Source organism: Nannospalax galili, unplaced genomic scaffold (genome assembly GCF_000622305.1).
Source record: "Nannospalax galili isolate Female #2095 unplaced genomic scaffold, S.galili_v1.0 scaffold293, whole genome shotgun sequence".
NCBI lineage: Eukaryota > Metazoa > Chordata > Mammalia > Rodentia > Spalacidae > Nannospalax > Nannospalax galili.
Window position 1 is genome coordinate 7,608,149 of NW_008337147.1, and position 56,937 is coordinate 7,665,085.

At 36.9% G+C, this 56,937-nt stretch overlaps 2 protein-coding genes across 3 annotated transcripts in view; one reads left to right on the forward strand and one right to left on the reverse strand.

The window, feature by feature from the left end:
• Window positions 1-18,257: 18,257 nt before the first annotated feature.
• Chmp2b (charged multivesicular body protein 2B) lies at window positions 18,258-47,986 on the forward strand. The gene is made up of 6 exons (XM_008832228.3): window positions 18,258-18,503; window positions 31,475-31,566; window positions 39,373-39,567; window positions 42,651-42,753; window positions 46,585-46,691; window positions 46,872-47,986. The coding sequence occupies exons 1-6, from the start codon at window positions 18,470-18,472 to the stop codon at window positions 46,980-46,982; spliced, it is 642 nt and encodes a 213-aa protein (XP_008830450.1). The 5' UTR covers window positions 18,258-18,469; the 3' UTR covers window positions 46,983-47,986.
• A 3,263-nt stretch (window positions 47,987-51,249) lies between these two features.
• The window catches only part of Pou1f1 (POU class 1 homeobox 1), a 14,397-nt gene continuing 8,709 nt past the window's right edge, over window positions 51,250-56,937 (reverse strand). Inside the window, exons 3-6 of one of the 2 annotated variants that reach the window (XM_008832229.1) lie at window positions 55,795-56,019; window positions 53,868-54,032; window positions 52,556-52,616; window positions 51,250-51,531 (exon numbers count right to left, since the gene is read on the reverse strand). In XM_008832229.1, the coding sequence (XP_008830451.1) occupies window positions 51,321-51,531; window positions 52,556-52,616; window positions 53,868-54,032; window positions 55,795-56,019 (662 nt within the window). In that variant the 3' untranslated portion in view covers window positions 51,250-51,320. The remainder of the gene's footprint in view (window positions 51,532-52,555; window positions 52,617-53,867; window positions 54,033-55,794; window positions 56,020-56,937) is intronic. The other variant, XM_008832230.2, reaches the window with a different exon arrangement.

Consider the following 56,937-nt stretch of genomic DNA (forward strand, 5'->3'; position numbering starts at 1 on the left):
TATTCATCCATGTGCACATGAACCTATAGAGCAACAATTGGGAGAATATTCCACAGAAATATTTTGAAGTTAAGAAAATCAGCACAGAAATCATGCTTGGCCATTGTAGCTTTGCACAACCTCACCATTAGAATTCTCCATCTACGTTCATGAACTTCATCTTTTTTGTTTGTTTAGTTTTGACAAAATAATTCTGAGCAAACAAATCCAAGGTTTATAGACATATTGTATTTTTTTTTCAAATGTACCTTTCTTGTTTCCCTCAACTGAATTATATGTTGTGGAAGGTAAAGATGCTATTAACTAATTAGTAGGGATTTTTAAAAAAATAAATGAAATACTTTAAAGATAATCTTTTGTCGTCAAATATCTAGTCACATCATCTCATCACTGCTTTGAAAGTTCTTTAGTTTTTTTCTGAGGTAAGCAGTAATGTTCCTTTTCTATACCTGCATCTTGTAGTATGTGAGCCAATCTCATTTTACTTTCTTGCTTGCTTGCTTCTTTGTTTGTTTGTTTTGTTTTGAGACAGTTTCCTTTTAATCTGTGCTGGCCTGGAACTTGCTATGTAGACCTGACTGGCCTCATCCCCCACAGAGATCCACCTGCCTCTGCTTCATAAGAACTGGGATTAAAGGCATGTGCCATTGCACCTGGCTGAGACAATCTTTTAACCATCAGCTCTGTTGTAAATACCTAAGTATCTTATGTATGTCATTATCATTGTGGCTTTATTTGTTGCTTATATAAAGTTTGGAATTGTGTTTTATTCCTCTAATAAACTTTTGGCTTATTAATATCAAATTCATGCCCCCACTGTTGTTTCCCTGGTCTTTTGAGTACAAAATAACTTAGTTCAATGCTGAATCACAGAATATCCTATTTGATGATATTTTCAGCACTGTACATAACTCAAGTGACAATATGAATATACGTGATAGAGTTTGTACATATACTGGAAATAGCAATTACATCAAGATTTAGGTAGCAGTGATTCTAAGTCACTATCAGCTAGTAAAGTGTTAGGGAGAAATATGCCTCATAAATAACAACATATTGCTGCTTCCCATGGAACTCAGCAGCAGTAGCATTCTAAAACTGCTCTATTCTACTCATAAGCTGCAACTTCACTTATTTACTTCTTACCCAATAGGTGACTTTATTTTATATAATGCTTACAGAATTAACATATTACAGCTAAACATAAGTACTCAACTATCTAGCTTTTCATAAAGATAGTAATTTATTAATGAATTATTTTCCTTTGTTTCAATCTCAGAGGCAAAGATAGTTCTTGTCTTTTCTAAGATATATTTCCCTTTTTTTAAAATAACTGCCTGATATAGTTACCTATGTAAGTAAGAATCCCAGGTGACTGTGGCACAGAGAATCTTCAGGTCAGTTTGGTAAATAATGTTGCTGTCGGGCTGGAGAGATGGCTCAGTGGTTCAGAGCACTGATGGCTCTTGCGGAGGACCAGGGTTCAATTCCCAGCACCCACATGGCGGCTATGAACCATCCTTAACTCCAGTTCCAGGGGAATCTGAAGCCCTCTTCTGACCTCCAAGACATTGCACGACATGGGTGCACTCACATACATGTAGGCAGTACACTCATATACATAAAAGAAAAATAATAAAGAAAATTTAAAAATAATAATGTTGCCACCACCTTTCCACTGTTACATATCCAGGTTTCATGTTGCTATGAATGTATTTGCTGGGGAATATACAATTCCTGTTTCTTTTTTCACTTCCCTTAAAGTAATTAGTATTAACAGAGATATTGCCTTTCAGATGTTACACTAAACTGAATCCAGATGCCACAAACTACATATGGCAGGATGAAATCTCAAATCGATAGTGCTAATTTCCTTGACTGCAAGGTTTACTCCTGGCCTTGGTCCCTTGAGCATGAGGAGAATGGGAAGGATGGAGGAAAAGAGGAATAAGGATAACAAGTGAATGAGGGTGAAGAGGAGAAGGGAGAAAAAAAGAAAAGGATGGTAAAATGTAGACATACTTCTGAGCACCATTCCTAGCTAATAAGAATTGAACTAGATGGAACCCTGAATAAAACCTGCCAAGCAAGCTTCCTCATTTTATCCATAAGCTATGCATGTTTAGATCTACAAATGCAGAGTAGTTCTGGAGCTACACACAACCAGAAGCTGCAAGAATAATTGAAAGGCTGTATTTCCAGGGCCTCGCGGTCTACTTCCTTTTGTTGCACTCTCTAGTTCTGAAGCTATTCTATACTTGCTGTCACCTCTTCCTTTCTCAAGATCACTTGCTCTTTAACTCAATATGTTTTGACCTTCTGCCCCACCACGAATGAAACTGCATCTCTGAATGTCACAAATGATAATCACAGAATAAAATGGCTTTTCTCTGCTTCATACTTTTCACCCACTGTGCACGGTTTTAACAGTTTTGACTACCCATCCTTGAAATTCTCTTTCCTTCTGACCGTCCAAACATTAAATCTATGTGTTTAAACCAATGACTTGCGTTGTTTGTTTTATTTTCTTATGAAGGACTCAAACTTCATAAAAGGAAAAGGCTAAAGGATGTAGTTTTATCTCTAAAAAAAAAAAAAAAAGTAATTTTAAGACCAAAATCCTCTCAGAAAGTCATACATACAAAGGGAAAAAATGGAAACAACTTTCAACTCTGCATTTTTACACTCAGAGTTTCCTTATGAAATGTAAAGGGCTAAGACAAAAAGGTGATTATAAGGCAGCAGATGGTAAGAAATGTTCCCTGAAGCACAAAGAGAAATAAGTGTCTTTTATCTTTATTGTTATATGCCCAGTGGTTTCCAACATTTGGTGATATGTTTTAAGAAGTCACCAACTTGGTTTATATCTCGATTGATTATAATTTTTATTTTTTTATTTATTTATTTTTTGTTGTTGTTGGTCTTTTTGAGACAGGGTCTCCCTGTAGCCCCAGCTGTCCTGGAACTCAGTATGTAGACCAGGCTGGCCTTGAATTCACAGAGATCCACCTGCCTCTGCCTCCCTAGTGCTGGGATTAAAGGTGTATGCCACCACACCCAGCTATTTTTACTTTTAAGGTGTATGTGTGTCTGTGTGTGCACATGTTTGTGGAGGACCGAGGTTGATATCAGGATAAATAGATTTGTTATCCTTAGAATTTGAAATTTGTTATGGAGAGACACTATGGCTTGCTCACTCTAGTTAATAAGTATCAATATCAAAAGGTGAAAAAAAATTACTCAGCCTCCTTATACATACAGCAGTTTATACTCTTCAGAAAAAATAAATGCATAGTTCAATCCTTTAAAGTTGTCATTCACTATTGAACAATACATAAGCTTAAAGCAAAACTCTACCATCACATGAGACAAACAAACACACCACAGTGTCAGAATATGATTTTTTTCCTTTGTTTTCTCTAACAGATTTTGGAATAAGAATAAATTAAGACATTAAATTTAGGTAGGTAAATATTGTTGGAAAATATTTCTATTTTCAGGTTGAAAGTAAGCCTAAAACTTTCATTAGAAAATCAAACCATTTGTTTTATATCTCTTAACTATTTGTTTCCCCTGTTGCCTTGGCTCTGAGAGTACTTATATTTTCAGAGTTACTTCTTATCACCTATTCTTTACAACACACCTGTGTGTTAGCAAAATATGATTATTCATACTGTACAGATGGTGAGACTAAGGTATAATGCCATCTAAAAGCTAATACCAGATTTGGAACCAGAATTTATGATTCCCAAAACCTCACATAAAGCACTATTTTCTGGTATCCTGGCACTCTCCTTAATGGTCATGAGCAAAAAGCCTGCATATAATTTTAATCTCAACCCCAAATTCCAACTACTTTTTCAGGATGGATCTGAGTCTTTCACGTTAATGAAAATGTATACTGGTTATTTAAAATAAACATAATTGTTATTGCTATTAATAGTACTCAGCAATTCTACCTTGTAAAGATATTTCAGGTTGCAAGGAAATAGAGATGCAGTCAATTGATTTCTTTTTACCTCTTAATTAAAAAAAATTACTGACCTCTCTAAAGGGTGTATCAGAAATAAACCCCAAATAAACAATATCTATGACTACACATCTGATACTGATCATTAGCTGGATTTTGGAATATGTTAATTTCAGTGTTAAACATAGGTGTCATTCTTTTTTTCTTTGATTTTTTAATTTAGGGTATTTTTTAAAAAAATTATTATTTTTATTTTAAATGTATTCGTGTATTGCCCACATGTAGGTAAGTGCACCCATGTCGTGCAATGCCCGCGGAGGTCAGAAGAGGCTGTCATATCCCCTGGTACTGGAGTTTTGGACAGTTGTTAGCTGCCATGTGGGTGCTGTGATTCGAACCCAGGTCTTCTGTAAGAACAGTCAGTGTTCTTAACTGCTGTGCCATCTCTCCAGCCCCTAGGGTATGTTTTTAAAACAAACGGTGATAACTGGAAGGCAAATATGTGCCATTGGGAATATACAGAGTGAAGCATCTGGCCCTATCTGTCACATTTGGAAATTTTTCCACTTAGTCAATGAGAATAAATCAGGTTTGTTCAAAGAAACACATGAAAATTTAAATTAAACATAAATAGTAGAGAAGATTTATGAAACATAATTTGGGCTGACATATTCTTGTTCAATATTCATTTAAAAAGTTATTACATCATTATTAATAAGAAAGTGTTTGCCCCTTAAAAACTAAGTACAGAAGGAAACATATTGACCTAATCGGGTATATATTTTTCTATTTCTTTCAGGATCATCATTGGAGATAAATTGAACACAAGGAACAATATCACAATTGATTTTCCATAATGTAGAAATCAACAGAAATTGTTGCTGCATTTATTATCTATAGAGTATATAAAATTAAGATTCCCTAAAGAGTTTTCAAAGTTTAGTTTAACATCCATGCCACACAGCCCTTTTTCCCCTGTTGGGTAATGAAGCGCAGGGGCTAACAGAATCGTATGATTCCCATCTGTCATTGCTGCAGCAGTGATGAAGCCCAAAATGAAATTCTGTTCTTCATTCAACTCCTGTAGCTTCTTATTAGTCAGGTAATCAAGCAAAACTCCAGGCTCTTGTGTTTTCAGATGAGGAAACTAAGGTCAAGTGACTTGCCCTGAGTCACAGAGCAAAACATCACAAGAAAGGAAGGGACCCAGGGGCCTTGGACTTTCTCAGCTGTTACCAGGACTGTTGAACCACTCACCTTCTGGGTAATGGCTTTCTCTCCTGTCAGGTGTGTCACATTCTATTATCTCCCACTTTTTTTTTTCTGTTCAGGCAGAATCCCTGTACACCTTTCTTCTTTCTCCTTCTGTTATAGGCATGTAGAAATGCTGTTCGACACTTAAGTGTTTCTCGTAATTATATTCAAGGAAACCAGAATACAGATTTAAAATACTCATTAGCATGCTGATTAGAAATTTCTCTCAAAGACTCAAAAGGCTGGCAGGGACCCCCAGAGATCAGCTGATGCAGCCCTTGACTTCAGGCATGTTTCACCTAAGCAGTTTCACACAGATGGAAAACTGTATTTATGACCCCAAGGAGAGAGCTCCCAACCTCCCTTGATAACACAACCCTGGACTTAGATCTGATTTTCGACATAATGGATTACGTGTAAAACACAGAAAAAGAACATGTTCTTACTTGTAATGTCAGATATTACTGTATGATTAAGGTTACACACATTGTGTGTTGTAGATATAAAATTTATTATTGGAGCAACTGCTTATATTCTTAGAAATGATCTTCCTAGATGCTAAGCATTCTTTTGAAATAAGACCCGCTGTATTTTTTTTATTTTGAAGCCATATTCTGGACCCTATAGAATCTTTCCAAATTTTTCATTAATAAACTTTATTTTTATTTTTACTTTTTCCTTCTTAAATGCAGAATGTGTTCAGCAGAAGTATTAGTACATTCTCCTAATCCCTACCAAATTACCTTGAACAAGATAATCTTACCTGACATTTTAGGAAACTATGAGAATTAAGAAGTATTTCTAATAGCTTAGAGTGTGGGATGATGATCTAAATAAATGTGTACATTATGGCTTGGTGGTAATTGACTTTATCACCTTTTCATGTCCCTAGCAGATTTTATATGGGAATTACAAACTCCAATCTCAGTGCCATTTCTACTGATTGCTTCTTTGCTTAGTTATGCCTCAAGCCTAAAATAATTTTCTTCCTTTATTTAAATCATAATATCTTCATAAAACTATTTAAGAGTAGACAGACAAGATGGTGACCCACCTATTATTCAAGGATATAGAGGTAGAGGCTGGAAGATTGTGAGTTCAAGGCCAGTCTATATCACACCGTGAGTTTTGTGCTAGCCTGTCTACCTAACAAGACCTTGTCTCAAAAAAGACAAAACAAAACAAAAATAATAATATTCTTAGTTCAGATGCAGCCAAGAAAATGAGAAGTTTGCCCAAAGGTCTGGCATCTGCAAGTCAATCAGTTTCAATGAGTTCTGTGAACTTTACCCTAGAACATACTGACATTTCTTATCCCAAAATTGTCAACAGCCACAAGTTTCTGATATATTGCCTTCTCCATCTTCCTTCTTCCTTCCACTCTGTCCTTTTTTATTACAACAGACAGGACAAGCATTGCCTTGAGAGCATGGTCATCTGTGTTCCTAGCTGTAGACCTTCCACACTCATTCACACATCCTGTTTCACAGAGGTTTTTTTTTTTTTTTTTGGAATGGGTTCCAATGGATCTATTTGAAAAACAATGAAATATGATAGGTGACCACTATGATACCTTAACCTTCAAAAATTCTAGTATAAGTGATTGAACAAATGAGTAAATATAAGACTAAATATAATATTTGAGAATTTGAGACTAATTTTACTTATTTTCTTACAATAAAACTGAATTATTATTCAAACAGGCATTCTTAAATGCATTTTAATTATAAGACATTGATTTTTATTTCACATAACAAATACATATTAGATTTTTGTGACAGATATATCTGGAGGATAAAGAAAAAAGTTACTCATTCAAACATTTGAAATATATTGATTGCCAATAATATCAAGGCATCCCAATCCAAAATTAAATATCAAGCAAATATAACTTCAATTAAATACTATATGCTATATCCATAAAGCAGAGTTTGGAAGAAAGATTAAACCAACTCTGTTTCAGTGATGCATTCTAAGTCAGGATTCATTCCAATGTCTTTACACTTTTCTAGAAATCTCTTAGGACTGGCTGAGAAAACATTGAATACTGCTGACAAAAGCAAACTAAACATGTTAAGATTTTGAACATGTCTAATCGTGATTCATAGAGTAGCAGAGAACAGGAAATGCATGTTGATACAGTCAAGTGTCTTTCATTGTTATACAGGAAAGTGTTAGGAACCCGAGAAAGCAACCTACAACTGAAATAGTACAAAGAATATAGTGCAAGGCCAACGGATATATGTTTTATTAAAAAGTTTAGTCTTATCTGTGGCATAGAGAATGTGTCCCTCAAAGATGTCCATATCTTTGAATGCCTGAACTCTGAGAATACATGCTACATAGAGAGAGAAATTAAGGTTCCATGATAGAACTAAGTTTGCTGATCAACTGACTTTAAAATAAGGAGGTTATCTTCAGACATGAGTGAGTTTAATGTAACCTCTATGGTCCTTAAATGTAGACATACAGACCTGTCAGAGTCAGAGAGCCTTGAAGGTTCTTCTCTGCTGGCTTTGAAGATTAAAGAAGGGTCAAGTATTCAAAGAATGCAGACTATTTCCCAGTGTCAGAAAAATCAAGTAACACAGCTAAGCACTAATGAAACCTTTATTTTAGCCTGGGGAGACCCACTGCAGATATCTGACCTCTGTCCCTAGTAAATAATAAAATTCTGGATTCTTAAGCTGTTAATTATTTGAAGTATTGTACAATAGCAACGAGAAACTATTGCCTTATTGGTAGAGAGCCATAGGTATATCCTCAAGGAAAGTATGGAAAAGACTTCTGAATTGTGTTTGTGCTAGTCACTTATCTATTACTGTGACAACTGAAAAACACTTTAAATAGAAAAGAATTGATATGGGTTCATAGTGTCAGATGTTACAGTTCATGGCTAACTGGTTGCATTGTTCTGGGCTTATGGTAGGGCAGAGGATCACAGTGGATGAGCATGAGAGAAGACAATTACTCATCTCATGCAGTCAGGAAACAGGGAACAGAGACAAAGAAGGGCCCTATACATGACATAAACCCTAGGAACATATCCCCAGTGACTTACTTCCTGTAATTAGGCCCTATATACAAAAGTTCCTATCACTTCCCAATCATGCCATCAAATTAGGAACCCATCAGTAGATTAACTGATTGATTACATGAGAGCCTTCCTGATACAATGGCCTCTCAATGACAGGGCATCCATCAACTGTAGGCCAAACCTTCATCACATGAGTCACTTGGAGGGATACTTCATATCCAAAGCATAAATGACTCTTTTATATATAATACAATATTTCCCATTTCAGATAAACTCAGGTTACTTTTAAAATTATCCATATCAAGTGCTGGAGAGATGGCTCAGTGATTACGAACACTGACTGTTCTTGCAGAAGACCTGGGTTTGAATCCTGGCACCCACATGGCAGGTAATAACTGTCCATAACTCCAGTTCCAGGGGATCCAACAGCCTCTTCTGTCCGCTGGCATTGCATGACATGGTGCACTTACCTACATGCAGGCATAACACTTGTACACATAAAATAAAAATTAAAAAAATGCAATAATTTGATTATGATATTATCAGGAGGACCTTTTAAATATTAGCCTTAGGTAGAAAGCAGCCCCAGCATATTCCACCAAAGTCCCAACAAATTGAATGCTCAGGTTTATATTTAAAATTGTCTTAAAATTTGATAATCTAGAAACAATATTCAGTTTTTAATTTACGACATATTTTAGAAATGATGCTTTATGTTTGAATTCAAAGTTGTTTGAATTTTTCATATGACATCTTTGAGATTTGAAACACTTTATTGTATATGAGAAACAAATTTAAGAGAAGACATTTTAGAATTTGAGATATCTTTAGAAATACAATAAATTAATTACATCACAAATATTGGAAATATTTTCAAACAAAATTTGTGCTTGTAAGTTTAATTAATTCCCTAATTTTGTTAGTGAACCCAAGTCATATGGTTATATGTCATACCTTGTAATTAAATTCTGGATACACCTTCTAATAATTTTTTAATCATTTAACTAGTGCTGGTGGAACAGAACCCATGTTTTCAGGTCCCTCAGAGTACGTAACTAGCACTACACATTCACATGCTAGGTCTTCCTTAAAGATTTGTTACACAAGTCAATAAAATTAAGAGAGGGTTATTTATATGTAGTTTGGAATGGGTACCATTCTTAAAAGAACATGTTATTTGTAAAGAAAATGTAATGCCTTTGTTCTATTAAATTATTCATACTTACTAATTTACCAGGATCTAACATTGAGAGCCTATCTTAATTTCAACTCATTTAAAATATAAAGTGAGATAGCTATTACACTTTTATTTTATTGAAGAGCCAGACCCATTACCCCCATGTTTAAGTTCATTTCTATTTTGTGTGGTAGTAATTTTGCACTCTAGAGTCGTACTGAATTGAAGAGCAAATATATACATATGCTGTTGTGCCAGGGGGCACAAATTCTGTTTTGATTTACTCATGTGCAACTCCTATTAACACTGAGAGGAATTCAGGGCAAAGTTTAGTTTATTTTTCAGGAAGGATCATGTTGTTACATATACCAAGTAACACATGAAGTCTTTTAGACTATAAAATCAATGATGTGCAGCCACACACATTTAGAGCACTCATTTAGCTTTTCATTGACTAAGCATCTCAATAGCCTGACTCATTCTTTATGGCATATATTTTTTTAAAGCAGAGATGTGACAAAGAAAGAAGAGAGGTAGACTTATATAAATAATAAAGTATGTAGATTCAGAAATGATGGGTGAAAATCCAAAATTTACAGCACTAAAAGGTGGAAAAATGAGCACAGATTATTTTATTTGAAACACATACAAATGATAGATATGCTTAAGAAAATCTAATTTGTGTGTTGTCCTTTAGTCAAGAGAAACAAGTGTTACCTATCTGGTCTGAGTTTCAAGAAGGAGAGAGAAGGGCATCTGAGTGCTGAGATACTGAGAAGGGATGGAGGTAGGGAAGGAAGGCACACAGGGTTCTCTTTTATTAAACAGTTCCTGAGAACCAAGGCTTGCATTCCTATTTATTCCAAAAAACACAAGAGAGGAGAGTTTTTAAATCTTAAAAGTGAGAGAGCTGGCAAGGTGGCTCAGTGAAGGAAGATGCCTGGTGCCAAGCCTCACCACTGGAGCTTGATCCTAGAATCTAAATGATGGAGAGAACCGATTCCCAAAAGTTGTCCTCTTAAAACAATGTTAAATGCTATGGAAGTTGATATATATTTATTTCTGCTTATGACCATATTAATCTGTACTATTTTGGCAGAGTAAATATAAAGTAGAATATGAACCAAATATGGTTCTGTTCTACTCTGAAGTAGATAGTAATGGAGAAAAACAGATTTCAATTTAACATTTGAACCAAGGTGAAAGTATCAAGTAAAAAAGAGGATGCCCACACTAAATTGTTACCTAGAGTTAAACTAGAATTATTTATTGAGTTTGAACCAGGTTGTCTAAACCTGTTTATAGAGATAATGTCATTTGCCTTTCAGATCATGAAGTTAAAATTTAAATATGTCATGTATAATTGCACTAATGCCATTTTGACATTAAAATACTGAAATATCAGATGACATGTGAATGCCATTGTATTGCGAATATATATATGTATACACACACACTCACACATACACACACACACACACACACACACACACACATTACAAGAGTTCAAGATCCATCACTAAGGTGAAAAGGCCTACACAAACATGTAGTGAATCTCAATATTTAATACATATGAATGTTAACTGCCAATCACATATTCCAAAACAATCAATGGCTATAAACATAATAGATTAATGGAAAATAGAAAGATATATCTTAAAATATTTATTTATTTGATGTGTATGAGTGTTTTGCCTGCATGTATGTAAGTACACACTTGCTTGCAATGTCTGTGGAGGCCAGAAAAGGGCAATGGACCCCCCTCTGGAAATGGAGTATGGGCAGTGTTTTGGGGTTTTTTGTTATTTTGTTTTTTTAATTAAGAAAAAAGACATGGGTTAGTTTGAGAAGGGAGTGGCTGAAAGAGAAAAGTCTACCAGCATCGAAATCAGAAAGCACAATCTTCAGCTTATGTTTTTTGTTACAGGCCAATGAAATTTCAGAGTAAAAAAGTTACTTTCAAGAAAAAAAAAAGATGTGAGAAGGGTAATAATACAGATAGCTAATACTTTTTCAATGTTGTGTGTTATGGTTTGAATTTATCCACTGAAAATCACATGCTGAAGCTTGCTCACTAATTTGATAGTATTAAAAGGTGGGGAATTTGGGACATGATTAAATGATGAGGAGACTACTCATGAATGGGATTAGTGGCCTGGTGAAGAGGTTTGAGGGAATGTCAGCCATTTTTAGCTGCTCATCTGTCCCCTCTTCTGTGTGAGGACACTGCATTGATCTCTTCTTGAAAATTCAGCGGTAGGGGCCATTCTGGAAGTGGTAAGCAGCTCACATTCCACCTGGCATGCCAGTGATTTGATCTTGGACTTCCTAATTTATAAAATTATGAGTCATAATTATCGTGTGTGTGTGTGTGTGTGTGTGTGTGTGTGTGAGTCTGTGTCTGTATCTGTGTGTGTATTACAGAGACTGTGGTATGATATTTAGGCATAGTAGAAAGAACTACTTAAATTACATATAAGGTATTTCTTTGTTTTCTTCTTTTATCCTCTCAGAGCTATCTGAAAGCATCAGCAAATTATCCCTATCACAGAGACAATGAAATCAATGGGGAGAGCTGCATGGACTTGCTGCAAGTCTAATGGTAGAAAGTTAGAGACTTGGTACGCTATCACAGCAGTCTGTGTCCATGGTCATTCTCCACTGCCTTCAAGAGCTAGAACATAGGAGGGCATCTCTTCCAATTATAACCCAAGAAACAAAAAAATAAAATCCCTGCAAAAAGGAAAATGATATAGTTTTCAAAGAGGGAGATCTGTTATAGAATGCTCCAGAAAACGTCATTACAAATATTATTAAATCAAATGTTCCCAGCACTCACGAGGTAGAGGTAGGCAGATCTCTGTGAGTTCAAGGTCAGCCTGGTCTATAAAGCAAGTTCCAGGCCAACCAAGGCTACCTGGTGAGACTGTATCAAACAAATAAAGTATATGTTAATACTATAGGAAGAAAATTTTGACAATGTGGAGTGAATATTGTCTTCCATGAATGAACTACGAACTATATGAAACTCATTATTTTCATGGTGGCCAGAACTGACAGAACTTGAATATTCCATAGGCATATTGAACCTTACACTTGTGAAGCTAGTTTATTAAAGATTATATTTGCAAAGTAGTTTTTAAAATAACATTCCTAAAACAAGGGTATCTAGATAGGCTGACTAGACCTCAGTGGATGGACTTGCACTGGGGAATGGCTGAGGATACTGATGACACAGTAGGCCTTAACAGGGATGACAAAGTATATTGGATCCAGTGAGAGGGCTATGGGAGGGTGCAGGTGGGGATGGTGGTATAAAGATGAATAAGATTGTTTGAGATGTTCTGTACAAAATACACAAAAATTCAATTAAAAAAATAAAAAAAAATAAAAATCAAAGTAAATTCTTGATTTAGTATGAGTAGATACATACATGTCTACAATGCTTCTGAAGTGTTTACAAATTAATCAATATAAGGGGGTTTCTGCAGATGGCACATGACACAAACAAACAAACACACAATGAACAAACAAACAAACAAAAAACCCACCAGTGCTCAATATTTAACTTAACTAAAATTTAATGTGGTTCAAAGAATAATATTACAGGCTGGAGAGATGGCTCAGTAGTTAAGATCACTGACTGCTCTTGCAGAGGACATGGGTTCGATTCCCAGCACCCACATGGTGGCTACAAACCATCCTTAACTCCAGTTCCAGGGGACTCCAAAGCCCTCTTCTGACCTCTGCGGCATTGCACGACATGGGTGCACTCACATACATGCAGGCAATACACTCATACACATAAAATAAAAATAATAAAGAAAATGTTTATAAAAAGAACAATATTACCCAAACAGTTAATTCAAACCTAGAGTGAGCCATAGAAATACAATATCAAAAAGGAGAGAAAAGAAATATAATATATGGCACAAGAGCAATAATACTTTCCATTTATACTGAAATCACAGCAGTTAATTGTTTCCCACTTTGGTGACATGTAATAAGAGGAAATAATCAAGAAGAAAAACTGGATGGTAAAATTTTGTACATTTAATGAGTAATAGCAATTTTAATCATTAAAATGGGTACATGTGTATTATATGTGTACGTGCATTACAGACATAAGTATTAATAATATGTGCTAGACAGGTTTCTCTAGAGGAACAGAACTAAGAAAATGAATACATGTCACAAAAGAGATTTCTTTAATTACCTTCTGGTTGGGTGGTCCAACAATGGTGGTCTGCATGAAGAAGAGGCTAAGAACCTGGTAGATGCTAGATGCTTTAGGAATTCCAACCTGGTATTATAGTCCTGGAGGATTTACAGGAGAGCTGCTGATCTTCTGTCCACATTAGAAAGGCTAGAGAAGTTGGGTTCTGATGTCAACAAAGGCACAGCAGCAACAGCAACAACAGTCAGATGCTCTCACCAGCAGGGAGCACAGGTGGTCAGGCAAAAGTAGTCTTCTTTTTCCCTCAGACGTTTTTATATATGGGCTGCTACAGGAAAGTGATGCCTAGGAAATACCTTCAGAGATCTGCCTAGAGGCATGTGTCATAGCTGATCCTTGATCCAATCAAGTTGACAACCCTTTCCCGTAGATCTTACCTTCTTTATGCTCCTTCTTCTGCCATGTTCCCTGAGCCCTGAAGAGATAATACAGAGGTCCCATTTAGGGGTGAGCATTCAATAGACACTTATTTTCAGAACTTTGACCAGATATGAGTCTCTGCAATGACTGCTGCCTACTGCAAAAATAAAGAAGCTTTTCTTACCAATGCTGACAGTAGCACTAATCTATGGATAAAAATGAAATATTATATGGTAATTTGAAGGGTACAACATGTCCATTTAGCAAAGCAATGGTAGTTTCCTTACCAGGACCTATGGCCTTCCAGACTACAAGCTTTAGTCTAGGTTTCCAGTACCAGACTTGACAATCTTTCTGCAAAGTGGGTCTCAAATCCAATCAGAAAGTTGGTCATTCTATAACACTCATGTCACTATTGCATCAGTGGGAATATAAATCCTGGTACATAGGTTGTGGTGGCATATGTTAGGAATTTCGGAAGGAACAGAGAAGATCATGAGCTTGAGGCCAGCCACACCTTTAAACTTACATTCTCTTCCTCATCAACTTGTACATTCTTAAATATTTTATTTTTATTATTTTTTCTTTTATATGTATGAGGGTATTGCCTACATGTATGTAAGTGCACCTGTGTCTTGCAATGCCTGCAGAGGTCAGAAGAGAGCATGGGATCCCCTGAAACTGGAGTTATGGACAGTTGCTAGTCACCATGTGGGTGCTGGAAACCAAACCCAAGTCCTCTGCAAGAGCAGTTAGTGCTCTTAACCACTGAACCATCTCTCCAGTCCCCACTTTTTATACTTGCTATGAAAGTTTTAGCTGTTTTTCACTGTACACATGGATTAACGCAGCAAGTAACAGTATGCCACAGTTTGAATGTTCTCTTATCCTGAATTTTCCTCCACCAAACACATTAGTACATCACCTTTAAATTCAACCTTACTCAAGTTCTCAGGAGAGGCTGAATGCAGCTAGATTCTTTGCCAGAATCAATGCATGAATGGCCCTAGTCTAATGTCTGACTCTCCTTGGTCTTTGTCTGCCTCTGAAACCACATGAGCCAGGGCTCCACGGAAAATATTTTTCTCAACATTCTTATTCTCCATCAGAATGGTCAATTTAGCTCTCTTTACAGTATTGAGGGAACTTTTTATTAGGCCCAGGCCCCAACCAAGGGAATGGTGGCACCCACAGTTAAGGCAGGGCTTTCCCTCTCTATTAACCTAAGATAGGAAATCTCACAAGAAAGCCTAGGGGCTTATATAATAGAGGCTTGTCTCGGGTGATTCTCAATCCTGTCAAGTTTACAATCAATATTAACTATTACAATGTTTATCTTTTTTGAAAAATAAAATATGATCTGATTCACAGTTTATCTGTATCAACCTACAATACTGAGAACAATGGAGGCAGTAAGACTGGAAGCAGGGAAACGAGAGGTGGCTGAAGCAGAACAGAAGACTGGGATGTAACTGTCCACACAATGCTTATGTAGCATGCATGAAGCCCTGGGTAACATCCCCAGCATCTAATAGAACTACATCAGATGTTGGAAACTAACTATCCTGTTCAAGGCCAGTCAGGGCTACATGAGATCCTGTCTCAAAACAACCGAAGAAGAGGGATGAAGGCAACCTGAATATGGTGATTCAAAACAGTAAAATGCCGTGTCTGGTTGACTTCACCATACTATAAAGTAAAGCAAACAAGATTTGGTGGTACTATCTATAGGATGTCAAACACCACACAAGAAGGTATTTGCCTAAGCTATATATTATTCACAACACCATTTCATATTTTATAGGCACCTTACTAATGTCCTAATCAAGGCTTTGATCCAGTCTATGACCCTATTTCTTGAACACATCAGTGGCAAGGAACTCACTACTTTGTACAGCATTTATGCCATTTCATAATAGGGGTGGTTTATGGCCCCTTTTCTTCTACTGAGTCAAAGCTTACTTCCTTCTCATGTGACTGAGAAGGGATAAAAACCTGGCAGGAAAAAAGTAAAGCATACAGAGGGTGTATTTTTTTTTTTTTTCGAGAGATAGGTACCAACACATAGTTGGTATTTTTAACTGTCTGAGCAACTTGAAGGAACAATTATGGGTCATGAAGATATCACAAGATATTAATTTACTATTTCTTAAAGAGGTTTAAGAAGAACAATATTATAAGTCTCTCTATTCACTATGTTTTATGTGTGTTTTGATTCAAAAGATTTGCATGGGTCAGTAGCCATATTAAATAAAAGAATAGTATTATTTCTGTTTGAAGCTTCTTGCTGGTCTAGATCTCAGTTGCATTTAAACATATCATGCCCTTTCTATAAGGGGTGAAATGCACACTATGTATGGGTAAGTTTGGCCACGAACTAAATAGAATTCATGCCAGCCAGACTGAAACATATCAGCTGAGTATCAGCCGATTCAAACTATGGAGCAGCAGCTATTAGAGTGCCGAGCTTAAATGGTACATATTTCTATTTTATCTTTATTGTAATGAGCAAGTCCTGTCTTTAGCTCCCGCTGTGCACTTTTGGAGGGTCTTCCATATGGTTGCTGCTAAGTATTTGGCATTTTCCCAAATGTTACAATTGGGTCAGTGGGGGGGATCGCCTAGGAGTAATAAAACAAGGGTGACTGCAGCAGGGAGAAGATTCCTACCACACAGCAGCTTATGGCCTCTCGTGCATTCAAGCACAGCTCCATAGCGTTCATTACAACATTACAACGGGCAGCCAGGGTAACCAATCTTTTCTGCCATAGCATTTAAACACTCAAAAGGCCAAGCACTGGGTGAGTCTCTCTCCATAACATTTCCGGTTTCTTCATTTTCCCCAAATGACTAAACAACTCGAGGAAGACATGGCAATTATAGCTTGTAGGCTATTGTCATTTTAAGAAAGTTTCCTTAACAAAGCCTTGGTTAAATTTTACAACAGTAGCAGCAGTTGTAGCAGCGGCGGCAGCAGCCTCACATTGGTTAGGATTCTGATGCCTTATGAAGTGAAAAAATGCAGAAGGCAAGTCTGATGATCCGAAATGCTTAAAAATTGAGACATGATTAATAGATCTGGAAGTGAATAATAGTAACATTATTGAGTGTCTTCTATATCTGAAGTCGTAGCCAGGAAAAAATATGCAGTTAACGACCATTATTTGCTAGTGGGGCTTGAACCAGGGCCTGACATGCACACATGAGTTCTACCACTGATCTACACCTCCAGATTCAGCTATTATTTTTATCCCATGGAACGGAATGTTGCTAAGCACTACTACTATTTGAGAGGAAAATACGTTCAAAGCAAAATTACGATTCTAAATAGGGGAATAATACATTAATCAGAGAGTCGTAGGTATAAACATATGCACTCACAAGATTGTATTTTCCATATTCATCTTACACATTCAAGAATTTAATTGTATTTTTCTTTTAACATGATATGGAGACTTTTCATATCGACCATCAATCTAGACCTATGTAGCTTTCTACTAGCTGTAGTGGCTACCGTATAGCCACTTTTCTCCCTGACCAGAGTTATAAGGCATCTTTAGAATTGGAGACCTTTAAGCAAGTAGACAAACACGTGTGGACTTCTATCCGTTTCCGGCCAAGAACTCTAAACTGTGTTGCATTAAAAAACTTGCTTGTCACTTCATTTTTGGCTGCGCCATCCTGGACCCTGGGTCCCAGCTCCCCGAAAACAGAGGCAGGCAGAGTTCCCCAAACCCTGGACTGCAGGTGAAGCCGGGTGGGATGAAGGCGATGCAGGAAGCGGATCTCCTGGTGGTCAAGGCTTGCGCTCCAGACCGAGCAACCACCGCAGAGCAGTCTGAGCACTGGCAAGGGCCCCTGCACTGATCCGCATGGGAAAGTCCTACTGACCGCAGTCAGTCGCAGATGCACTCAGAGCGTCCAGGCGTTTCTGAAGTTCCCACACGTTTCCTGGGAATCCTAATTCCAGCTCCCCGGGGCGATGAGGTCAGCGCTCGGCAGGGCTACGTGTCGGAGGTGAGCACCGACCCGAACGCCCCGCGTCTGGCGCACTTCCGTGGCCCTTGCCCAGCCAGCCTCAGTCTCCTTGGGCCGTGACTTAGCCAGGAAGAGCGGGCAGCCATTGATGTGAGGGCAGCGCTGCGGCTTCAGAAGCGCAATGCGCAGGCGTGCGCAGAGAATGCGCAGGCGCCGCCTTGAAGTGACTTCTCCAAAAAGTGTCTTAGTTCCCGGTCACCTGAGCGCCCAGCTACGCGACTGCGGGAGCCTAGTGGTGCCGTGCCTTCGGCGGGTGGTGCTGGGAGACCCTGTTCTGTCCCTCTCGCCTCCCGGCCCGCCGCGTCAAGCCGCCCTAGGGCTTGTCGGTTCCTGCCCGTCCTTTCCCAGTCGGGCCGGACCGGGCCGAGCCGGGCCGCCCCAGCGCGCTCGCTAACCATGGCGTCCCTCTTTAAGAAGAAGACAGTGGACGGTGAGTTTTCTCGGGGGCCTCTGGGGGCTCTTCGACCCCGGGCTGGCTCGGCTGTCCCTGGGGGAACACCAGCCCACAGGTGAGAGCTGCGTGCTTCAGCCCCGCGCTGGGACCCGCCCTCCGGGGCTGCGACCCGCCCCCTGCATCCTCACCTGGGAAGCCTGCCCTGGTCCTTCCAGCACCAGTCCCCCACCATCGTTTTTTAGTTGTGATTTGATTTTTGGTTTGGGTTTCTTAGCATTCTGAGGAGGAAGGACTCGGCTGGCCCTTGGGTGTCATTAGACTTGGAGATTTGATGGATTTCTTTTTTCCTGCTTGGTTTGTTGCTCCTTCAGTTTGGAGATGTATTTCTTCCAGGCTTCGCAACAGGAAGCCTGGGTGTACAGGGGGAGGAGGCACGAGGAAGCAGGGACCCAGTTAGAAAACGAACTTGGGTCTAGGCTGGCTTTCCATAGGAACACCTAGCACTACAGCTAGGAGCCCCCAGTAGAAAAGTGAGTCCAAGGGAAGGCCTGGGTTTAGTTTTCATAATGTAGTTTTCTCCTTTTATGGTTTATTTTTCCCTTACTCAGGTGAAAGGTAATGTAATTTGCACGGACGTTCACATTTTAGACACTTGAAGTTATTTCATACATGTTTCTCAATGTCGTTTCGTGAAGGAAAAAATGAATATACTGAAGTATACATGTTTGATGGTGTTATAGGCAATGTTTAAAATGCATATATATATATATATGTGGATGCCTCCAGGTACTGAGTTCAAAAATTGCTTTCCCTTACATGTTGAGTCTAGGTTGGTGTTGATTCAGCCCAATAATCACCTCTTTGTAAGGGTCTAACCCAACCACAAAAGGAGCAGTGGTAGCTAGACTGTGGATGGTACAAACACAGAGCTCAACCCTGAGTTGGGGTGACAGTTCTTTGTACTCACTGTTCCAATGCCAGCACAATTATTTGGGGAGAATAACAAAGACATCATCTCTCCCCTGCTCCTTCACCCTTCATTTCAACCCAAGGTGTCATTTTACCTCTAGTTTTATCAAACAGCAGTTTTGCTTCTTTGGAGTGATTGAATTTTTTTTTTTTCTTCAGTATTTTGACTTTTTTTTTTTTAATTGAGAAATGTCATTTTCACTATCAGCTACTAACTTGCTATATGATACACTGCAATTATGTGAAGTGGGATTTATGTGTGATTTCCTGAGAATGCTGCTTAATCTTTCCGGTGCTTTGGGCAACCGTAGTGACTTACACTTGAAGTTTAGAGGAGAGGGGACAAAAGACAATGAGGATGTGCAGTGTGTGTGTGGGCGGGGGAGTGTTGCTGTGCATTCACTTGCAGTTGACTTAATCCTAATAACAAGAAAAATGTTTTTGCTGAATAGACTTGTTTGCTTTAAAAAAGGACTTTTGTTATGAAATGTGCTATATGACATTTCTGAATGTAAATTTGGACCCTATGTATATTTACTACAACTTCCAAGCTTCAGACTTGACATTTTATTAACTTATCATACTAATTCAGATCATTTGCTCATGTCTTAATTATAGATCTGCATTTCCATTGTTTTATTGTGGAGCTTTACTGATGTTTGCACCCCCTGTTAAATTAAAGGGAAAGATTTTTGTTTTGTTTAAAAGGTGACAGCACTCTTCTTAGTAATGGGACACTGTGTTATGAAATTTAATGTATTTTATGCATTTCCATTCTTGGGCACATTATTGATCAGAAGATCTTTTACTGTATGCTGACTTTTTATCTCTTCTAACAGTAATGAAATTCTGATATATAAGGGAAATGTGTAACTGCTTATGGATCTGGGGAATAATTGAATCTTTTTATGTCTGGATTGGCTGGAAGAATTATATACTATATCATTAAAGACTACTGCACATGTAAATTAAAAAGGGAGACAACATTACACCACATTGCTATTCCGAGTTATGTTTAATTCATTTTTGACACAAAGATGAACAAGTCTCGGCAATGCATACTTTGTTACAGAAATTAATGAGAGGTGTATCTCAATGCCATTGAAGAGGATTCTTGCCTATTTAAAATTACAATTGAACACTTGATCTCCCTTTTTCTGATTTGTATTGGCTAGACATGTATATTCTATAATCTGTTCAATCTACAATTTTTTCTTCTGGGTGGACAAGTAGTGACCTATTTATTGAAGATGATTACAAACCTGTTTAACCAGCATGCCACTGGGACCTGTCATAACTGAGTAACTATTTGTAGTTCTAAAATAGAGTGCTGGTGAATAAGGGCCTGGGTCTGACCCAGCTCTCTAGCACTGAGAAAAACCTAAGCAGTGAAGTTCTGTTTTGTTTTGTTTGAGATCGGATGTCATATGTAATCCAGTCTGTCCTCATAACTTTCCTGCCTCAGCTGCCCTGGTGCTGGGATGATAATTGTGTCCAACTGTGCCCAGCTAACAGCATATTAAGTACTGTAATTTTTATCTGTTATCATCAGTAAAGACAAATTTGAAGTCAAACTCTAAACTAGTACTCTACTAGGCATGAAGTCAATCAGAGAAAAGCTGCTATTGCCCCATTTCATTGATGGGGGAATTTATGGCAAGTGATTGAGTAATTTACTCATGATCATAAAGTTAACTAAGCAGAACTAAAATCTCAGCCCTTTAAATATTATCATTATTGCTTTTTTGTTATAGTGATCACATAGCACACACAGTTTAATTTGATAATCTTGTTAATGTCATGGAATTGTGAATTCTTTATTTACTTTTGTCTATAGACTGTTGTCTTAGAACTAATAGTGAAAATACTGGGCTGAAGGGATGACTCAGTAGTTATGAATGTACTGATCTTTCAGAGGTCCTGAGTTCAGTTCCCAGCACCCATACAGGGTATCTTACAACTGCCCATAACCCCAACTCCAGGGGATCTGATACTGTCTTCTGGATTCTGAGGGTACCTGCATGCATCTGCCCATTTCTACACACGGACATGAGCATATGCACACATATACATATAATTAAAATATAATGAAAATAAACCTTTTAAAATCTTTTATTTTTATTTTTTATGTGTATGAGTGTGTTGCCTGCATTATGTAAATGCACTCGTGTCATGCAGTGCCTTTGGAGGTCAGAAGAGGGCATCAGATCCCCTAGAACTGGAGTTAAGGATGGTTGTTACCTACCATGTGAGTGCTGGGAACAAAATCTGGGTCCTCTGCAAAAGCAGCCAGTACTCTTAACCACTGAGAGCTCTCCAGCCCCTAAAAATAAAACTTAAAAAACCCAAAGAGGGAACAGTGAAACTTTAATTTTCATAGTGGAAATGACCTCTGCTTTCTATGGTCCCTGTACGTTAGCATTTCATGAGAATGTCTTTGCTTTTCTTGTGAGCCTCTTGAAAGGAATGGTAGGCCTGATCTCCAGATTAGTTCTCAGGCATGCCTCCTCTGTTCTCAGCAGCCTGTGTGGCAAGGAATAGCATCACCACCAGTTGCTTAGATCATCAGTGACAGCTACATCACTTCTGTGGCATTCCTAGTGATCATCTCTGAGTCTTGTGATTTCTGTTTCCTCCTCATTTCTTCCTCATATTTCCTTCCTTTGGCTCAACACTTAATTTTCCTCATATTCCTCTGATCACTTCTCTTCTGTCTTCTTGAGTTTCTCTTTTTCTTTGTGTGTTTCTATGATTCATGTTTGTGTATGTGTGTGTATGCACATGTATGTGGAGGTGAACATGTAGAGGTTAGAGAAGAACCTCCTTTGTCAGTCTTCCTTTCACTTGATGGAGACAGCGTCTCTTGTTTGCCTCTGTGTGCCTCAGGCTAGGTAGCCTGTGAACTTCCGGGGAGTTGACTGTCTCTTCGTCCCATCTCACTATAAGCACTGGGGTTACAAACATGGCTACTGAACTGACCTCAAGTGGGTTCTGGGGGGTTCAAACTCAGGTCTTCACCCTTGCAGGACAAGCACTTTACCCACTGAACCCTCTTCCCAGCCCAGATTTTTCTTTTCTTTTTAAACCTTCCTCTTGAATGTTTTCTTCTTGGTTCTCTCTTGATTTCTACCTAGTTTTTCACCCTTTAGTTATAACTCACATGCCAATATACTCAAAATTTGCATCTCTAAATGTGTGCTTTTTAAAGATTTATTTATTTATTTATATTTTATGTGTATGTTTTGCCTTCATCATGTATGTAAGTGTAACACACATGTGTACTGGTGACTGCAGAGGCCAGAAGAGGGTATCAGATTCCCTGGAACTGGAGTTATGGAAGGTTGTTAGCCACCACATAGGTGCTGGGAACTGAACCCAGGTCCTCTGCAAGAGCAGCCAGTGCTCTTAAGAGCTGAACCATCCATCTAACCCTCAATGCCTTTTTAAGACTTATATATCCAATACTTTGCTGAATTTAAATTGTGTTTTTCTAAAGCAATTCAAATCAGAAACAACTAACAGAATTTTTTATCTTTTGAAATCAGCTCCTTACAGGACTTTCTTCTTCCACTGTTGTTAGTGCTTGATTTTTATCTTCCTCCTTCAGTTGATTACTAAGTCACTAATTATCAAATCCTCCCTCTTTGCCTTGTAGACTTATAGCACATTCCTGTGTGTGTTCACAGCTCCTTGCTCTTATTCAGATCCTGTGTCTGGCACTTTACCACATCCACTTTCTGCTTTTGTTTCTTGCAGCTCCCCAGGCCTTATCTCCTTCATATACATAGTTGATTTATGATTGGTATATGGGCAACTCAAATCTGACTCTGCTGCTGCTCAGAGTCTTTGTTGACTCTGGTATCCAACAGGATCCAGTGTGAGCTCTTTTAGTAACACTTGCGTGCATGCTTCTTCCTGTTCTCACTGCTACCTTTCTCTTTAGCCATGTCTCTGGAGTCTTACTATCTTTCAGTACTGTTCTCCTGTTCATCAGTATACTGAATGTCACAGTCCTTTGCACCCTCACTTGTTTTCACTTAGTTTCCATGTGCCTAGAATTCCCCAGTATTTGTTTCTCTAGGAAGTCCTCTCTGCTGCCTCTCTGAACTGTGTTAAGTACTCCATCACTTAGGTTGTTGTAGTTTAACACCTGCTTTCTCACGTGCCTTCACTGGAACTAAAATAAATTCTTTTGCACTTTCAACATGGAATTATTCTGTTTTTCCTGCCTTCCATATTGGTTTCAGAGAGTCGTTAGCACATATTAAAGTGTCTCTACATTTATTTATAGTTTAGAGCACACCACCTTAAAATGATAGCATTTACCAACTAATACAGAACCTGCTGATCTGTACCTGCAAAGTATCTCCACCGTGAGCCCTGGTATAAGTTTAGAGGTAATCTCAGGAATGTTTGGACAGGAAAGGAACAGACCTAGGGCTTGACTCTCCCACTTTGGCCTTAGTGTTCCACCTCTTCCTTCCAAGCAAGTCCTGCTGTTTAACTCCAACTTAACTTCTTAAAAAAAAAAAAAATTAAAGTTTGTTAATGGTAAACTGATAAACTGATGGGTTTCATTATGGGATTTTCATACATACAGTAATATACTTGGATACTGTTCACCCTCCATTCTCCTAATTGATCACTCCCCAACCTATTAAATTGTTTATCTCCATTGACCAGAGTAAAGCCATTGACACAGTCCCCTCCTGCCCTGTTTCCCATAGTCCTTTGCTTTTGCTTTTGCTTTGCCATGTATTAGAAGTTAATTAAGCTGCCATGTGTTCTGAGTTTCTGTTACCCCAGTTCTAAAGCCTGAGAAACCAATTTGATTTGCATGTGAGATTCTGATTCTTCTCATTCTGTAATTTCCCTTTGCCTCTGAGTCAGTCTGGTTTTAGACCCATCTAAGTACAGACCTATAATGTTTTTTCGTTTGGTTGGTTTTCGGTTTTTTGAAACAGGGTCTCCCTGTAGCCCCAGCTGGCCTGGAACTTGCTGTGTAGACCAGGCTTACCTGGATCTCACAAAAACCCACCTGCTTCTGCCTTTGCTTCTTCTAGAATTAAAGGTGTGTGTCTTTACTTATTTATTTTAAATTCCTTTGATTTTGAGTTTATTTCATTGTTACTTTTTTCTGTAGAAGATATTCATATATAGCCAGGACCCATTTCCATTCTTGTTCTTTCATGAGTTTAGCTAAACTGACTTACCACTGCCCATTGTTATCCCTAGAGTGTGGACAGTGCTGGACCATCACAGTGCCACATTTCTCACTGATCCAGCTGCATGGTTTACAGAAGTCTCTGATAGACTCCTCCAGTAAAGCAAAATGTGTCAATACTTTAAATTTCAATCTCAACTCATGTGATAGTTAATCAGATAGTTAACTAGTAAGCAATAAAATTCAGAAATAAAATTATTTTTCCCAAAGATATACACTTAAAAGTATAAAATAAGTTTTTCAGATTTAAAAGTCCCTCATGTCCTTTGATTACATCACATCAGGGTGTGTGGTGGAGCAGGTAGTTGATAGCCACAGAGGCCTCCTAGGGGAGCAGGTAGGATCCTGGGAGTATGAGATTCTTGCTAAAGGTCTATGCTGACAGCAATACTCTGCAGGCTAGTTCTCTCCCTCCTCCCAAAGAAAGGTGCTTCAAACTGTATTAGTCACACATTAATGACTATTCCTATTTATAGTTGATCATCACTTTTTGTTTTTATCTGCAAATGTGCAAATTATATGCAAATGACCAGAGTACAGGGCAATAAGCTATAATTCAAGTTAGGACTTGGCCTCAACTCTCAGTAGAAAATGATTTTGAGCTAATCTGGACCACACAAGAGATCCTTGTTATTTTTAAAAATGTATTTAGATTTTTTTTTAATTTTCTATAATCATGTAAGTCTAATTGACTTGGATCCAATAAAAAGACCCTTAAGTCTATATCTTATAAAGTCCCCAAATTTAAGTCCTTGATCTTGTGACCCTGGTCTGGACACCTGTATTTCATTCCCTATAAGAGACTGCAAGAGTTTAGATAGGCCTTTAAATACACCCAGCATGGAGCTGGCCTAGGTGAGTTCTAAGTGTCATGCTGAGCATGGACCTGGAGAAGGACGTAGGTGGAACTCAAACCTTTTCCCCCTCTGAATGAATGGATGAATGAATGAATGAATGAATGAATATAGCAGGGAACATGCTGTATCAGTTTATGCATTTTGGACATTTTCACAGTTTGAAGGTTTTCTGGTGCCAGTTACTGTGAAAGTACTTCACAACAGCCCTACCTGGTAGCTGAAGTGATGATGTATAAGAATCCAGGGCACTCTTTTGCCTAGAGAAAGCAGTGGAAAGTGAACAGGAAGTGTCTCTTATATGTCAGGGCAGCACTGTGCTTATTTCTCTCATTGTCTTGACTAGGGTAGAAAGCAGGGAAAGGCCTGCTGCAGGACCCTGGTCTGGGTGCTTTGCCTTTCAAGAGACAATACTTAGGACATTCAGGAAGGAATCATATTGCTTCAGTTGACTCTGAGACAATGGAAGCTCTGAAAGTCCTCAAAATTCAGTCTTGGGGAACTTGAGACTCTGAAAAGAGTTTAGAGGAGGGAGAAGGGGTGAAATGAGACCATTGGCAGGAAGGCTACATGCTGAGTGGGTTCTTCATATAGAATGTGCACCTGTCCCATTTTCCATTTACTAATGTGTAACAGAAATATGGCAGTCAACCTTCTGGAGGAGCTAGGTTCTATATTTCATTTAAACAGACATACTGCCTTCTGCTGATTAAGCCCTTAGCTGATACACAGGATTAAAGCACAAGGAGGGGTAATGCATTCTGATAATCTCTTAAGGTCTCAGACATTATGGTTTCTATAGATGTAAAGAGATTATTTAATATCTTAACCATGTAGGTGTGGCTTTCCCTCAGAAATTAGAATGCCAGGGAAAAGTTGGGATGCAGTATGTGCAAAGACTAGCTTGAGGAGCAACAACTAGCAAGGGAGGGGCGGGTATATATAACCTTGTTGGGGTCAGCTCACAAGGGAGCAGCCACAGTTACAAGCAGAAAATTATAAGGGATAGCTAATTATTTCAATGATCCATGTTTGTAGAATGATACCTGTCACAGTTCAGGTTTTACTAATGGCAAATTATCAGTCTTCTTTCCTGATAGCCAGTACATTTTATTATAGTTAAAGGGATAAATTAAATATGCCAGATCCCTTTATGTATCAGAATGTGTGTGTGTGTGTGTGTGTGTGTGTGTGTGTATCCCATTAGATCACTATTAGGTATAATATATTGAGATAGTATAGTATAATGGCAATAAAGACAAATCAGCAAATACATGTATATTGTGAGACCAAAACTCTTGCTTGAGACTGAGGAATTTCTGAAATCAAAGGGCTTACTGAATTTTCACAGGTATCGGACCAAATCCTGAGAAACGGTCCTATAGCTTCCCATAGCAAGGCTGGATAGCAGTTGGAAAACTGTCCACTGGGCCTAAGAGAATTTTAAACTTGGGACTGGAGAGATGGCTCCATGGTTAAGAACACTGGCTATTCTTGCAGAAGACCCGGATTCGATTCCCAGCACCCACATGGCAGCTAACAACTGTCCGTAACTCCAGTTCCAGGGGATCGGATGCCCATTTCTGGCCTCTGCAATCTTGGATGACACGGGTGTATTGCATGTGGTCAATATACTCATAACACATAAAATAAAAATAATAAAATATTTTTTAAAAAGGAAAAAAGAAAAACAGAGTATTTTAAACTGAAAATTCTAAGGAAGGAAAGCATGGCTGTTTACATGGATCCTGCATTGCATAGTGTGTATTGGGGAACATGTAGCTATAGGACTGTCCATAAGAAGTAACTGGGGGGAGGTGAGGGCTAAAGAGATGACTCAGTGGTTAAGAGCTCTGACTGCTCTTGCAGAGGACCCAGGTTTGGTCCCCAGCACCCATATGGCAGCTAACAACTATTTGCAACTCCCACTCCCTCTTCTGGCATCCATGGCATGCAAGTATAGGTATACTTACATACATGCAGGCAAAACATTCATACACATAAAATTTTTAGTAAGAAGTAATTGTGCATTTGATGTGGTTGGGTCTTCAAGCAGGACACATGCTGCCAGGAGGTTAATGATAATAGTTCAGAGTTTAACACATTGGGCTGGGGAATAGTTTTGTTGGCAAAGTACTTGCCCTATAAGCACGGAGACCTAAGTTTGATACCCCAGAACCCACCTGAAGATGCCAGATGTGGTGGCAGTGTTTGTAATCCCAGTGCTGGGGAGGCAGAGAACAGGCAGGCAGATTCCTGGGACTTGCTGACCAGCCTGCCTAGCTGCTTCAGGGAGCCCTAGGCCAGTGAGAGACCCTGCTCAGAACACAAGGTGGATCCTCCTGAGGAAGAAAACCAAAAGTTGACAGCTTCTTGTTTCTATATATAAGCGTGTATACAGCACGCGCGATTTTAACATACATTCACGAATATGAAACAATCTTTAGTTTTTGTTGCTTTACCTATTCTACCTTTCTATTTCTCTATTGTCTACTCTTGAAATTAAATTAAAGACTTCCCAGTGTCTTTTTTTTTTTTCCTTACCAGATGTATTCTGTCTCTTAAAGAGCTTATATATGAAATCAGACCTGCTAAGGAGTAAACCAAGTGGAAAATAAAGTTGTGCATAAAAATATTAAAAGTATCTCACCCTTTTCATGTTGTTCATTCTAAATTATCTCGAAGACCAAATCATTAAATGTGGGCTTAACATATGGGTTGCTCAAGGAAAATTGAGTAGTAATTTGTTTGTTTTATAGACTCTTGCTATTGTCGCATATGAAAAGTCATTTTACTGTCTTTTCCTACCATAATATGTTTTAAAGTGTTATGATTATGCTTTAGTATGTAACATTAGATGCTCTGAGTTTATAGCTCAGAACTGTTTAAATATTAATAGGTCTATTAACAACTATGAGACTGTGGAATATGTAGTAGTTAATTTTCTTTATTTTTCCTTTTATAATATACAGTGTCAGTTAATGTATGCATAGTTACATAAAATTAAAGAAAATTAAATTATTTATATTAAATTCTGTTTGGTTTTGTCACAATTCTTTTTTCTTTTTTCAATAAAGATGACCTTAGGTATCCTGGACCCTCTGATACTTAGACATCTACTGAATACCCAAGTTTCCATTTTATTTTGGACACTGATTATCTAGCATTGGAGCATATCCCCCCATAGTGTAAGGACTCCTCCAGAGACAGCCCCACTTTAGATGCCATTCACATATCACAGATTATCACTTCTTTCTGATCTTGTCCTTCAAGGTTGTTAATTGGCAAAGACAACTTTCAAAACGCAGGGAAGTGCTTTATTTACTATGATTGTTTTATCATGAAGAATATCACAGGGGGACAGGGACCCAAAGAGATTCTTAGGTGGAATAGAGGCATAGAATTTCCATGCCCTCTCTGGGTATACCACCATTCTGGGAGTCCAACAGTATGTCCATCAGTTGAGAAGTGCTGACTTTCTTCCCTGATGAGTTTCACAATCCACTTTACAGAATCTCTCACCCTGTGATCTAGGGGTGGGGTTGAACTCAAATCAAACTTTTGGGCTTTTTGGAATCCCTATTCTTTAGCTATCAGTTTGATTTCTTCTTACAATTCCTCTTCATTCTGAATTGATACATGAACAAATAAAAATTGTACCTCATAAGCAGGGTACCATTGACATTTTGATACACGTGTGCACTGTATAATATTTAAATTTCATTAAATATGTTTCCTCAACTGGATCATTTGTGGAGAAACCTTTCAAACACTAGCTTCTTGAAATGCCCAGTACATTGTTACTATCTACACTACACTACAGTAGCACACCAGAACTTCTTGTTCCCATCTAGCTGTAATTTAGCATCTATATTATCAATTTTTCTCATTACTGCGATAAAATACCTGAAAGAACCAACTCAAGAGAGGAAGGATTTCTTTGGGCTCATGGTTTGAGTGGCATGGAAGGCATGGTGGAGAGAGCACTTGCAGTGGGGAGAGCAGGACTGTGAAGTGATGGGTTACTTCTCTTTGGTGGTCAGGAAGCAGAAAGCTCAGACCAGAACTGAAAGACACCCCCCCCCCCAGCATTCTGCTTCCTCTAACCAGACCCCACGTCTTAAAGGTTCCACAACCTTCTAAAACTGCCATTTTCTGGAGACCACGTGTTCTAAGCATGAGCCTTGGGTGTGGTTTCCACTCAAGCCAAAGCAGTGCCCAGTGATCAAGCTTTCCGGTCTCAAGCCTTCCTAAATGCTCCAGCCTCAGTGATCATCGTGTTGTGTCTCAGTTTCTACGTAGTACCGAGGACCCCACGTCTTAAAGGTTCCACAACCTTCTAAAACTGCCATTTTCTGGAGACCACGTGTTCTAAGCATGAGCCTTGGGTGTGGTTTCCACTCAAGCCAAAGCAGTGCCCAGTGATCAAGCTTTCCGGTCTCAAGCCTTCCTAAATGCTCCAGCCTCAGTGATCATCGTGTTGTGTCTCAGTTTCTACGTAGTACCGAGATCATGCAGTGCTTGTCTTTATTTAAAATTATTTATTTAAATTATGTTTCTGAATGTTTTGCCTGTGTGTATGTAAGTGCACCCATGTTGTGTAATCCTGTGGAGGTCAGAGGAGGGTGTCAGATTCCCTGGAACTAGTGTTATGGACGTTATAGCTGCCATGTGGGTTCTGGGAACTGAACCTGGGTCCTCTGCAGTAGCAGCCAGTGCTCTTAACTACTGAGCCATCTCTCCAGCCCCAGTACTTGTCTTTCTATAGACATCTCATTTTACCCAATGACCTTTAGTTCCAAAGGACCTCTAGTTCCATATAGATTGTCACAAGATTTTATTTTATATGGATAAATAGTATTCTGTTGGATATAGGTACCATATTTTCTTTACGTTCATCTATTCATGGACTCTTAGGTCACTTCCATTTCTTGAGTTTTGTGAATGGTGTTGTATTAAACAGGAGAGTGCAGAAGTCTCTCTGACATACTGACTTCATTTCCTTTGTGTATTTACCCAGAAGTGGAACTGTTAGATCATTTGGTAGTTCAACTTTTAATTTTTGTTGGACTTGAATACTGTTTTCCATAATGGCTCTGCTAATTGACATTGCCCTCAGCACTGTTAAGGGTTCCCTTTTTTCCCGAATACTTACTGGCCAGTGAATTTGTTGTTCGTAGTCATTCTCACTATGTGAGTAGATGTGAGGTTAAATATACTTCTCTTGTAAATTTACATTTCCCTCATAATGATGTTGAAAATTTTTTCACTTGTTTATTGACCATTTGCATGCATTCTTTCAAGAAACATCTATTTAGGTCTATGGCCTATGTGTTATATTTATTTATTTTTGTTACTGAGTCTTTGGAGTTTCTTAGAAATTCTGGGTGTCAGCCCCCTGCCATATGTACAGCTTGAGAGTATTCTCTTCCATTCTTCAAGTTATCATTAAAGTTTGCATCTGCTTCATTGAAGAGCTGTCATTTATTCTGGCATGATTTACAACACAAAAGAAAACCAGATTCAGTAATACATCTGACATGTCTTCCTTCCTGAAATCCATTCAGTGCTGGACTAAGGAGAGATGAGGGGTATGCGTGCATGCATGTGCGTGTGTGTGTGTGTGTGTGTGTGTGTGTGTAATGCATGTGCCATGTCAAATTGTGAACTAATTAGTTCTCTAAGGAAAATTTCTATTTGTATGTAATTTATACTTGGGTTTAAACATCAAAACAATTGCATATTTGTGCAAAGTTGTCCTCTAATCAATGTCTAATCAATGGTTATAATCTATGTTTTAATATTGATTGATTTTTCTCATATATTAAATTGAAAGAAAAAGTTTAATGTGTAATAGCTCAAAGCTTCTTTTTCTATCACTGTCTCTTAGTCCGGTATTTTAAGTGGTATTGAAGAAATGTTACAGCCATAAATTTAGATTTCTTTTGTGGTTCTCCTAGATGTAATAAAGGAACAGAATCGAGAGTTACGAGGCACACAGAGGGCTATAATCAGAGATCGAGCAGCGCTGGAGAAACAAGAAAAACAGCTGGTAAGCAGAACATTACATTTCAGTATAACTTCAGACAAATTTGGAATTTAGTGTTGGAATAATTAGCTAACTAGAAAGAAGGCACTTAGCAGGGGGTAAGTGATTTACTTGAGTAAGAAAAAGCATTTAGTGTTTCCTTGCATTTTCATCCTGTTTTTATTGTATCATTTGTTGACTTTTATTGGAACTTTTTTGTCTTCTGCTAATACAGAATCAAATTATTCCTCGGTTTTTGAATATCATGAATATCTAGGACTGAGTAGTCCTCAGTACACAGAATTTACCTTCTTAATTGACAGTAAAAGTAAAGACGGTCCAAAGAAAGCAAAAGAGGTTTATGAAGATGCATTAATTAATTCCTAGGTGTCTTCCCTGTTCTTTTAAAGATGATTGTGTCTGTGACAAAAATTTTCAGTTAGATTGATATGGCTTATTTAAATATATTCTTTATGCTATATTTTTAAGTGTATGTTATCTCAAATCTGTTGAAAAGCAGCTATCCTCGGATGTGTGAAACATGCAACAAATTGTACATCTTTAGAGTGTACATTTGATGTTTTCACCTAACTATATATCTCTGAAATCATTATTCTTGTTAAGCTAATAAATACGACTATCATTCCCCCTAAAGCTTCTTAGCCTTTGAAATCCCTCCTATCCCACCCCTCAGTGGTCCCTTTCCCCAAGGAGGCAAATACATCTGATGTCCCTATAGATTAGTTTTAACTCTTTTTATACTGGCTTCTTTCAGCTCTTTTAGCACGGTTATTTGATGTTAATTGCTGTTCACATGTCTGGCTTAAATCCTTTTCACTGAGTGTTCTTTCAGTTTGTGGTTGTTTCCTCATTTCTTTATCTGTTTCCTACACAGTGGATAATTGAGTTGTTTCCAGGTTTTTGTTTTTTATGTAAAGTTGCTATATGCATTCAAATGAATTTTTTGTACATTTTTATTTCTTTTAGTCAATTCCTAGAAGTGAGATACATGTTTAACCTTATATGAGAAAGTACTAAACAGTTTGCAGAGTGACTGTAATGTTTTCTCTGGCATTGGGTGAGAATTGCAGCTGTTCCACATAGTTGGAGTACACAGTCTTTAATTTCAGCCATTCTGGTGGGGGGTTAGTAGATTGTGATTTTCAGTTGCATTCCCCTAATTATTAGTGATGTTGAGCATCTAGTTTAATGACACTAATTTCGATTTGCATATAATTCTTTGCCAAAGTGTCTAATTTTAGCCATGCTCTTCCATAAAATTAATTTTTATTTATTTATTTTTATTTTATATGTATGTGTGTTAATTCCTGCAGAGGCCAGAAAGGGTATTGAATTCCCTTGGACCTGAAGTTATAGTCAGTTCTGTGCTTTCCAAATGCGGGTGCTAAGAACTAAACTCAGGTCCTATGTATAAGCAATAAGCTTTCTTAACCACTGAGCCATCTCTCCAGCTTCTCATCAAAATATTTAATTATAGTCATTCTTTATGTTGCAGATATAAATGTTTTGTGTTATAGTTTGCAAATAGTCTCTACAAGCCCTTGAGCTTGTCTTCAGTTTTCCTAAATGTCTTGATAAATAGAAGTTTTTGTTTATTTATATTTTTAATGAAGATAAATTTATTTTAATTTTCTTCTTTGGCTACTACCTTTGATGTGTTAAGAAATCTTTGCCTAGGAAACTTCACTAGTGCTTTCTCTTAGAACATTTAAAAATAATAGATCTATGTATGCTTACATTTCAAGCTGTGAACTACGTGTTTCACCATGGTGTTAGATAGACATTTGCTTTCTGCATATGGAATTCATAATTTGTTGCTAGCACCTTTCCCAGGCCATCTTTGTAGAAAATCAGCATTCTAAGTAAGTGAGCATCTTTCTGGACCCCTGACTGTTGTATTGATAGGAATGCCCTTGAGCTTTCAGTCTTGCTGTCTTTATTGCTATTGCTTGATGGTAGGTCTTAGAGTTATACAATCTTTGCACCTCTTTCATGATCATTTAAGCTGCTTCAGGCACTTTGCTTTTATATATGACCTTTATAATAAACCCCTCAACTTCTACAAAAATTATTGTATTTTGATACAGTCATATTAAATGTATGACCCATTGGGACAAATTAACATTGTAACAAATCTTACTGTACGTGTATATTTTCATGTATTTCCACATATTTAGATATTCTTATCACTGCATTGTCCTTGTAAATCTGTAGGACTTGTATTTTCTTTGATGCTATAATTAAAAAAAAATCAACTTCTGATTTGTGAGGGGATGATAGACCTAGAGACACACTATGTTATGTATGTACATCTTGAATCCTATAAGCTTCATTTATTCTTGAATCCTATAAACTCATTTATTCATGAGGCCTTTTAGTAGATTCCCTGAAATTTCTTTGTATAAAACATTTAAAAATATTTTATTTATTTTCATTTCTTATGTGTATGAGTGTATTTCCTGCATGTATAAAAGTGTACCCCTGTCATACAGTGACCACAGAGGTCAGAAGAGGGCGTCAGGTTCCCCTGGAACTGGAGCTAGAGTCGGTTGTTAGCCACCATGTGGGTACTGGGAATTGAACCCAAGTCCTCTGTAAGAGCAGTCAATGCTCTTAACCACTGAGCCAACTCTCCAGTCCCCATTCCCTGAAATATCTACAAAAAAGGATCATGCAATCATGGATTAGGAAGGCTTGACATCTTCCTTTCCTGCCTCAGAAACTTTCTTAATATAATCTTTTTATTGACTCTGAGAATTTCTTACAATGTAGTTTGGTCATATTCTCCCTCCTCCTCTTCTTAACTCCTCCAAGACCCCATCCCCAACTTCATGTCTTATTTTTTCAATAATCTACCATGTCCAATTTGTGCTGCCCACATACTCGTGGGTCTGGGGCCATCCACGGGAGTGAGGTCAACCTGCAGTGGCCACAAGTAAAGAAAATTTACTCTCCCTCCCCTAAAAGCTAACAACTGTCTGTAGCTCCTCAGTAGGGGGTAGAGGCTCCTGAACCCCTTCTGGCTCTATGCTAGAATGCTTAGCCTGATCTTGTGCTGGCATCCGTAGCCACTGTGAGTTCAGGAGTGAAGTGATCCTGTTGTGTTCAGAAGACACTTTTTCACTCAGATGCTTCCTGACCTCTGATCTTAGAATCTTTCCACACTCTCTTCTGAGATGGTTCCTGACATAGGGGTTGCTATGATATAAATATCCCATTTGTGGCTGAGTGTTCCATTGACAGTAATTCTCTGCATATCAGCCACTTAAGAGTTTCTACAAAACTTCACTGATGAGGCCTGAGAGCTGCAGGAATCTCTGGGTATAGAGGTATGAATTTAGAGGGCAGTTTGGTGGTATGTCCCACATAGCAGAATGATAGTAGGAACCTTTAAAAAATATTTCCCCCCTTACATTTTCACAGTAGATAGAATTTAAAGTACAGTGCTAAAACAGAAGTGGCATAGACATTCTTACTTTTTGATTGAACTTAGGAAGTAAATATTCAGTCTTTATAATTAAGTATAGTGTAATCATAGGCTGTTGTTGATGCCCTTTTTCCAGGTTAATGATTTTCCTAATTTGCTGAGAGTTGTTTTTGTTTTTTGTTGTTGTTGTTGTTTTGTTTTTAAATAAGGAATGATTTTTTTTTCACTGTTGAAACAGTTGTGTAGTTTTTCTCTCTAAGTCTGTTCACATTGTATATTAGTGAAGGTTCACTGAAGAAACAGCACCAGTAGAATGAATATACATACATACATACACACACACACACACACACACACACACACACACACACACACGGATTTATTAGATTAGCTTACAGGATAGAGTCTGAGTAGTCCAACAATGGCTGCACCACACTGGAGAGGCTGAGAATCTGTAGTCGCTCAGTCCACAAGGCTGGGTGACTCAGTAGTCCCAATCTGGTGATGAAGGCCTGATGAAATCCCAGAGATCTGCTGCTAGTCTTCAGTGTACAACAGCAAGATGAACTCACCAATGAGAGAGAAGGCAAGTGGCAAAAAGCAAGAGCTCCCTTCTGCCATGGCCTTTTATATGGGCTGCCATCAGAAGGTGACACCCACATTTAGGGAGGGTCTTCCAGCTTCAGAAGATCCTATCAAGAAGGTCTCTCTCAGTTAATCCCAGATCCAGTCAAGTTGCCACCCAGGATTAATCATCACACATTGGTTGATTCCCAAAACAAAACAAACGTTTGCTCCTGGAATGTAACTCTACTTGGTAAACAGGCAACTTTTAATATAATTTAAATTTGCTGAAATTTTGTTAAGCATATTGCAACTGGGGCTGGAGAGAAGGCTCAGCAGTTAAGAGCACTTACTGTTCTTCCAGAGGAACCATGTACATTTCCAAGCACCTACAGGCAGTTCACAGCCACTGCAGTATCTCCAGCTCCAGGGGATCCATTGTCCCCTTCTGGCATCTGAAGACCCTGCTCTTGTGTACAAAGGCACACCCCCCACACATACACATAGTTAAAAGTAAAGATAGGACTGGAGAAATGGCTCGGTGGTTATGAGCACCAAGGGCTCTCACAGAGAGGGTCTCACAGAGGACCCAGGTTCAGTTCAGCACCCATATGGCAGCTAACAACCATCCATAACACTAGTTCTGGGGATCTGATGCCCTCTTCTGGTCTCTACAGGCATTTTGTACATGGTGCACTTGTATTCGTGCAGCCAAAACTCTCATACATACAAAGTAAAAAGAAATAAATTCATTTTAAAAAATTAAAAAATGAGACATATCTTTAAAAAAAAAGTATTGCAACCATGTTCTTAGAAATGATACTAATTTAGTGGGTGCAAGAACTGGAAAGATGCTCAGCAGTTAAGAGTACTGACTGCTATTGCAGAGGACCCAGGTTCGATTCCCACTATCCACATGGTGACTAACAACCATCTATAACTCCATTTCCAGGGTGTCCAATGCCCCCTTCTGACCTCCACTCACATTGCACAACACAGGTACACTTACATACGTGCAGGCCATACAGTCATACACTAAAAATAAAAATAATAAATGAGATATAAAAAAAGGAATGATACTAGTTTATCTGATTTGGATGTTTAGAAATAATGCTGACCTCGTAGGACAAGTCTGTAAATCATCTTTACAGTCTTGGGAATGTGTGTGTGTGTGTGTGTGTGTGTGTGTGTGTGTGTGTGTGTGTTCTCATGAACCCATGTCCCTATGCCACTAACAATCATTTTGCTATTGCAGAGGACCCAGGTTCGATTCCCACTATCCACATGGTGACTAACAACCATCTATAACTCCATTTCCAGGGTGTCCAATGCCCCCTTCTGACCTCCACTCACATTGCACAACACAGGTACACTTACATACGTGCAGGCCATACAGTCATACACTAAAAATAAAAATAATAAATGAGATATAAAAAAAGGAATGATACTAGTTTATCTGATTTGGATGTTTAGAAATAATGCTGACCTCGTAGGACAAGTCTGTAAATCATCTTTACAGTCTTGGGAATGTGTGTGTGTGTGTGTGTGGAAGTAAGGCATAATCTATCAGAAAAGTCAACTGTAAAGGAAATTTCTTACTGGATAGATATGTAAACTACAAATTCTTTCTCTTTATAAATAGGTAAAGGATTAGATAATCTGTCATAATGAATGAACTGTGTTGTTTTAATATATCAAGTCAGTTTTTAGTAAATTTGCAAATGCAATGACATGTTGCACATATATTCCCTCATTACCTTTTAACATTTGAAGATATGGTATGAGGTCCTCATTTGCATCCTCAATGGTTATAATTCATGTTTCTGACTTGGTTTTTTCCTTTTCTTGTCTGAGTGGTGCGTCAGTTTGATTGGTCTCTTGTTAAAAGCAATAACAACAATCAAACAACGTTTGCTGTCACTGATTTTTCTGTATTGGTTGGTCTTTCCTACTTTACAGTTACTTTCTCATAAAATTTTCTTCTTTCTTTCTTTTTTTTAATTTGAATTTATGTTTCTTTTTTTCTACATTATATTGAAGTTTAGGAAGTATTCAGTGTTTTTTCCAAATATGAACTTTAATGATAAAAATTTCCTAAGAAGTTTTTTAATTTCAGCTGCAATTTTTGACTAAAAAAAAGATAAGATAAAGATAAAATTGCATTTTATTTTATTAAGTTCAAATTATTAACTTATTTCTTTTTTAAGTCAAGAACTTATTCATAACCTTTTTTAAAAATTTTGTTTAAATTTTTTTAATTTCTGTATCTTAACTGTTGATTTCTAGTTTAGTTTCACTACAATTAGAGAATGTACTCTGAATAACTTAAGTCCTCTTATATTTATTAAACACTGTTTTTAATGCAGAATATGTAATATTTTGGCAGTTTAGTATATATTTGTAAAAAATTTATATTCTATTGTTGATAATAATAAAACTTCTTATAATTGTCAGTTAACTTGCAGATAGTATTGGTTAAGTTTTCTGTGTCATTATGGATGCTTTATCTCTGTAATACCCCTTATTTACAGTTCCACTTTCATGATTTCCATTGCCATTGTCAGACCATAGTCAGCTCTGGTCTAAAAATAGCAAAGGAAAAGGTTCATAAAGAAATACTTTATAAGTTAAAATTGTACAATTTTGAGTCACTTGAACTCTCATGCCATCCACCTCCATCCCATCCAAGAACTGAATCTTCTTGTCTAGTGTTCTGCACTGTATGTATGCACTGCCCCCTGTTACTCTCTTAGGAGCCTGATGGGTTTCTAGATCAATTGCTGCAAGGCTTAGGTAACCCTTACCTTGTTTTAATAATGGGCCCAAACTGTGAGAGCAGTGATACAGAGAATCCAGATGTACTGAATGGAAGCCACAGAGTCCTTTCCTTAAAGTGAAACGCAAAAGTTTGTCATAGGTGTGTATGTATAGGAATAAACTATTACATTAAGGGTTTGGCTTTTTCTGGCAGTTTTCAGTGTTATTGAGATCTTGAAACTTATCTTCACCATAGCAAAGAGGAAACCACTGTATTAGTAAGAAATAGGCACAAGAGCCTATTTCAGACAGGAATTGATGCTTCTCAGACTAATTGTATACTTTACAATTTCTCCTTATAATCCTATCTTTTGTACCATGTATATAATATTATATATATAAGCACTTAATTACACATATATGTATACAAATCTGTGTTTAGGATTATCCTGATAGATTTGTGTAGTTGACCCTTTATTATTATGAAATGATCCTTTCTATTTCTAGTGTTGTCTCTTGTTCATATATTTATTTGATCTGATAGTATAGTCACTTCAGATTTGCAGATTTTGATAAATATTTATGTGACCGATATTTTTCCATTTTAAACACAACTTTGCTCTTGTATATAAAATAGGTTTCTTAGACAGCATAGTTAGACTTGCTTTTTTATACACTCCAACAGTTTGCTTTTTAATTGCTGTATACAATGAACCAATTTATCTGTTTATTAACTTTAAATTAATCACCCCAGTCTTGATTTTCTTTGTTCTACTGACTGTTTTACCTGCTTGTTTTTGGATTTTCTTTTTATGTTTCTTCTGGGATGTAAGCATGTACCATTTTGTAGACTTGCTCTGTGTTCATGGACAAAGGTGGTGGTTCTTCCCATCTGAGCATGTGGACCAGCTCCTCAAACTGCTTTGTCCCTATGACTTTGTCCCTATGACTTTTTCTCTTAGAGAGAAAAAGCGTATTATGCCCATTAGATACGCTCTTCTAAAATAATCATTGAGACTTCCCCTTGATTTTTAGTCCCCTTACCTTTTCTCCACTCTTAGGAATTAGAAATTAAGAAGATGGCTAAGATTGGTAATAAGGAAGCTTGCAGAGTTTTAGCTAAACAGCTTGTACATCTACGGAAACAGAAGACGAGAACTTTTGCTGTAAGCTCAAAAGTCACTTCTATGTCCACACAAACAAAGGTTATGAATTCCCAGATGAAGATGGCCGGAGCAATGTCTACTACAGCAAAGGTAATTGGGAACCCTTGTGTATAGATTTGTAGGTTTACCTAGGATATTTAAATATTGATGTTCAGATCAGAGTTTAAAGCATTTTTTAGTACATGCATACTATAAAAATCTTAATTATCAATAAAATAAGTTATAATCATAGGTAATTACTTTTAGAATATTTATTGATGTGTTATAAAGTAGGGACATTCATATTTTCCAAAGATCACATGTAGCTTTAAAGTTTATATGAGTTGACTTAAAATAGTATTTGTTTTTTTCCATAAATTGTTAGAAAATTTGCAAGTTTCTTTTTTCATTATTATTTCTGACTATGTTTGAGTAATAATTTTCTTTGGATTTACTTTTGTAAATGTTCAGAATTATACATGAATATTGTCAATAGAATTTATTGGTCAACAGGTTTCATGGACTTGTGTTTTATATACATATATACAATCACTGTTTTAACTGTTGATTTTAAAGGGCTCTGAGCATTTCAATAATTTAATAAATAGTGAGCTATTGATGTATATTATATTCTGTATGTAATTCAGAAGTATAAGGCAAATATACTACTACTTTCTTAGAGTTTATATTTTAAAGGGGGGAAGTTAAGATATATCTGAATATGAAGCTGTTACACACCAGTGTGTGTTTAGCATTGTTGTTCTGCTCAAGTCTCTGGATAAGGTGATCTAGAACACTTCATAGAAGACCTAGGTCTTGACAACTGACATAGGCCATAGATTCTTGTTATTCACATTGGTGATGGTCTGTGTAGTCAGGAGCAAGGGTATAGCAGATACTGAGTCATTGTTCACAACATTTCCATTCATCAGTTTTTAAATTTGAATTACCAAATTCAGTATGTATTTCTGGTTAACATTGAGCTGAGGGCTAGCTTTTTGAGAAGCCTGTGTCTTCTCTAGGAATTGTACTCCTGACCTTTTGCATGTCCTGCTCCCTATCTCTTCATACTTGTGCTCAATCTTCATTAAAACTTCTTCTTAATACTCTCCAGTGTTGCTTCAAAAATGTGGGGATGTGGGGATGAAGCATCTCTAAAATGTTCTTCCTCCATGAGGCCTGCTGCGGCCTTCTTCTACTTAGCAAGCACATTGGTGTTAGGCATGAAAGCATTTAAACAACCCCATTACCAATAAGAAGCACCCAAATGAGAAAATGTAGTACTCAGTAAACTGCCAAAAGGATGCTACTTATAATACGAAAGTGGAAAGGAGCAGGCAGCACCTTGCCCTGTCCAAAGCATGAATGTGAGTGACTCAAATATGTCACCAGTGAGTGCTAAAGTACTGCAACTATTGGTTTGAGATTCCCAATTAATTTTAGTAAGTTGGCAGGTTCACAGCCTAGAGATTATTAGGGTCACTTATGTATATTTTTGTGCCTACAGAAAGGAAGAAAATAGATTGCACCTATCTTTTGAGTTACAGAAAGTATAGTAACTCAGTATATTCTTTAAAAAGTTTCAATATGAGTTTTGCTTATTGGTGCTGAGGGGGCGATTATCTTGCAGTTTTCTGTGACAGATTGGCTCAGAAATGGTGCCTAATGTGGTTTTGCCATGTAGACATGTATGACTTGGAAGTCTCGTATAACAACTTAAAAATATATTATCTCAGCAAATGTTTGTTCAGATACCCAAGGTTGGAACTATAAGTAGTTCAGATGAAATGGTTAAGCCAGGACTTAACCTTTGGAGCCAGCAGTCTCCTTAAGAGGCAACTTATGTAACATGTAGCATGGACAGTAATTTGAAAGCTCTACTCATGCTCAGATCTCATTTGACTTGGTAGTGTGACCTTGGGCAAATTATTTAGCCCTTTTGTGTCTCAGTTTTCGTTTGTAATGATGGGAAATGGAAGTAACTAACACATAATGTTTTTGTGTTTTAAAGGTCATTTAACTTTACTATCCACACATACAAATTGATTAGAATAGCATTTGGCTTACTTACAGTGTGATTTTATACATGTAAACTACTCTATCATCCTCTTCATTATTAGTATTATTTAGAACAATAATGTAAATTGCCATTAAAGTAATTTAAACTAGCAAATGTAAACTTTCATCCATAGTGAGTGGGATTTAATGTCAGTGCTTGTTCTACTCTGGGGTGTCGGGGCCTACTTCCATATGAGCATAGCTACACAAATTGAAATCTGAAGTGTTGAGGGTATAGGCACTTGAGAGGAACAGGCATGAGGGACTAGTAGGTACAATGGTCCTGCAGCAGGACAGAGTATGCACATTCAAGGAAATTAAAAGTCAGCATGCCTACCAGGGCAGTGGTGGCAGGTGAGACTATCTTGTTGAACAGACTTCAATTGTTAGGTCTCCAAGACAAATTTTTCAATTTGACTTTTAACACTAGATCAGTTGGAAGGCATTGGAGAGTTAGGTATAGAACTTTAGGGGTAGTGTCCTACTTGAAGAGATTCTTTTGGCTACCTCATGCACATACTGTCTGAGAAAACAGTTTCCCTATTTGAAGACAATATACTTTCAATGTATAGTATCTTTTAGCATAGCCACTAAGCTCTGTAGTACAACCATAAATACATATAGAACAATAGCATTAATCATACATATGTAATGAATAATTTGTATGCAAAATTTGGCCATACTAGACAACAGTATCTTTTAATGAAATACACTAAGTACATACAATTTTTTAAGTCTTGCAAAATTATTTCTTCGCATTGTAAAATGTACTGTATGCTAACATGTCCTCTATTCCTTTTCAGTTAATATTAAAATTTTTAGTTTAGTTATTACCTATTTGCCACATAATTGGCAAATTTAGTGTCCAATATGAATAGCATTTGATTTTATATTGATGATTTTTTTTTACTATGTAATTGTTTTACCTACTGCTCACTTGAAGTTTTCACAGTGGTCTTTATTATCTAGATGTTTAGTATCATGAATAAATTTTTCTAGAATACTAAACACTATGTTTATTATAACAGGATACATAGTTGTAAAAGACTGAATGTATTTGGTGTTACCTCTAGACTTATCCACAGTAAGATTTTCATAACTGTGTAACTAACATAAATTTTTCTATATATTTAAAGACAATGCAGGCAGTTAACAAGAAAATGGATCCACAAAAGACACTACAAACCATGCAGAACTTCCAGAAGGAAAACATGAAAATGGAAATGACTGAAGAAATGAGTAAGTTTAAATGTACTAGTGAAGTGTAGTGATCTCATCCTCGAATTACCCAAGTTGAGGTACTACCAGTTCCGTGCTCTAATTCACAGAGGCGCAAATAATGAAACAAGAAATGCTAGAGCAGCCTTATTGGAGTCCCTTCTCATGACTTCAGTACATTGGCAGGGTTTAAGACTTAAAATTTTGTAGTGTTTTAATTGAGTGGAGAATATAAAATATGCTGTGCCATAATTCCTATGACATATTGGCCTCAACAGTTTTTAACAATATTAAGTATACAAAAAATTCCCAGTTCAGTTTCATTTAGATTGACTCGCACTGTAAATCTCTTTGTGTTAGAGGCAGAGACTATGGAGCTCCTGCTTTATGCTGTCACAAAAACATCACTTAATGTTTACTTTCTAAACTTATTGTGGTAGAAAAATGATGACTAAAAGGAAGCAAAGTATATATAATTCATCTTTCCTAAACCACTCAGATATTGTTATGTTAGTGCTGTCCCTCTGTCTCTTGTATTTTCCCATATTTGTAAAAGTGACATTACATTACATGCTTAATCATTGATGTAGTCCTTCTTTTCAAAAACGTGCTAGTATAACATAAACATGGACTTTTCTTAAAAATAGTTTTTGCAGAGTGTTTGCTAACATGCTTAAGGACCACAGTTTGATCCCAGCAATGAAAAAAGAAAAGGAAAATGGTTTTAGAATATTGTCTATTAGCAGTATGCCCTTAGGAAACTATTTTCCATTCATCATCAGTAAGGTAAATTTAAAATTTTCAGTTTATTTGACAATCTTTAAAAGAATATGTGTATGTATTACTTTTAGGTTTCCTTTATCAACTAAGATTTTATTTATGAGGTACCTGATTTCTTCCCAGAAAGATGACAACTGTATTTATTTCACCAAAATGACTGAGTAACCCTTCAGCACATCCTCGTCAATACTGAATCGTTATTCATATGTCACCTTTTGTATCATTGCATCACCTTCTGGTTGTTTGCCAGCTGTGTAGGGACATGCCAGTTTAGCTCAGCTTATCTGCTGGCATTGTAGGTTAGCATTTCATGTAGCCAGCAGTACTTTTCTGAACTGCTGGAATGACTGCACTCAGTGGCATACTAGCATTCATTTAGGGTCTGGTTTTCTTCCTGGATATGATGGTACTACATGTGTTATCATTGGCAGTTCCGAAGGCTGCTGCTACACTACATGCCTTTACTTAGAAAAACACAAAAAGCCTTTTGAAACATTGTCAGTTCATTTTATTAACGACGAGAGCCCTGCCATTTACACGGTGATCATTCTAAGTAACATGCTTAGGTGATTTCCAGTAATGGCTCACTTGTGATTGTCTTAGACCTTTCCATTACTCTATAGAATCAGTGAGCCCTTAATCAGGTAGATAGTATGTCTGTCATAGTTGCTGTCATTTGCAATTTAATACTTTTCAATCTAAAATCATACTAGTTATTTATGATTACATATTTTCAATAACCTTGTACTTTAAAGTCAAAGTATAATTCAATATATTTCTATTTAGAATCTATACTTTGCCATGTTGCTCCAAAACTTGTTCACAATCATACTTTGGAAGCAAGGTCTTGGGGACACTACTTACATGTCTGTTACACTTTTGCCGTGCTCCTCATCAAAGCATTCTGTGCTGTCACACTTCTGTAGTGATTCTCTTCTTCCCTTTCTTTCACCTTTCTGCTACATTTCTTCATTCAGACCTTCACAGACTTTGACCTGGACTGCCTATCGCCCTTGTTACTTCATTACCATTCAGGTTACACACTGGTGAATGAATGTTCCAGAAGCATACCTCTGGAGTCTTCTGATGAGATTCATTCAGTCGTTTCTTGATGAGCACAGTCTAACACCCCAAAGTTACATACAAAGTAAACCAGTTTCCCAGTAAAGATTTTTATTTTGCCAGTAAGAATACAGAGCCAGAGAGGTAAAATCACTTTCTGTCAAAGTTGCTGATTCTGATCTGTGTGTGTGTGTGTGTGTGTGTGTGTGTGTGTGTGTGTGTGTGTGTGTGTTGAGTCCATTTAGTGGTGCTTGTGTGGCCTTGTGTTTAGGACTACCCACTTGGGATCAGATAACCTCTCCGGGAGATAGTCCCTGGAGAAAACTGATTACATTTCATTTTTTATCATAAGCTTTTTAGCTCTTTATAAATTTACTTTGTACTGTTAAACTAACAAGTGAAAATTTCAGTATCATAACCAATATCCAGCTTTGTTACTAATGTCAATTAATGTCAGTGATACAAATAACTAGAATGAACAGGCAGACAGGTAGTGAACTAGGGCATCACAATTCATTGTATCTTTTCTTGATGTCTCAGACACAAAATCTGATTCCAAATAGATACGGTGTCTAATGAGGTTGCTTATCATCTTATGTTGAAGAGAACATTTATATAAAAGGCTTACAATGTGTTCATTCCCCAAAGAGATCACTACCTTATATGCTATCTTCCAGGGAATCATAGCTCATGGGCCTATAGATCGGAATGGTAAACCAAGACATCCTAAGAGCATCATACAGATTCTGGTCTATTACCAGGTGGCCACTTACCAATTTGGAGGCAAGATCAGAGTACCTGTCTTTCACTTTTGTTTCCTCTGACTGTTGTGGGTAGCTTCTTCCATAGGCCATCTGCGTTTGTTTTTTTTCTTTCAAGCCACTTTTTATGTTTCTACTTTTAATAACAACCAGGCAGAAGAACTGCCTGTGTCTCAGATGCGTCCCTTCCTTGCAGGTCTGTATCTCTCTGTGGTGGAATCTTATTCACCACCCCCATCCAGGTGTGTCTCATAGCTTGTTTCCAGTTGAACATGATCTCCTGTTGAAATGTAGTGAACGTCTATATTTTCTTTTACTCAAATTTATTATTTTGTTTTCTATTCAAGAATAAGGTACAAAAATTCTTCTATTGTGTTTGTGCTGAATGGCAGGCACATATGTTCCCAGCTTCAGAAGCAAATAAAGCATAATCTGAGTCCTTCCAAATATCAACTTAGAACTCTTTCAATAAATATCTACTTAGAACTCTTTCAATAAATATCTACTTAGAACTCTTTCAATAAATATTTTTGGGTGGGGAAGGAAAGAAGGAAGGATAATAGCATTGGTAATCTTGCAAGCTTAAAATGAATATTACTATTAGGGAAAATTTAGTATCTGTTTACATATTTAATATTTTTTAAAACATTCTCCCTATATCATGAATATTAACATAAGAAATATGCAAATATGATAATGGATATAACAAGTAATTGTCTTCCAAATTTAAACAGAATTTGATTTTTACCTATTCTTTCCTGGTTCTGTTTAACAGCTACCAACTTAATGCATACAATTTGTGAAACCGTATTTTAAAAGTTTAAGCCTATAATTGTGACTATCACATAGTTTTGTTTATTGAAGACATACCTTTTAATTCATGTTCAATAATTTTTTTATGGTGGTTCTGGGGATTCAGTTCAGGGCCATGTGCATCCTAGGCATTCACGCTACTGCTGAGCTATATCCTTAGCCCTAAAGGTAGCTTTTAAGAAATCCGAGTAGGTTTATATTATTATAGGACTAGTATGTGTGGAGAGGACATTTTTATAAATTTGATGGCTCAAAACTTTAGCAATATTCCTCATTGACAGTTAAAACTGAGTTTTAAAATTTGTTGGTTCATATAAATTTTCTTTTTTAAGCATTAAAATATGTATACATAGTTTGATTATATCAAAAAAACATAAATCAAACCTGTAATCTAATGCAAAATAACTGGTTTATCCCATCCTTCTCCCCCTCCAAGTCAATGACACCCTGGATGACATCTTTGATGGCTCTGATGATGAAGAAGAAAGCCAGGATATTGTGAACCAAGTTCTTGATGAAATTGGAATTGAAATCTCGGGCAAGGTAAGGGCAGCTTCTTTTCTTACTGCACAGTTTCCCCCACTTTTGTCACTTGTTTTATGTGTTTGTGTAATGCTGTCTGGGTGTTTTTCTAGTTTTGTCGAAGTAAATTACTTCATCATGCATCCTCTGTCCTCCAAATGTTTACTAATACATTTTTTTCCTATCTTTTCTGTAATATAGATGGCCAAAGCCCCATCAGCTGCCCGAAGCTTACCATCTGCCTCCACTTCAAAGGCTACAATTTCCGATGAAGAGATTGAACGGCAACTCAAAGCTTTAGGGGTAGATTAGCTTAAAAAGCCATACTATTTTCACTTACAGTTGCTCAGTGGAAAGCGAGCTCAGTGCAGATTCCTTTTACAAAACACATTTATTTTGCAAAAATAAAGACCATGAGTGAACAGTTGTTTCCTAACCCATGGCTATTTTGAATCTTTTGCCAAAGAATGCCAATGATGCAAAAATGGGAACAGTTTGGGTTTTAATTAGAACTATTCAGGAGTGATGATGTGTAAAAGTTGACTTCTTTTCTGCATGGCTTAGAGCAATGATGTCATTCCTTAGTGTCAGGTTATGTTCTAAATCTTCTTACACTGAAATCAAAATTCTTGTTAAATGCCATTAGGCACCATCTCAAAGAGAATTCTAAAATTATTAAAGGTATATCGTTAATTCTGTATCTGCTGCTTGTAATTGTAGACAGTTATGTGTTAGGACCATAGGCAGTTCAGCTGCCAAATTATTTTTAAATGATCTAAAAGAAGAGTGCTATTTAAACATCTGTCTTAAAAATTGTCATGAGCTTTTACTTTTCTTCCATTTTCCCCCTTTGGGAGAACATTCTAGTTGGTAAGTTTATTACCTTTCAAAATGTGCTCGGCACCTGCCTTAAATAGCACAAACATATTGTGCACATCTTTAAATTTTTTAACTGGCAGAAAAGAATTACATTTTAAAATAAAATTAAGACTTCTTAGAACAGTTATCCAAGCTGTCTTGTAAAGCTTATAAAAACAAATTGAATATAATTAGAAAAATGAAAAAAGGCACTGAATTAATAACATTTTGTAGTAATGAAACAATATATTTTGGCTTTTCCTTAAAAAACTGAGATTTTTTTCTATATGAGTTACATCTTAATCTGTGCTGAATTTTGAACTGCATCAATGCATATGTTAAACCCTCTAAATTGAAGCCATTCTAAATTAAGTACTACCAGTATGACAATGCTTGACCTAGATTTTTAAAATAAAACTTTCTTTTTGCTGAATAAACTACAACTTTGTCAGAAATTACGCCTAAATGTGTGCATTGTATTATTGGTATTTTTAAAGCTAAACTTGCTATATTATGTATAAGAGTGATAGAAAATGAAGGATGCCATAGGAGTTGAAGTAGAATTTAAAGTGACATAAATTTTGAAGAATGATGTAGTATATGGAGTCTGCCACATCCTAACGCAGAAACTCTGGAATAATTCAGACCAGTGTAACCTGGCTAATCCAGTGCTGGGCCTTTGAACCGATGGTGAGCAGAGGCAAATGCATGGCATGGTGAAGGAACACATGCTCTCCATCTGCTTTAGAAATAATAGTCGTCTGTGTCTGATAGTCTGAGTCCAGAGCTCACCATTTCCCTCATCAGTGATGAGTCCAAACATTGTACTGTATCATGAAGTATTAACACAAAACATGTTTTGGATGTACATAATAATGCTGTCTAACCTTATTTACTTTCTTGTTTACATGTGGGGACTTTTGGTTTTAAGATTATTTTGTTTTAAGAAAAACTCAATAAAGATTTATTACTGTTAGTCATTTTTTCTTATATCTTTTTCTCTGGTTTTTGATTGCTGATAAGATTAGAAATTTTGTATATATTTAGTAATTTTCAAAAGAATAATTTTTGGAAGGAAATTCAGATAGCTGTGCTACTTATATGTTTTAAAATATTTTATTATTTTTATTTTCTGTGTTTGAGTGTTTTACCTAGATGGGTCCAAGGGCACCCATGCCATGCAGTGACTATGGAGGCCATCAGAGAGCCTGTCTGGAACTGGAGTTACAGAGGGTTGTTATCCACCACTTAGGTGCTGGGGACCAAACCTGGCCCTCTGCAAGAGCAGCCGGTGCTCTTAACCTGAGCCATCTCTCCAGTTCACTAATATTTTAACGACAAAAAACAGTTTTTGTTTTATTCTCAACATTCACGTCTTAAATGCTTGCTTCCATTTTGAATGCTACTGAAGAATTTTGGACCCAAAAATGAGAGAAGAATTATTGTGATTTGACTACATTTATAAAATGCTTGGGATGACACATTACAGTCTCTGTAAATCTGCTTGTAACTTTACTATTTTAGTAAAAATAAGAGTCCCTTTTATACCCTTAAAGAATAGGGAATAATGATTTTTGTAGATTGATGATACAGAAATAACTTTTAAATATTTCCTTTAGTAGTAGGATTTATTTAATATTTGTAGTCAAACATAAGGGATTACAGAGCAGAATAACAGAGCAGTATCTCTGATACTGAAAGAGATGCAACCAAAATGTAATAGTCTCAGATGAAGGATATTTCAGAACACTAGAGAAGTACAGTGCGGTATGGAAATGCCAAAATAAATGATGCTAGCACCTGGCATTAGGAAGCATAAATGACCATCTGTCGGATGATTGTGCTATCTGGACTATACTTGGTGCTTGAATAGAGTGCCTGGTTACAGCAGGGGGTATGGAGGGGCTCAGGATTGTGAACGTTCCTGTAAACCAGGGAGAAGAGACTGCTTGCTGAAGTCAGCCTCTTACAAAGTATGAACATCGACAGTAAATTGTATTTGTCATTCCTTAATTGCAAATTAGGAATTAGCATATCATTAACCTTTTCTGTTGCTTTATGAAGTTAGAAGCTAGTAAGATATTACATATAGCTAAAAAATAGTTGAAAATGCATTAATACAAATGAATCTACTGTTTGTATGCTGCTATTTACAGGTTTTTAAGTATATGTGTACAGTTTTGCCTGCATTTGTGTATTTGTACACATATAAAATCACATAGATTTTGACCTGTGTGTGTATACACACATATGTAATCACATAGCTTATGACTTGTCTGGTTCTGTGTGTTTTATTTTGGGCAGTAGGTTGAACTCACTCTATAGCCCAGGAAACCTTGAACTTGTGGTCTCTAGAGTTATTAGGATAACAAGCCCAGATTTAGTGCTCTATTTAATAATAGAAAAATACAGCACTGGACAGTATAATTTATTTGCTAAGTATTCTTAATTAACAATCAATTTTCATCTAATTTCCACTTTTTTATATAGAATAAAATTAACATTGCAAGCATATTTACATTCAAATGTTACAGATTTACACCATACTGTTTATTTCTACTTATAAGTTTCAGAGAAGTGCATTCCTAGAAATGCAGTAAATACCTTCCTTGAGATATAACTCAGAGTATTGAAAACCTCCTGCCAAAAGTGACAGCCTTTATTGTGGGTCCCCAGCTGAATTTCTGAACTGAGATTTCAAAACTGAATTTTATTTTTTAAGTTAGAGGCACCCTTCACATTTATAGCAATTGCTAACAAAGATTGCATACCTACTATGAGCAAACACTTTCCCTGTCACTGGAGAAAGAGCAAACAAGTCGGGTCTCCTGGGTCTCTTGGAGTTTACAGATAGACTAATGGTTAGGTTCAAGAATTCCTCCAGCATATTTTTTGTTTTTGTTGAGTTTTTCAGTTTTGGCTCTGCTCAGAATTGAACCCAGAATGTAGAACACATTAGGCACACTCTTCTCACTGACCTTGATTCCAAGCTTGTCAGGATTCTACAACTAAACAACAAAAAGCTAATATTTGCCAGGAATAGAAATCATGCCCAAACATTGCAACAAATCATTTTTAAACACTTATTTAGGTTTAATCCCTAAATATTAAATTCCAAGATGCCAGTTCTGATTGAGGATTATATTTGAAGGCAGTGGTACAATTCCTACCTCTGGCTCTTAAATTCAAAACTCTTAACTCCACACAAATTATCAGGGTTAAGTGGTATACTGCTTATTCAATAAATTTTGAGTTTGGGCCTTCTCTGGTTAGACATATATATATTAAAAAATTAAAAACTTTAAATGGCTTAGAAAAGGAAAGGATTTTTTTTTTCTGTCTTTTTAGACAGGATCTCTCAGTCTCCCAGTAGCCACAGCTGGCCTGGAAGTCACTATGTAAACCAGGCAGGCCTCGATCTCACAGAGATCCACCTACCTCTACCTTACTAGTGCTGAGATTAAAGGCCTATGCCACATGCTCCGCAGGAAAGGAATATTTAAACTAAAAGATCTGTATTGGTCTGTGTGTGGAGGGAGGCAGAACAAAAGAGGCATGTCAGGGAAATTCCCTGTTTTATTCTTTTTAGTATCTTTGGCTTAAAATGAACAATGTGGCTTCTGAGAACAATTAAAGATGATGACTTAAATGGTTGGAACTTTTTTTAAAGTAAAAAAAAAAGTGCAGAAGTTATTGTTTTAAGATATTTTTGAACCATGCAAGTAACTTCTATTTTTCTTTGAAAGAGAAATTAAAGTAGTTGGAAGAATGGCTTGCACACACCGGGAGATCTTATCTGCACTCTAGATGCTCCTTAGAAATAGAGAAAAGACTTTGGTTCAGACTCGTCTTCACCCGTTTTTCTCTCTGCCTTCGGTTGCAAAACCAGACTCTTACTACTTCTTTCTCCAGGTTCAGGTCTTCAGCCATCCGCATGATCTCCTGAGAGGAAGGTTTGCTCTGCTCGCTGAAGTGTCTTTCCAAAGCATCTTTAGCTGCAATACTGGGGTGGGGGAAGGTGAGATGAAATTGAGGTGAAAGTTTTCTGTGATTTTTCGTTTTTTGGCAGAGTGAAATGAAATTTAACTGTCTAAATATTACCATGAAAAAGGAACTTACAGATTCTGAAAACACTTGTAAAAGACATAAATGATTTGCTAAATAGATGCTTGTCTTCTTCCAGGCATCAAAATCACAAGCAAAAAAATAGTAGGGGCCTGGGCACTGTCCGTTTCTCTCTAAGCCACAAGAGGGCACCAAGTTCTCATCAAAGGAAAGGAACTCTGCTGTGTCATTTAAAGTACAGCTCCCCCAGCCTACACGCCCCCTGTCCCAGTCATTCTCATTATTACAATACAGGCAATGTACGTTGAAAACTAATCAAGACAAAACCTGTCTTTTACTATTTCCTATTTGTACCTCACAGAAAAAAAAAAAAAAAAAAAAAAATCATCTTTGGTTCAAATGTACAGGGGCATGTTAGAATTTGAGACTGACATATTGGTGACTAGTATCTTTTATATTTATAATAAGATAGATACTATATTGCCAAAGCCAGAACTTGTATCTAGAAGGACAGCCATGAATTATTTGGTTTCCATTTGTTTTGTTTTGATTTGGTGTTTGTTTCTTTGTTTGTTTGAGACTGGGCTCTCCCTGTGGGCCAGCTGACCTGGAATTTCTTATATACACCAGGCTGACCTTGAACTCATAGAGATCTGCCTCTGCCTCATGAGCGGAGTGCAACAATAAAAGGCGAGGGCTACCATGCTTAGATTGGTTTCCATTTTTAATCATATCTGAGTCAAAATGTTGGATCAAACAGTGTATATTTGCCCATCAAACGTTAAAAAAAATTACTGTGTTCATTTTTCATGAATTTTTTGTTACTTTTTTTAACTTTTCTTTCTTCAGTTGACTCTATTCACCTAATATTGTTGTGTTGCACCTATATTATACTGAAATGCAGATTCTATGCAGAAAATACCATTTTCTTTCACTAGTAAATTTAATGTCTCCAAGAATACCTTATAGTTGTTCTCCGTTTCCTTTTCCTTTCATTTGCTCCCACTTTTTCACTGTACAAAGCTGTAATATGGAAAAAAGAGATAATCATAAATAGTAATTTTTAACTATCATTCTCAGGTTTCATTTTTCTTTATAAAAGAATGTAAACTATATTATATGCATTTCTGTCTTAAATGTTTACATGCTGGACCATTTTATATTTCATTCCTTAGTAACAATGTTAAAGCAGAAGTAAATATCAATAAATCTTTTAAAGATTATTTTTTACAAATCATATCCTCACATTACTTTCGTTAGAACAGTTGTTGTAAATGCTTCCAAATCTTGTTCAATTTTAAGTATTTTTAAAGATTTATTTTTATTTTGTGTGTATGTGTTGCCTGCATGTGTAAATATGTGCAGCGCTTGTGTCCCTGGTGCCTGAGGAGTAACAACTGAACCATCCCTCCAACCCCATTATGCTTTATTGTTACCTATGCGTACATGAGTGTGTCTGTATATGTGGATGTGGATGTGGGTGCAGGTGCCAGATATGGATATGTGGATGCTAGAAAACATTGGATCCCTGGAACTAGAGTTAGAGGCAGTTGTGAACCACCCAACAGTGCCCTTTCTTAACTGCTGAACCATCTCTCCTGCCCGCCCCCGACTCTTGTTCTTTAGCAAGTCTTAACACTGGTATAAGTAACTGATTTTTCTGCTAAATTATTCATCATATTTATTATTATCTTATTCATCTGGAAGACTGGTGTAAAACGTTTTCTGTGCACACTCTTATTAGGTTGTAAAATCAATCCCTGCATAGTTAGTCCGGGATAGCAGAGAAGCAAAGAAATGTGGATGTGTTAAAAGAAAAAAAAAAAAAAAAAGCCAGCCCTTCACACTTTTGCCATGTTATCTAGAAAGCTTCTTCCACAATCTGTACTCTCCTTGATGGACTAACTACACTTGTGTCACGTTTGTCTTTTTTTTCTGTAGCCCAAGAACATGTTTTTCATTTCAAAGGGATAAAGAAAGAAAGGAAAGAAAGAAGGGAGGGAGGGAGGGTGGGAGGGAGGGACGGCAGGAGAGAAAGAGACAGAGAAAGAAAGAAAAGAAAGAAAGGAGAGAAAGGAAAGAAAGGAGGGAGGGAGGGTGGAAGGGAGGGACGGCGGGAGAGAGAGACAGAAAGAAAGAAAGGAAAGAAAGAAAGAAAGAAAGAAAGAAGAAAGAAAGAAAAAAAGACAAACCCAAATCAATTGCATTCTAATAACCCTAGTGATTGTTTTGAAGCTAACCCATAGCACAATCTGCAGAGATTGACTTTAGTACCTCCGACTTGCTCTGCTTCCTCCAGCCACTTGGATAATATTGCTTTTAGTTTACATGCGTTTTTGAAACTGAGCTGCAGGTTTTCAAATCGGCAGATTGTTGTTTGACTGAATTCTGAGCCATGCACAGCGGCCAGAGCTTCGCCCACGTTTGTCTGAGTGTACCCTGTGAAAGGCAGAAGAGAGCCTCAGCGCCAGCTTCCCCAGGAGTGTCAGTGGACCTGTTTGCATTCAGATCGCTTGATATTTGTCAATGATTACTTTATAAAATTCTAGAGTTTGGTAATTTAGAATTATATAGTCAGGCTTGGCATACGAATGCAAAAAGCATAAAAATTAACCTCTAGTCAATAAATGGCTTTTTCTCTAAAAGTCAAGAAAATTCAAACACGTGAACATAATAGTAATTTTGAGCAGGTTCATTGCATGTGTCATAAACACTTGATAATGCAGTTGAAATTTCCTGTTTTCTTATCATGCTTATTGAACATCTGATGACACATGCTCAAAATATTTGTTATATCAATGATAATGACAAAATGTCTGGTGATATATCATAGATATTTTATTCCAAATATGAGTGAAAATATCAATAGTGTTAACTGAGCGAAACTAAGCTTGAGGCTTACTTTCCCTAAAACATTTCATTCAGGAAGGCTATGGGCATACATGTCATACATAACTCCAAGCATATTTATATTATTTGATAGTACATCTATCTCTAGGCAAAAGATCCTTATTGATTGCCACAATGTTTCTAGAATATAAGATGAAATAAACCATCAGCATGTAATTTTAAACATTTACAGCATTATAAATTGAAGTGAAAATGAGCATAATAAAAATGTCTACAGCTCTGTATCACAGGTAGTCAGTACATATTATTTCAGGGCCTACAGCTATATATCAATATGTATAATATAATTGCATATGATATGCATCAATAATTGCCATTATAAAATTACCTATGGCACCTTGCACAAGTTTCGTGGTTTGAACTATCATTTCAACCCATTAAAATACATTTTTTTCATGAATTTGACCAACAGTTATTATCATTTTATGTTAAAAATACTTTTCAAAAGAAATGAGCAGTGGTTTTGAATACGTACTTTACAGAAAAAGGAAATACAAATGATTGTTGAACACAGGAAAGAAAACTCACTAATAATTTAAAATGAAATTTAACATATTTTTAAATGAAACTACACTGAGATAGCACTTTGTCTTATCTGAATTGAAATATTCCAAAGTTAAGTATACATTGTTCCTTCCACAACTATTTATTTATTTCATATTATTGTCATGTTCTATATGTTGGAATCAGAAGGGACACTCCTGGTTGTAGTAAATAGAGAAGAGTTGACGACACCTATCAAAATATGTTAGTCTCTGACCAATAATTTTGTATCAGCATTTCTTCTATCCATATGTTTAAATAGATGCAATCTGGCATTTATAGGGTTAATCACTGAGCCATTGTTTTCATTACTGAAAGGTTAGAAATCACTAAAGAAAGCTAAACAAATTGTAGTGCACTTGTATTTATAATGTGGAATTGACAGAGCCGTACCTCCCCCCCCCCAAAGAAAATGAACTCTAGAAAAACTGAAAGCTTTCAAAACACATCTGTATTGAAAGAGTATATGCATTTGCTTATACATATATAAGATCTTACTAAAAAGATACACAGGAAACTAACAATGTTGAATAAGAAAGACAAGCAATAAGCAATTTCAGGGAATTAAAGTGTTTCAGTGTTTTGTTCTTTTAGCTTTTCATAATTTAACCAGCTTAAATGCAGAGCAGAAATACAGAATGAGAAGTGAACTGGATGTTCAAACAATACAGACAGAAGACTTCACAGTAAATAGATTAAGGATTTGCAAATTAAGTTGTTTGACTCTTTGCAGTTAACAAATGCATACCTAACTTAATTCTTCTCACTTTAAATTCATTGGCAAATTTCTCAAGTTCTCGGATTTCTGGGGAATCCATGTCTACTGGCTCTTCAACCAATTTACTTTTCCGCCTGAGTTCCTGCTTGAATTCAGAGGCTGTGGGGTCCTCTGCCAGGAGAGGCTGGTGTAGGGGGGGAAATCCATGACTCAAGGTGTGGTCAGGAAACTTGTAAAGACAAGGGGTTAAACTGCCTGTGGGTAAACAGAAGAGGTAAGTGCCATTGGTAATTATGTCTACCTCTGCATACCAAAGGTCTTCCTAATAGAGTCCACTTTTTTCTGTAGCCAATCTCTCTCTCTCTCTCTCTCTCTCTCTCTCTCTCTCTCTCTCTCTAAATCTTTCCCCAAGGAAGGCAAGGTTTTGGTCTATAGCCAGGCTGCCCATGACCTTGTCATTCTGCTGCCTCAGCCTCTCAGATGCCGGGATTACAGGCCATATATCCACACACTGGATATGGTTTAAACCTTCACAAATTACCTCACAATTAATCTTCCAAAGTAGCTGGTTAGTTAGAGTGGGATTAATTATCTTCCATCTTCCCCAGAGGAACAAAAACAAAGCTAATGTCAAAGGAGAAGACATTTAAAATAACTAAAAGAGAAATATTTCACAATTCCCTGAGTGTAGGATTTCAATATTCCTGAGACTCTGAGACCCAACTCTAATCAGAGTTTTTATATTTGTTGATCTCTATCTTCTTAATTACAAATAACAGAATGTTTATTACGACCAAAGAGCTAAGTGTTTTAAACTATATGCTATACTGAAAAATATTCCTATGATTGGGAAATTAATCTTACAATATTAAAAAAACACAGTGTTTTATTAGTAAGTGCTTAATTTCTACTGGAAAATAAATGTCTTTTAATTTTGATAATTACAGATAAATATTATGAGATTAAAATTCATTAATGTAGTTAAAAATTTCAGTGAGTCAGCATGACAAGGATTCTTGAAAAGTATAGAATCTAATGGAATCACTTTTTTTGAATATTATTTAAGGAAAAGAAAAACAAATACAAAGGAGGGGACAATTCTAGACATGAAAGAAATTATCCATAAAAGATGAAGCATTGACTTGACTTCATTATATTATACATCATAAAAGA

Bases quoted from the DNA above. Each gene is read 5' to 3' on its own strand.
- Chmp2b (XM_008832228.3), top strand. From the start codon at position 18,470: ATGGCGTCCCTCTTTAAGAAGAAGACAGTGGACG. The intron at 18,504-31,474 runs GTGAGTTTTCTC...TGGTTCTCCTAG, and splicing joins TAAGAAGAAGACAGTGGACG to ATGTAATAAAGGAACAGAAT. The intron at 31,567-39,372 runs GTAAGCAGAACA...CTCCACTCTTAG, and splicing joins AGAAACAAGAAAAACAGCTG to GAATTAGAAATTAAGAAGAT.